Raw genomic sequence first — 70689 nt, forward strand, 5'->3', positions numbered from 1 at the left:
AGTATAGTTAGAGAACCAGAGGATATGGTAAGGGTGACAACTGATCATTTCCAAGGTTTATTTAAGGAAAGGGAAATAGATGTAGAGCAGGGAAATGTGTTTTTAGAACACTTGTCCAGGCGGTTGCCGGAGGACATTAGAGAAGTGATGGAGGCCCAGATTTCACTAGAAGAGGTTGAGAGCGCTCTTAGGAGGATGGGCAAAGGGAAGGTGCCTGGGATGGATGGGCTGCCGGCTGAGTTTTATCTCAAGTTTTGGGGTATACTTGGACCAGTGGTCCTCGAAGTCTTGAAGGCCATCCTTGAGACGGGGTCCCGGGGGATCAATGGCTGTTGGTGTGCTGTCACTTTTATATAAGAAGGGGGAAGTAACTGACCTTGGCAACTGGCGGCCGTTGACCATGCTGTGTGTAGATTACAAGCTACTTGCAAAGGTTTTAGCAGACCGGTTGCGCACAGCTCTTCCCTACGTCGTTCATGAGGATCAGACGTGCGGGGTAGAGGGCCGCTCTATTAGATGGAACTTACAGTTAATCAGGGACTCCATCGCTTGGGTTGAAGATAGAGGACTGCCTTTTATGGTAGCAGCGCTAGATCAGGCGAAAGCCTTTGATCGCGTGAATAGATCCTTTTTATTCAGAGTGTTAGGTCGATTAGGATTTGGGGAGAAGTTTATAGGATGGATTCGTACATTATATGTCGGAGCGGGGTGCCGAGTTAGTGTAAATAGTCACTTGGGTGACGTTTTTGACCTCTCGTCTGGGGTCAGGCAGGGGTGCCCACTCTCGGCTCTCCTCTTCGTTCTGTACATGGAGCCTCTGGGGGCTGCCATTAGGGCAGACACAGGGGTGGAAGGTCTGCTGATCCCTGGAAGTGGTGGACTGCGTGTTAAGATGACACAGTACGCCGACGACACTTCCTTGTTGTTGTGCAAGGACTCGTGCCTGACAAGGTCCCTTGCCATCTTTGGGGATTTCACTCGAGCGTCGGGAGCAGTTCTGAACCATGCAAAGTCTTCCGTCAAGTTTTTCGGAAGATGGCGCGGTAGAACGGATGTGCCTGGGGGTTATCTCTCTGTGAGGGGGCCCTGAGGATTCTCGGGGTCCATTTTGAGACCTCCGGCTCTGCGACGCTAAACTGGAACATGCGTATTGCAGTGGTACAGAGGAAGCTAGCAATGTGGAAAGCTAGGTATTTGTCTTTTATGGGCAAAGTCCTGGTCCTAAAGGTGGATGTGTTGCCGTCGCTTTTGTATTTGGCATACATCTACCCATTGCCGGCTTGTCTGAGAAGGCCTCTAGTGAAGCTTGTGTTTCATTTTATGTGGAGTGGCAGGTATGAGTGGGTCGCCAGGGCACGCATGATCTGTCCCATCGGGGAGGGAGGTAAGGGGGTACCACATTTCCCCCTCAAGCTGGACACAATTTTTGTTTCTTTCTTGTTAACGGAGCTTGCTCAGCCAGTCCGGTTAGCTCCTGCGGGTGTTTTTCTCGTATCAGGCGAGAAGCATAATGGTGTGGTCTAACACGGGTCCTCGGGCGGAACAGCTGCCGTGGCACTTTGGTCATGCGGCCAAGTGGCTGCGTGCGCACCCTGAGGTTGAAGTTGCCCGAGTAGGTTTAGATCATAGGCACCTGTACGAGGAGGTCAGAAAGGCAGAGTCGGGCGCCTGTAGTAGGCATCTCGGAAGCGGTCTGGGAGGGAGTGCAGGTGCGGGGTCTGGACAACAGGCTCAAGGACCTGAATTGGTTGAGCCTTCATAAGTGTTTGCCGGTACGTTCCATCTTGTACCGGTTTAGTTTAGTGCAATCCCCCACCTGTCCAAGATCCTCTTGTGGCAGGGAGGAGACTGTGCGTCATGTCTTTTGGGACTGTGCCTTTGCCGGAGTAGTATGGGCTAGGGCACGGGTGTTGTTAGGTTTGGTAAAGGGGGATATTGTATTGACGTGGGCCAGGTTAGAGAGGGGTGTAGGGAGAGTGAGAGGGACGGATAGGGACAGGTTTCTGCTCTGGCTTCTCATGAGTCTCTTTAAACGGGGGCTGTGGGAAGCAAGGCTGAACATGGAGAAGACAGGGAGAGATTGGGGGGTGGAAGGGATAGTGAGGAGAGTGGAAGGAGATTTGAGGGGGAGGATGAAGAGGGAGGAGAGGAAGTGGGGGCAGCATGCTGCTCGGGAGAGGTGGAAGGGGGGTTTAGGGCTGGGTGTCATTTAGATTTGTAAGAGGATAGATTAGGGACGGGGAGATAGGGAAAGGTGTTTTGTAGGGTGACGGGGAGGGAAGATGCTCCCCTGAGGTTTTGTTTGGGGTTTATGTCTAGTTTAATTTAATTAGTTTAATTTAAAATATCATTATTTGTGTATGTATGTAAATTATGATTTGTAAAGAATGAATGGTACTGAAGATAATAAATTATTTTTTATAAAAAAAGTCAGGCTGTAATAGTTTTCACGTTCCGTTTGTTGTTTTGTATCGTCGTTACAGAATCACCCACCACACTCGGACCGAGCAGCGTGTCAACAGGCAGGTGCAGCCCAAAGAGGAGCCGCGTATTAAGGATTTCTGGACATGGGAGGAAATCCTTGACGGAAGAGGACCCTGGGCTAAACCAGAGGAGTGTAGCCGCCCAAAGGTGCAGCAGGCGAAGAGGAAACAGGAGCTGGAAGGAAAAAGACCCCGGGCTCAGCCTGGTGAATATCGCCGCCCTAAGGAGGAATTAGAGGCGGCTGAAGCAGAGAGGCGCTGGTATGAGGAGGCAGCACGGCGACGTGGATGGAAACAGGAGCATCCCACAATGGAATACAGTATGGATATAACGACGTGGGAAGAAATAGACAGGTGGGCGGCCGACCCAGAGAGAGTGCCGGAGCCCGCCTGGGATTCGTTGGAGCAGTGCGAAGAGGGCTATAGAAGAATGGAGTCGAAAAGAAAGACACGGCGGCGAAGAGCGAAACCTGAAAAGCAGCCCCAAAAATTTATTGGGGGGGGGGCTATCAGGGGGAGTGGCTGAGTCAGGAGACAGACCTGAGCCAACTCTCCTCCCTGTTTATTGTGAAGAGCCAAGGAGGAGGCCAGAACCAGTGTTGGAGGTGAGCGAAGCAGAGACTGTGAAGGAGTTAATGGGGAAATTGGAGGAGAGTTTAATGAGGGAGTTGCTAGTTTGGTGCTTTAGGTACAATATTCGTCCGACGGAGCGTGTCGGGGATTTAATGGCACCTGGGTCAGCACTCCATACTAGTCCTGAGGTGCGTGTTAGTCGGCTGGTGAAAAGTGTGCCAGCCTCACGCACTAAGCCTCCTGTGTACCTACCTAGCCTTGCACGTCCTGTGCCAGTCCTGCACTCAGGCTCTCCAGTACACCTTCACGGTCCAGTCCATCCTGTGCCACCTTCACACACCAGTCCTCCGGTAGTAGCTCCCCGCACCAGGCTTCCTGTGCCTGTCCTTTATCCAGTACCACCTCCACACCCCAGCCCTCCAGTAGCAGCTCCCCGCACTAGGCTTCCTGTGCGTGTCCTCGGCCAAATACCACCAGTGCCAGCACCACGCATCAGGCCTTCAGTGCGCCTCGCCTGTTCAGCGCAGCCAGCACTTTCTCCCTCTCCTGCGCTGTCGGAGTCTCCCGCCTGTTCAGCAGTTCTAGAGCCTTCCTCCTCTACAGCGCTGCCGGAGCCTCCTGCCTGTATAGAGCAGCCTGAGCTGCCAGTCTACATGGAGCAGCCAGAGCTGTCAGTCTGCATAGAGCAGCCAGAGCTGCCAGTCTGCATGGAGCAGCTAGTCTGCATGGAGCAGCCAGAGCTGCCAGAGCTGCATGAAGCAGCCTGAGCTGCCAGTCTGCAAGGAGTTGCCAGTCTGCATGGAGTTGCCAGTCTGCAAGGAGTTGCCAGTCTGCATGGAGCTGCCAGTCTGCAAGGAGCTGCCAGTCTGTATAGAGCAGCCAGAGCTGTCAGTCTGCATGAAGCAGCCAGAGCTGCCAGTCTGCAAGGAGTTGCCAGTCTGCATGGAGTTGCCAGTCTGCATGGAGTTGCCAGTCTGCATGGAGTTGCCAGTCTGCAAGGAGCTGCCAGTCTGCAAGGAGCTGCCAGTCTGCAAGGAGCCGCCAGAGCTGTCAATCTGCATGGAGCAGCCAGAGCCGCCAGTCAGCATGGAGCAGCCAGAGCCGCCAGTCAGTATGGAGCAGCCAGAGCCGCCAGTCAGCCAGACTCTTCCAGATCTGCCAGTCAGCCAGACTCTTCCAGATCTGCCAGTCAGCCAGACTCTTCCAGATCTGCCAGTCAGCCAGACTCTTCCAGATCCGCCAGACAGCCAGACTCTTCCAGATCCGCCAGACAGCCAGACTCTTCCAGATCTGCCAGTCAGCCAGACTCTTCCAGATCTGCCAGTCAGTCAGACTCTTCCAGATCTGCCAGTCAACCAGACTCTTCCAGATCTGCCAGTCAGCCAGACTCTTCCAGATCTGCCAGTCAACCAGACTCTTCCAGATCTGCCAGTCAGCCAGTCTGCATGGAGTTGCCAGTCTGCAAGGAGTTGCCAGTCTGCATGGAGCTGCCAGTCTGCAAGGAGCTGCCAGTCTGTATAGAGCAGCCAGAGCTGTCAGTCTGCATGGAGTTGCCAGTCTGAAGCAGCCAGAGCTGCCAGTCTGCAGCCGCCAGAGTTGCCAGTCTGCATGGCCAGTTGCCAGTCTGACTCTTCCAGAAGGAGCTGCCAGTCAGATGCAAGGAGCTGCCAGTCTGCAAGAGCAGATCTGCCAGTCAGAGCTTTCAATCTTGGAGCAGCCAGATCTGCCAGTCCAGTGCCAGCATGGAGCAGCCAGATCTGCCAGTCAGCTGCCCAGACTCTTCCAGATCTGCCAGTCCAGCCAGACTCTTCCAGATCTGCCAGTCAGACTCTTCCAGATCCGCCAGACAGCCAGACTCTTCCAGATCCGCCAGACAGCCAGACTCTTCCAGAGCCATCAGCCAGACTCTTCCAGATCTGCCAGTCAGTCAGACTCTTCCAGATCTGCCAGTCAACCAGACTCTTCCAGATCTGCCAGTCAGCCAGACTCTTCCAGATCTGCCAGTCAACCAGACTCTTCCAGATCTGCCAGTCAGCCAGACTCTTCCAGATCTGCCAGTCAACCAGACTCTTCCAGATCCGCCAGTCGGCCAGGATCTGCCAGTCAGCCAAGATCCGCCAGTCAGCCAGGATCTGCCAGATCTGCTAGTCAGCCAGGATCCGCCAGTCGGCCAGGATCTGCCAGTCAGCCAGGATCCGCCAGTCAGCCAGGATCTGCCGGATTCAACTGCCTGGCTGGGCTTCATCTCAGTACTGGGCTTCTTCTCAGTACTGGGCTTCTTCTCAGTACTGGGCTTCTTCTCAGTCCCGAGCTGCCCCTCAGTCCCGAGCTGCCCCTCAGTCCCGAGCTGCCCCTCAGTCCCGAGTTGCCCCTCAGTCCCGAGCTGCCCCTCAGTCCCGAGCTGCCTCAGTCCCGAGCTGCCCCTCAGTCACGAGCTGCTCCTCTGTTATGTAGGGTTCTGGGTGAGGACTATTCGGCCATGGTCGGCGGTGAGGGTGGATTATCCCAGGACGCAAAGGGGAGGAATAATGACATTTATGAAGTGGGGTCCACGTCCGGAGCCGGAACCGCCACCATGGACAGACGCCCACCCGGACCCTCCCTATGGTTTTTGAGGTGCGTTCGGGAGTCCGCACCTTAGGGGGGGGTTCTGTCACGCCTTGGTATTTTGTGTTTTAGTTTATTAGTTAGTCAGACCAGGGTGTGACATGGGTTTATTATGTATTGTAGTTTCGTATTGGGGTTTGTAGTAGTTGGGATTGTAGCTGATTAGGGGTGTGTGTGTTTAATAGGTTTGGCTGCCTGAGGCGGTTCTCAATCAGAGTCAGGTGATTCTCGTTGTCTCTGATTGGGAACCGTATTTAGGTAGCCTGGGTTTCGCTTTACATTTCGTGGGTGATTGTTCCTGTCTCTGTGTTAGTTTCACCAGTCAGGCTGTAATAGTTTTCACGTTCCGTTTGTTGTTTTGTATTTATTTGTTATTCATGTATAGTTTGTTTTGTTTGTTTCACTATTAAACATGAGTAACTTACACGCTGCATTTCGGTCCGACTCTCTTTCGACAAAAGAAGAACGTCGTTACACTAGGTTTATTGTTTGTTGAAAAAGTAAGGGTCTTTGAACATAGATAGCCCTTGAAATGTGTGCTCTCCGTTTGACCAACTCTTCAAGGCTGAACCTGACTTCATAGCGTAATGTTTTAATTATTAGTGCAAACAAGGTTTTGGAGACAATGAGTCAAAGCCTCTTCAGACTGTTGGGAGTGACAGTGTTACAAAAGGGCTGTGGAAATACTTGGCATTCCTTTTTTATTGTTGTGAAAAGTCAAGCATATAGGCCTAGTTATAAATCCTTACCCTGACAGTAGGCCTAGTCTATGGGCCAGGAGAGATTGTAATCCATGGTTCAGGTCATGGGATTGAGATTGAGTCATTTTCATAGTATCACAAAAGGACAAATGTTCCTGTCATTTCTGTCAACTCAGCTGTTGCTAGTCAGCAGCAACCCTTATGAACTGTTGTTAGTCAGCAGCAACCCTTATGAACTGTTGTTAGTCAGCAGAAACCCTTATGAACTGTTGTTAGTCAGTAACAACCCTTATGAACTGTTGTTAGTCAGTAACAACCCTTATGAACTGTTGTTAGTCAGTAACAACCCTTATGAACTGTTGTTAGTCAGTAACAACCCTTATGAACTGTTGTTAGTCATCAGCAACCCATATGAACTGTTGTTAGTCAGTAACAACCCTTATGAACTGTTGTTTGTCAATAGCAACCCTTATGAACTGTTGTTTGTCAACAGCAACCCTCACTTATTCTAAGTTACCTTTGTTTTAGCAGAAGGCCAAACATAGCATTAAAACCCTGGTGACCTGTGTTTGTTAAAGTCATGACCGAGTCCATCATGTGACCAGCCACACAAAGTTATAAACAGAAGTGATACTGATACAGTAAATGGTTAACCATTACAAAACTCTTTCTGTTGAAGTTCTGAAGGGTGAGACAGCGTTTTTAGTCTGTACTTTTCCCCCTCCCCTCTATTCCTATTGCTCCCTCTCTCCCACTATTATTCCCAGGGGTGAAACTTTGGTTTTAGAAGTGGTGGAGACGTATACAGTTGAAGTCAGAAGTTTACATACACTTAGGTTGGAATCATTAAAACTTGTTTTTCAACCACCCCACAAATCTCTTGTTAACAAACTATAGTTTTGGCAAGTTGGTTAGGACATCTACTTTGGGCATGACACAAGTAATTTTTCCAACAATTGTTTACAGACAGATTTTTTTACTTAGAATTCACTGTATCACAATTCCAGTGGGTCAAAAGTTTACTGTGCCTTTAAACAGCTTGGAAAATTCCAGAAAATTATGTCATGGCTTTAGAAGCTTCTTGGTAGGCTAATTGACATTATTTGAGTCAATTGGAGGTGTACCTCTGGATGTATTTCAAGGCCTACCTTCAAACTTAGTGCCTCTTTGCTTGACATCATAGTATGCAAGTATAAGCACAATCTCTGTCTCCTAGAGATTGATGAACTTTGGTGCAAACAGTGCAAACCAATCCCAGAACAACAGCAAAGGACCATGTGAAGATGCTGGAGGAAACAGGTACAAAAGTATCGATATCCACAGTAAAACGAGTCCTATATTGACGTAACCCGAAAGGCCACTCAGCAAGGAATAAATCACTGCTCCAAAACCGCCATAAAAAAGCCAGACTACGGTTTGCAAGTGCACATTGGGACAAAGATCATAATTTTTGGAGAAATGTCCTCTGGTCTGATGAAACTGTTTGGCCATAATGACCATTGTTATGTTTGGAGGAATAGAGGGGAAGCTTGCAAGCTGAAGAACACCATCCCAACCATGAAGCACGGGGGTGGCAACATCATGTTGTGGGGGTGGCAACATCATGTTGTGGAGGTGCTTTGCTGCAGGACGGAATGGTGCACTTCACAAAATAGATGGCGTCATGAGGGAGGAAAATTATGTTGATATATTGAAGCAACATCTCAAGACATCAGTCAGCAAGTTAAAGCTTGGTCGCAAATGGTCTTCCAAATGGACAATGACCCCAAGCATACTTCCAAAGTTGAAAAAGCGTCTGCAAGCATGGAGGCCTACAAACCTGACTCAGTTACACCAGCTCTGTCAGGAGAAATGGGCCAAAATTCAACCAACTTATTGTGGGAAGCTTGTGGAAGGCTACCCAAAATGTTTGACCAAAGTTCAACAGTTTAAAGCCAATGCTACCAAATACTAATAGAGTGTATGTAAACTTCTGACCCACTGGGAATGTGATGAAAGAAATAAAAGCTGAAATAAATCATTCTCTCTATTAATATTCTGACATTTCCCATTCTTAAATAAAGTGGTGATCCTAACTGACCTAAAACAGGGAATTTTTTTCTAGGATTAAATGTCAGGTATTGTGAAAAACTGAGTTTAAATGTATTTGGCTAAGGTGTATGTAAACTTCCGACTTTAACTGTATCTCCCCGGCATATTACATCATTTATACAGCAGCATACAAGACATTTTTGGATTTGTTGTGCTCACTTGAACAGTAAGGTGGCGTAGCGATTTTTCATGGATGCCCCACCACCACAGAAAGCACTGAGCTAGGCTGAAACACCAAACATTTCTCCACCTTTCTGTCTCCCCCTCTCATTTATAACTTTCTATTTCAATAAAGAGAGAAAATACTAATAAATATATATTTTTAAAAACATTTCATTTCAAGACTATGTACTAGGTACATGTATATGTGGTGACGGGGACACAAATGGAATAATGGGTTTTTACATTTAAATGTTATATGAGAGGTTTGGTGGTGACTTTCGGAATTGTTGTAGTTCGACCAACAGTTTAATTAAAGTAATACAGAAAATATTGGTATTTGAGTTGTGATTGCAGTATATTGACCAAATTATCAGAAAAGTTATTGATGTATTTCCCCTCCAAAATTAAACAGAAACAATCATTTAAGAGCTATTAGTTTAAAAATGGCTTAGTAAGTGACATAGTATATGTAAGTTACATAGTACAGTATATGTTCCTGCTGTTCTCTCCTTCCCTTTTTCCTTTTCTTCAAATCTGGTCTCGGCCGGACTTCACCCTCACCACCGCCACAGTCACGAGACCCCGCCTCCTTCCACCATTATCACTATGATAACTGAATAGAATGACCTTGAGACCAAATAGGTTGGATTATGAAGGTAGTTCACTCAGGCCATTTTTTAAACGTTTTATTGAACCTTTAACTATGCAAGTCAGTTAAGAACAAATACTCATTTACAATGACTGCCAAACCCGGACGACACTGGGCGACGGCCTATGGGACTCCCAATCACGACCGGTTGTGATACAGCCTGTCCCATAGGTAATGCGTTGTTGACTTCCATTGAGACAGAAAACATTAGGGTGTGGGATGTTTCACTTCCTCTTCCGTCTCTGCTTGAGACTCCAGATTGCTGAGTCACAACGACAAGCCAGAAATACAGCCAGTGCATAGCCTGAGTCGGTCCACATAGAACAAACTTGAGGTTATGACAGGAATAAGAGTGGGAAGGAGGGAGAGAAATAGGAACATGTCCACCTACACATTGAAATTGCATTTTTGGCTGTTTAGACTTTATCCTACAAATACAGTTGAAGTACATTTTAGCTAAATACTTTGTTTCCCAATTCCTGATATTTAAAAATTGCCAGTCTTAGGTCACAGCTATTTTAATGTTAAATTTCAGAAATGTGATTTATTTCCGCTCATTCCGTTGGTCTTAAGTTTACACAAATAGTATTTTGTAGCAGTGCCTTTTGTTTAACTTGGGTGAATTTTAGATTAAGGGTGTCCAATTTGCCCAGGTATCCCGCCACAGTCCAAGTGCCTTGTAGGCTTATGGCTCAAAATATGGAAGTGAATTGAAGGCTACTCAAGTATTAATTTGAATGAGCAGTATGTGTCATGTAAATATACTGATAAAAAATATTGTCCTTCAACCATCAACCCTGGGATGACCTGTGGGTTATTACAGATTGCTAGTAGCTTTGCGCACAGGTTCGAATGACCTGACTTAACCTAAGCATTTTAAGGCGACGCCGATTGTAGTGAATTCAGTTACCCATGTCACAGTTAATGACCTAGCTGTTTTATGGAACCTGAATAGACATGGCACCATTACAAGTTATGTAATAGCCCTTATCAAGCTCACATCAACCTAATATGACCCTCAGTCACTGTAGTAAGACTACAATTGTAGGTATTTATCATCTCTATAAAAAAAATGAATGCCCAGATGGTAGACTGGGCTCATGGCAATCGGACAAAAATATATAAACACAACAAGTATTGTCAGTCCCATGTGACATTCATACACAGTAACAAACAGAATCCAGCTCAAACGGGTTTTATTTCTCAGCTTGAATATGAGAAGTCACACCTAGTGAAAAGATCCTTGCTTTTTAGGTATTGAAATGCTGGGTAAGACAGCACAACAGAATAGTACAAATTCAGCAACTAGATTTAACAATACACCTCACTTCAAATAACAAATTTCTCAACATTACAGCTGTTATGCTCTCCCCTCCTTATAAATGCAAAGCCAGCAGAATAGAGCAGGAAGACCAGGACTCCTGGTCTGAGGCTGGATGCCTGGGGATGGTTTAGCTCTGGCCTCCCAGGGTGTGCTTGTCAAACAGGTACTCTGCCATCTTGTTTTTGACAGCATCCATCTTGGTGAGGTTGGTGATGTGGTCACCCAGCTTCTTAATGGCCTCCACCTGCTCATTCAGGTAATGGGTCTCCAGGAAGTCACACAGCTAAAGAGGGAAAACAGGTCAGACAAGAGAATGTCTCCATACTACTGTAAATACAGTAACACAAGACCCTGGTGGTAATGGCGTAAGGGCAGACAGACAACTCAATGAGGTGTTCGCAGATGTCTAACTGCTGCATTGTGTGCGTGTGAAGTGGCAGGTCACAATCCTGTGTCATTCGTTTGCAGAGCTAAAACAACCTCATCTCCTGAGAAGGTACCTGTATTCTATGTAATGATATTACTTACATGGGGGTCAACCTTGTCAGAGGCAATCTTGTGCAGGTCCAGCAGGGCCTGGTTCACATTCTTCTCCAGCTGCAGAGCACACTGCATAGCCTCCAGCCCATTGCCCCACTCATCACGTTCTGGCTTCTACACAGGACAAGAGAACACAGGAGGGTTAGGGACTTCTAGCAGAGGTTTCAATGCATACCTACCAACAGTTAGCCAGTATATCTGGCACATAAAGATCAATGAACTGGAGACAAGTTAACAAAAAGATGGGGTCAATTTGTCACTACAAACAACCACATGCTTTAGTTTATGATGCACACCGGTTGTGTGGCTCAGTCGGTAGAGCATGACGTTTGCAACGCCAATGGTTCACTTCCTGCTGGGGACACCTATACATAAAATGTATGCACACATGGCCAAGTCAATTTTGCCATGCAGCACAGAGACAATGTAGTTTTAGTATAAACTAAGGGCTTTGCCATCCCAGAAACACATTTTAAAATAAAATAACTTCCCTAGTGTTTGGCCATCCTTTGAAAGGAAATGCTTAGGACACCATTCCAATGACGTCAAAACCCTGTACTCATAGGCCTACAGTAAGCAGCCAGGCCACATCTTTAGCCGCCTTGCTCTCATACCAGGGAAGTCAATTAAGGCAGGCCTCAATGAACTCACTCAGCATTAATGACTACTCATTCAAAATAACTCCTATACTTGAAGTAAGTCTTTTTATTTAAAAAAAATCCACCTAGAACCATAGCGTTCTTCATTTGTCCCTATAGATGAACCATCTGGGTCCATGAAGAACCTTTAACTGAGAACTCTGGTCTATGTCGACCTTTTTGCTTTCAGTCTACAATGTAAATGTATTTTCGACGCTCAGGGGCTCACCTTGATGTCCTGGAGTAAAATGCGACCACCTCTCTTGTTCTGGAAGGAGAGGAGCTTGTCGGCGTGCTCCCGCTCCTCGTCGCTGTTCTCCTTGAAGAAATGCGCGAAGCCAGACAGAGCCACATCGTCACGGGAGAAATAGAAAGCCTGGGTGGATAAACAAAACAGTGGTTAAAAGAAGAAAAAAAACATGCCAAACGTGACTGGGCATTATGTTCATGTTGTGGCAACTAAAAAGATGACAAAGGCATGAATCAGTCTAGTCCGTAATCTACTTGGTAACCTGACAATTAACCTGTCAAGGAGTTGTTACGCGCTGTGAAAAGTTCTGGTGAAAAAAAAGCCATTTAGGCCCAGGCATAATAATACACAGGTAAATCAACAAAACGGTCATCTTGGTAGACTCCTTACCATTGAAGTGTAGGTGTAGGAGGCAAACATCTCCAAGTTGATCATCCGGTTGATGGCAGCTTCGCAATCGTGGTGATAGTTCTGGCGGATCTGAGACTCCATTTTGGCAGATTCTTTTATATCAAAATGAACGGTACAAAAATAGAGTTTCTTCTACTAGTTTGCTATCACAGTTCAAGTAAGTGTTACGATATCTATCCGGAATATTCTATAATGCTGGACGAAGGCAGAGGAGTTCCGTTCAATCACTGTTGAAGCAAGAACTTCTTCATGCGTCTTCTCAGACTTGTGAAGTGGAAGGAGCCTTGTTCGCTCTATTTATTGTTCAAACGGAATGCGTCAGTGAAATCCACCCTCACAGAGCGTAGCCAATCACCTTTAGAATATCAACAGGAACTAGGCAGATCATTTGATGACGATCCCACTCAAACACATGACCTGAAGCAAAGAGAATTTATTATATTGACAAGAGAGCCGAGTGACCACTCCAATAATGGAAATACATGTGGCTCAACGATTGAAGACAGGCAAGATCAGGTGGGACCATTCTAGCCAATGAGAGTGCAGGTACGCGTGTGAACAACACACAAAACAAAACGTCGTTTTGCTCAAAGTTGCCGGAATGACACGTGCATCCACAAGTAATTTTGACACTCAAAAACGGGTTTATCTCTCGCGGACAGATTTTGACGGAGTAATTGCTTTCGCCCCGACCTCTTCATCTTAGTCTGTTTAAAAAATGTACTTTGTTCTATGACATGCTTGGCATTTCTTTTTGACTAAATGAAGTGTCATGCTTAAATGATACGTTTGGGTGAGCATGTAACTCGATCTTCTAGAGTTCCAAAGGTTGCTTGTTTGAAACTCGTCACAGACAACGTTTGCATTTTTGCTAATTTGCAACTTTGCATTTTTTTCAGTTACTTTGCCACTACTTAGCATGTTAGCTAAACCTTCCCCTAACCATAACCCTTTAACCTAACTCCTGACCTTAACCTTAGACCTAACCTTGACTCTTAGCCTAGCTAACTTTAGCCACCTAGCTAATCTATTTTAATTTTGAGATTCTTCAAATAACCACCCTTTGCCTTGATGACAGCTTTGCAAACGCTTGGCATTCTCTCAAACAGCATCACCTGGAATGCTTTTCCAACCATCTTGAAGGAGTTTTCACATATGCTGAGCACTTGTTGGCTGCTTTTCCTTCACTCTGCGGTCCGACTCATTCCAAACCATCTCAATTTTGTTGAGGTCGGGGGATTGTAGAAGCCAGGTCATCTGATGCAGCACTCCATCACTCCTTCTTGGTAAAATAGCCCTTACACAGCCTGGAGGTGTGTTGGGTAATTGTCCTTTTGAAAAACAAATGATCGTCCCACTAAGCCCAAACCAGATTGGATGGTGTATTGCTGCATAATGCTGTGGTAGCCATTCTGGTTAAGTGTCACCAGCAAAGCACCCCCACACCATAACACCTCTTCCTGCATGCTTTATGGTGGGAAATACACATGCACAGATCTGTTCACTCACAAAGATACAGCTGCTGGAACCAAACATTTTGACTCACCAGACCAAAGGACAAATTTCCACCGGTCCAATGTCCATGATTCTTGGCCCAAGCAAATCTCTTATTATTATTCTTGGTGTCTTTTAGTAGTGGTTTCTTTGCAACAATTCAACCATGAAGGCCTGATTCACACAGTATCCTCTGAACAGTTGATATTGAGATGTGTCTGGTACTTGGGCTGCAATTTTTGAGGCTGGTAACTAATGAACTCATCCTCTGCAGCAGAGGTAACTCTGGGTCTTCCATTCCTGTGGAGGTCCTCATGAGAGCCAGTTTCATCATATCGCATGATGTTTTCTGTGTCTGCACTTGAAGAAACTTTCAAAGTTCTTGAAATTTTCCGGATTGACTGACCTTCATGTCTTAAAGTAATGATGGACTGTCATTTCTCTTTACTTATATGAGCTGTTCTTACCATAATATAGTGTTTTACCAAATAATGCTACCTTCTGTATACCCCCCCTACCTTGTCACAACACAACTGATTGGCTCAAACGCATTAAGAAGGAAGGAAATTCCCCAAATTAACTTTTAATAAGAAGGCACACCTGTTAATTGAAATGCATTCCAGGTGACTACCTCATGAAGCTGGTTGAGAGAAAGCCTAGAGTGTGCAAAGCTGTCAAGACAAAGGTTATCTTTTGAAGAATCTCAAGTATAAAATATGCTTTTTTGGATACTACATGATTCCATATGTGTTATTTCATAGTTTTGATGTAGGAGTAGGTGTTCTTAAAGGTGTTCTTTTGACCGGTAGTGTATACATATTTTTTTGTCTAATAAACAGTCCAAACAGCCTACCCGACGGCTCAGAGGCATCTGCATGGTCCTAAAGCACACTTTTGCCTCGTTTTGTATCACATTCCAATCATAAAACTGTGGAGGGGACAAAAATGCATGTCCCCCCTGTCCCCAGTGAAATTTTCACCCCTGTTTATTCCTGTCATAACCTCCTGTTGGTTCTACTACAGTATGGAATGACTCAGGCTCTGCCCTGGCTGTATTTCTGCCTTGTCATTGTGACTCAGCATTCTGGAGTCTCAAGCAGAGATGGAAGAGGAAGCGAGACAGCCCACTCTTTAGTTTTCCCCCAATGGAAGTCAATTAACTAAGCAGACCACTATCACATTGTTGTCTGCTTAAGGAACCACCTCCTTAAGCAGACAGTGGTAAATGGCCTGAGTGAACTATCTTCATTTTTCCACCATTGTTTGTCTCGAGGTAGTTCTGTTCTGTTATCGGTGACAATGGTGGAAGGAGACAGAGTTTTGTGACCGCAGAAACAGACATGAGGGGTGATGAATGGGCGAAGACCGGCTGAGAGAACAGCAGGAACATATACTATATGTACTATATACTATATGCACCTTACATGTACTGTGTAACATACTAAGTCATTTTTAAACAAATAGCTGTTTCTGGTGAATTAAGGTAAAATACAACAACTTTCCTGAAAATGTTGTCAATGTCGTCAATCAGAACTCAAATGCAATATATTTCTGCATTTCTTTAAACTGCTTGTCTAACTATAACAGTTCAGAAAGTCACCACCAATGTCAAAACCCATTATTCTATATATGTTCCCTTCACCATGTTTGGGTCGTACATGGTCTGGAAATGACTAATTTCTTTATATATATTAGTATTTTCTCTCTCTTTATTGAGATAAGGATGAATACAGATCTGAAGGCATAGGCAGGGTTTGAATCCATGTGTGGTCCAGAGTCAGCAGCATTAGCACTAGACCAGAATATATCACAAAATTAATGTCTAATACTCAATTAACTTAATAGGAGTCGAGGCACTCAATGTCAAGAAGCTGCTGACTTGATTACACACTTTAATTGCAGTATGAATTCATTAAAAAGTATAAATACGTACATACATACATATTTGTAAAGGAAATCGTGTCCAGTCCTAATGAGCTGAAGATTCTATCATGAATAAAATTAAACAAGTATTGTGTTATTGGGACAATCAACTTTCTTCCACAAATTTTTTGTCTTAATTTTAACAAAATGTGAAGTTTCTATTTTGACAGAGCAAAGTATCCGCTATTAACACCATGTAAAGGAACAACCAATTTTTTCATTAAATGCAACTAAGTGGATTTATGTCAACTCTGTCAGACACCATAAAAGGCATTTCATTTTGCACCAGTGTTGTGAAACAAGTGTTTAAAGGCCTTGATTGTTTAATGCTAACATTTAGATTATTCATGAATGTGTAATACAAATCTCCAAACATCTTTGTTTGTTTTACAGCTATATTAAATGCTCCAGGGCTAATTTAGTTTGACATCTGGCATGGTTTTCTAGATTTTGAACATAAAATAATAATTATTAAGCTTACATTATCCCTTAGATCTAGCACAGCAAATACATTAATTGTTGAAGCATATGTTGCAGAACAGTGATTACAATATTTGTTCAGAATATTCACAACAAAATAAATACATCTTAAGGGTGTTAGTTCCTCTGTAGAGATTGGAGAACCTTCCAGAAGGACAACCATCTCTGCAGCACTCCACCAATCAGGCCTTTATGGTAGAGTGGCCAGACGGAAGCCACTTCTCAGTAAAAGGCACATGACAGCCCACTTGGCGTTTGCCAAAAGGCACCTAAAGGACTCTTAGACCATGAGAAGCAAGATCATCTGGTCTGATGAAACTAAGATTGAACTCTTTGGCCTGAATGCCAAGCTTCACATCTGGAGGAAACCTGGCATCATCCCTACAGTGAAGCATGGTGGTGGCAGCATCAGGCTGTGGGGATGTTTTTCAGAGGCAGGGATTGGGACACTAGTCAGGATCGAGGGAAAGCTGAACGGAGCAAAGTACAGAGAGATCCTTGATGAGAACCTGCTCCAGAGCGCTCAAAATCTCAGCCTGGGCGAAGGTTTGCCTTCCAACAAGACAATGACCCTAAGCATACATCCAAGACAATGCAAGAGTGGCTTCAGGACAAATATCTGAATGTCCTTGAGTGGCCCAGCCGAATCCGGGACCCAAACCTAATCGAACATCTCTGGAGAGACCTGAATATAGCTGTGCAGTGACATTCCCCATCCAACCTGACAGAGTTTGAGAGGATCTGCAGAGAAGAATGAGAGAAACTCCCTGAATAGAGGTGTGCCTAGCATGTAGCGTCACACTCAATAGCGTGTAGCGTCACACTCAAGAAGACTTGAGGCTGTAATCGCTGCCAAAGGTGCTTCAACAAAGTAAAGGCTTTGAATTCCAGTGGTTGAAAAAGTACCCAATTGTTATACTTCAGTAAAAGTAAAGATATCGTAATAGAAAATGACTCAAGTAAAAGTGAAACTCACCCAGTAAAATCCTACTTGAGTAAAAGTCTAAAATAATATTGTTTTAAATATACTTAACCCTAGTGTAGTCTTAACATTCTGTATACTCCCCTAGTCCTAAGGGTAAAAAATGCCCTGCCTTCCCCAAACCCCTAAAATAAAGCAGCTTAATTGAATTTTAAACCCAAAATATATTTTGCATGAAGAAACAACCTGTCCTGCATCACAAACTTTGTGAATATCTGGGTTTTCCCTCTTCACAATGCAGATACCAGCTCCGCTTATCGGCCGGGCTAGAGTGGACATCGAGCCAAATGTCATGAAGCCGGCTCTACGCATCGGGTCTCCAGTGCGTCTCCTTGGGCCGGCTTACATGGCACCAGCCTTGCGTATGTTGTCCCCGGTCCGCCTGTATAGCCCAGTGCGGGCTATTCCACCTCGCGGCACTGGCAGGGCGACCGGGAGCATTCAACCAGGTAAGGTAAACATCTGGGCAGGCTCGGTGCTCAAGAGCTCCAGTGCGCCTGCACGGTCCGGTCTATCCGGTACCACCTCCACACGACAGCCCTCCGGTGGCAGCCCCCCGCACCAGGCTGTATCTCCATCTCATCCCTACAGGTGCTCCCGCCTGTCCAGTGCTGCCAGAGCCTTCCTCCTCTCCTGCGCTGCTGGAGTCTCCAGTCTGCCCAGCGCCGCCTGCGCTACCCGTCTGCCCAGCGCCATCAAAGTCGCCAGTCTGCCCAGCGCCGCCTGAGCTACCCGTCTGCCCAGCACCTCCAGTGAGGCCAGTCTGCAAGGAGCCGCCAGTGCCGCCAGTCTGCAAGGAGCCGCCAGTACCGCCAGTCAGCCAGGAGCCGCCAGTGACGCCAGTCAGCCAGGAGCCGCCAGAGCCGCCAGTCAGCCACGATCTGCTTGATCCGCCAGTCAGCCAGGATCTGCCAGAGCTGCCAGTCAGCCAGGATCTGCCAGAGCCTCCTCCAGTCAGCCAGGATCTGCCAGAGCCGCCAGTCAGCCAGGATCTGCCAGAGCCGCCAGTCAGCCAGGATCTACCAGAGCCGCCAGTCAGCCAGGATCTGCCAGAACCGCCAGTCAGCCAGGATCACCTCTGTCCCAAGCTTCCCCTCTGTCCCGAGCTGCCCCTCTGTCCCGAGCTGCCCTTCTGTCCCGAGCTGCCCCTCAGTCCAGTGGGTTCATTTAGAAGGGTCGCCGTGGATAGGAGGCCACGGAAGCGGACAATGGGGCGGACTAAGACTATGGTGAAGTGGGGACCACATCCAGCACCAGAGCCGCCCCTGCGGACAGAGGGGGGGGGGGGTACTGTCACACCCTGACCATAGTTTGCTGTTTATGTTTCTATGTTTTGTTTGGTCAGGGTGTGATCTGAGTGGGCATTCTATGTTGGATGTCTTGTTTGTCTGTTTCTGTGTTTGGGCCTGATATGGTTCTCAATCAGAGGCAGGTGCTAGTCATTGTCTCTGATTGGGAACCATATTTTGGTAGCCTGTTTGGTGTTGGGTTTTGTGGGTGATTGTTCCTGTCTTTGTGTTTGTTACACCAGATAGGGCTGTTTCCGGTTTTTCACGTTTCTTGTTTTTGTATATTGTTCTATTTTCATCTTTATTAAAGATGTATCAAAATAACCATGCTGCATTTTGGTCCGCCTCTCCTTCGACAGAAGAATCCCGTGACATGTTAACACATTCTTTTGCAAGAAATAGCACTTGTATTGCCTACGAAAGTAGCAGAAATGTGCATAAAGTAGTTTTGAATGCATTTTATTGAAAGGAAAGAATAATAGTCTTGAACGTTTTTGGTAACATAGTGATAAATTCTTATATACTGGACAATGATGAATTCAACTACAAAATACTTGTCTTCTCCCATTTTTTTAACCTTTACCCCCACCCACAAGGTGTATAAACAACAACAATAAATACAAATAAAATAAGATAGTAGATACAAAAACATGAAGAACATAAATTAATCATCTCTAATTAGCACATGTAGGATAGTATGCATGTGTGTGTGCATGAACTTTGCAGATGTATTTCTCACATGTGCAGCACATAGTATTTGTTTTACAGTCCTTCTTTGGGGGGGCAGAATTGGCATCTCCTCTTGCCTGGCCCAGCTGCAGCGTCAGGTGGATCAGGACAAGAATCAGCCCCCTGAACAGCTTTCACAAGCGCTGCAGAGGCTGCTGTGCAGGGGAGCCACTCCCTTCTTTGAATGTGTGGGGTTACAAGTGCCTTTTCCAGCTGCTCCAGGAACACCCTCCTCTTGTTCTGCTTATCAAGCATCCAGGTAGGGTTGATCTTGTTCCATATTATGAAGGCATTGTATGAGGAGACATCAATGATGTTGTGTAAGATGACCAGGGACCAGCAGGCAGTCATCCTCCTGCAGCTGTAAGTTCCAATCACCTTGTCCAGGTTGTCAACACCTCCTTTCTTCTGGATGTAGTCCAGGATGATGGCTGGCTTCCTGTCCTCACGATCACTGATCTCAGCCGTTTTGTGCAGTGTGCTCAGGAGGACCACATTCTTAGAGTAGTGGTGGGGGTGAAGGCAACCTTTGATGAGAAGTTCTCTCTCCCCCTTATTGCAAGGATAGCAGGGTGGAGCTCAGGCTTGTTCTTTCTAATTGTGCCAACAATGGTGATCTTCCTCGTCAGGAGCTGCTGGCTGAGTTCATAAGAGGTGAAGAAATTGTCACACGTGACATTGTGCCCCCTCAGATCATCTGTCACATCAAGCACAACCCCCATCCACTGGTTCTTCTTTGGGCCCCCACCGGTCGGCTTCCCTGTGTAGAATTGCATCTTCCAAGCATAGCTAGATTGTGCGTCACAGGCCACCCATATTTTGATGCCACCCTGAAGATCACTGACTTCATGATTCAACCTTGTTTTTTTGGTAGATTTCTCAGTTGTCTTGAAAGCACCATAAATCCAGATAATGCCCGAATTTGATGACAAAGTTTGATGACAAAATATGCCCACGGAGGACCGCCGCGTCACCTTCCTGTTCATGTGAGCACTGCACAAACAGTTGAGTCCAGAAAGGCATAAATGATGTATGTAATATGTCTGTATTATGTAATATGTAATATGACAGGGAGATATGCCTACTGTAGCTAAGAAGTTAATACCAAGTGTATGTTGTGTCGTAAGCTGTTAGTAGGCCATGTCCCTTCGGCTAATAATTGGGTCCTTTTCCCCCTCATAACTTAGCCTACAGTTCTGGCTTGGTGGTGCACATGTAGCCTACAGCCTGTTTTTAGAGACATGTCATCATCAAATATTTTCAGAGCTTTCATTGTCTGCTTATATTCCCCCTTTATTTATCCTATGGTCCTGACTTGGTGCACAGGGAGAATACGGTAAGAACGGCCCATGTTCTGAATTATGTTGCTGTACATTTCAAAAGTGCTGAACAAATAGTTATATTTACTACGTCTGTCATACCTCGCACATTGATGTCTTTATCGAAATTACGGATTGCCTCTTTTTACGCTCATAGTCCCCTTATGCCATAATTTGTACTTCTCAATTGTCAGTAGAAACAACTGATATGACAAATCAGCCATATCAAATATGTGTTTTTTTAAAGGCAGCAATTGAGGCTGAATGAACTGTATTGCTGCCAGGTGTAGCAGTAGTAAGGCGTTGGGACTGCTGTTGGAACAGCTTTATGTAGGGCCTAACAGTTTGGGCACCGTTAAAGTGCAATAAATGTATTGTTTGGTGTTGTGTGGTGTGGTGTGGTTGCTTTGCTGGCATGCATATACATGTTTTTGCCCCACCAAGATTTACATGCTAAAATCGCCACTGATCGTATCATATTTCTCCAATGCCAAATCAGTGTGTCTTGTTTGCAACGAAACTGTCCCTGTTAGGAATCTGAGCATGGCACTTTAAAATGTTAGGCCTACCTTTCCACTCCAGACAGTAGGCCTACCGACGCAGAAAAAGGTAAGATTCAACAGATGGCTACTCTTCTTTAACAACAGAAGGTCACAAGGGTTTCCCTAAAAGCTGTCTGGGTTTAAACATATTTTGTACAGAAAGAAAATAGCTTAATCAATCTAAAGGTACAGAATTAGATTACTTCCCATGCAAATTACTTTTTTTGTAATAGAAGATTGTATTTCAGACTCTGAATGTCAAAGAAACCAAATCATGATATTCCCATATGCATCGAAGTCATGTCTTTCCAGTGTATTTTCAGCTTGTTTTAAGTATAATGCATAACGGACCAGAGTGCTGTTATAGATCACTGTATGTTGCAACTCCCCTCCAAGTCTCCGACCACTACCTTGTATCCTTTTCCCTCTCGCTCTCATCCAACACTTCCCACACTGCCCCTACTCGGATGGTATCGCGCCGTCCCAACCTTCGCTCTCTCTCCCCCGCTACTCTCTCCTCTTCCATCCTATCATCTCTTCCCTCTGCTCATACCTTCTCCAACCTTTCTCCTGATTCTGCCTCCTCAACCCTCCTCTCTTCCCTTTCTGCATCCTTTGACTCTCTATGTCCCCTATCCTCCAGGCCGGCTCGGTCCTCCCCTCCCGCTCCGTGGCTCGATGACTCATTGCGAGCTCACAGAACAGAGCTCCGGGCAGCCGAGCGGAAATGGAGGAAAACTCGCCTCCCTGCGGACCTGGCATCCTTTCACTCCCTCCTCTCTACATTTTCCTCCTCTGTCTCTGCTGCTAAAGCCACTTTCTACCACTCTAAATTCCAAGCATCTGCCTCCAACCCTAGGAAGCTCTTTGCCACCTTCTCCTCCCTCCTGAATCCTCCTCCCCCTCCCCCCTCCTCCCTCTCTGCAGATGACTTCGTCAACCATTTTGAAAAGAAGGTCGACGACATCCGATCCTCGTTTGCTAAGTCAAACGACACCGCTGGTTCTGCTCACACTGCCCTACCCTGTGCTCTGACCTCTTTCTCCCCTCTCTCTCCAGATGAAATCTCGCTTCTTGTGACGGCCGGCCGCCCAACAACCTGCCCGCTTGACCCTATCCCCTCCTCTCTTCTCCAGACCATTTCCGGGGACCTTCTCCCTTACCTCACCTCGCTCATCAACTCATCCCTGACCGCTGGCTACGTCCCTTCCGTCTTCAAGAGAGCGAGAGTTGCACCCCTTCTGAAAAAACCTACACTCGATCCCTCCGATGTCAACAACTACAGACCAGTATCCCTTCTTTCTTTTCTCTCCAAAACTCTTGAACGTGCCGTCCTTGGCCAGCTCTCCCGCTATCTCTCTCAGAATGACCTTCTTGATCCAAATCAGTCAGGTTTCAAGACTAGTCATTCAACTGAGACTGCTCTTCTCTGTATCACGGAGGCGCTCCGCACTGCTAAAGCTAACTCTCTCTCCTCTGCTCTCATCCTTCTAGACCTATCGGCTGCCTTCGATACTGTGAACCATCAGATCCTCCTCTCCACCCTCTCCGAGTTGGGCATCTCCGGCGCGGCCCACGCTTGGATTGCGTCCTACCTGACAGGTCGCTCCTACCAGGTGGCGTGGCGAGAATCTGTCTCCTCGCCACGCGCTCTCACCACTGGTGTCCCCCAGGGCTCTGTTCTAGGCCCTCTCCTATTCTCGCTATACACCAAGTCACTTGGCTCTGTCATAACCTCACATGGTCTCTCCTATCATTGCTATGCAGACGACACACAATTAATCTTCTCCTTTCCCCCTTCTGATGACCAGGTGACGAATCGCATCTCTGCATGTCTGGCAGACATATCAGTGTGGATGACGGATCACCACCTCAAGCTGAACCTCGGCAAGACGGAGCTGCTCTTCCTCCCGGGGAAGGACTGCCCGTTCCATGATCTCGCCATCACGGTTGACAACTCCATTGTGTCCTCCTCCCAGAGCGCTAAGAACCTTGGCGTGATCCTGGACAACACCCTGTCGTTCTCAACCAACATCATGGCGGTGGCCCGTTCCTGTAGGTTCATGCTCTACAACATCCGCAGAGTACGACCCTGCCTCACACAGGAAGCGGCGCAGGTCCTAATCCAGGCACTTGTCATCTCCCGTCTGGATTACTGCAACTCGCTGTTGGCTGGGCTCCCTGCCTGTGCCATTAAACCCCTACAACTCATCCAGAACGCCGCAGCCCGTCTGGTGTTCAACCTTCCCAAGTTCTCTCACGTCACCCCGCTCCTCCGCTCTCTCCACTGGCTTCCAGTTGAAGCTCGCATCCGCTACAAGACCATGGTGCTTGCCTACGGAGCTGTGAGGGGAACGGCACCGCAGTACCTCCAGGCTCTGATCAGGCCCTACACCCAAGCAAGGGCACTGCGTTCATCCACCTCTGGCCTGCTCGCCTCCCTACCATTGAGGAAGTACAGTTCCCGCTCAGCCCAGTCAAAACTGTTCGCTGCTCTGGCCCCCCAATGGTGGAACAAACTCCCTCACGACGCCAGGACAGCGGAGTCAATCACCACCTTCCGGAGACACCTGAAACCCCACCTCTTCAAGGAATACCTAGGATAGGATAAGTAATCCTTCTCTCCCCCCCTTAATGATTTAGATGCACTATTGTAAAGTGGCTGTTCCACTGGATGTCAGAAGGTGAATTCACCAATTTGTAAGTCGCTCTGGATAAGAGCGTCTGCTAAATGACTTAAATGTAATGTAAATGTATGTAATCGGATCTGTTTTATGGTAGCCAATTGCTTTTTTGACATTTTCTTCAATAAAAGGTAGGCCTATGTCATACCCCCTCAATTCCAGTACTGGTTTTAACTTAACAGTCCTTCACTGACAAGGAGGGAGACTATTTAAAGAGTGCATGGTGGGTGGAGGAATTGAATGACAACTCTATGGATATAACAGCCTATAGCCTAATTCTGTCTGTGAAACAGGAAGAGCTTGCTCTTGTTTCTTAAATATGAAGAAATAGGCTCCAACACAAAGCCCTCTTGTTGTTAGTAAAGTCTAATTAAATGAAGACGGTTTAAATGAATTATTCCTAATCTTATTTGCCTAATTTCTGCTGTCCATTTCCAATTGATTGTGCTGCAACTGCTGCTTCAAGTTTCAGCACCACAATGTAAGTAACTAAAATCTGACTTATTGTGATGTCAATAACTTGTATAAAGACATCATGGGAAAGAAGCATATTGTTTTTCTTCAAATCAATTATAGTAGTAGCAAGCTATCTTAGTTGACCTCCGGTCCTCAAATGCTCTCCTTCTCAAACTGAACAGAACATAGGCTGTAGGCTAGTCTACGCGCAAGATATTGCATTTTTTGTACAAGGCCTTATTCAAAAATTATTTTCTGAGGAATTCTTTGACTCTCCTCCTGAACTGCCACTGTAGGCCTACACAGCATAGCATTGGTTAGGCAGCAAAAAATAAGGTTTTGATCAGCAAGGGCAGAGCAGGCCTCAGGGTTGGAATATCCGTTGCAGTGTGTAATGCAGTCTAGTTGTATTTACGCTATCCCAGCAGCTATCTTAGAAATATAACTTTGCTCTGTGCTTCTCTGAGGATGCACTTCGTAGCCTGTAGCCTATAGGCTATGACTCATTTGATTGAGACCACGCTAAATAGCCTATAGGCACACTTCATATTCCACGCCCAGCAGAGAATCAGGTGGAATCGGGCATCGATATATAGCCTAATATGCAACTAATTCTAAAACAATGAGAAATATTGAAATTTCATCAATTACAAATTACATGATCCTCCCCAGGACTAGATTTAAAAAATAGTAAACCCTCCTCTTGACTGAAATTGAAAAAGCATGACCCTCCCCTAATTTCCTCGAGGTACCCACCCTGTACATTTTTATCCATCTCTTAGCAATTACAAATTAATCGTACTAACTAAGAATGTTCTTAAGTTAAAGTTATAAACAGAAGTGATAGTAATACTATAAATGACTAACCGTCACAGAACTCTTCTGAAGGGTGACACAGCGTTTTTAGTCTGTACTCTTTCCCCCTCCCCCTCTATTCCTATTTCTCTCCCTCCTTCCCACTCTTTCTCCTGTCATAACCTCCCATTGGTTCTACTACAGTATGGACTGACTCAGGCTCTGCCCTGGCTGTATTTCTGCATTGTCATTGTGACTCAGCATTCTGGAGACCCAAACAGAGACTGAAGAGGACGCAAGATGTTCACTCCCTCAATGGTTTTGTTTCAATGGATGTCAAGGACTATACAGAAAGCTATTGCATTGGTGCCTATGGAGTACCCCACTATCACCGTGACAATGGTGGAAGGAGACTAGGTCTCATGACTATTGAAACAGACTTGAGCAGTGATGAGGGCGAAAAAGTCCTGAGACTAGGAAAAAAAGGGAAGAAGTAGAGGACAGCAGTAACATAAACTATGTAACTTACTAAGGCATTTTAAACAAATAGCTGTAATATGGTTGTTTCTGATGAATGTTGGAGGGAAAATACACCAAACACTTTCCTGTTCATTTGGCCAATATACCCCAATCACAACTCAAGTACAAATATTTTTCAATATTACTTTAAACTGTAGGTCTTCCTAACAGTTTAGAAAATCACCACCAAACCCCTTGGTTTTTCACACTCAATAGTTTCCTGTGTGTATCAAGAATGACCCACCTCACATAGGGACATACAGCCAAATTACACAACTGTGGGAAGCATTGTAGTCAACATGAACCAGCATCCCTTGCAAATGCTTTCGACACCCTGTAGATCGAGTCCTTGCCCCCAACAAATTGAGGTTGTTCTGAGGGAAAAAGGGGAGTTTGCAACTCAATATTAGGAAGTTGTTCTTGATGTTTTATACACTCAGTGTATATATACAGTGCCGTACAAAAGTATTTCCCACTTTCTGATGTTCTCTGTTTTTGCATATTTGTGATACTGAATGTTATCAGATCTTCACCCAAAACCTAATATTAGATAAAGGGAACATGAGTTTACAAATAACAAAAAAAATTATACTTATTTTATTTATTTAATTAACCAAGTTACGCAACACCTAATTCCCCTGTGTAACAAAGTAATTTCCCCCTTACACTCAATAACTGGTATTGCCACCTTAAGCTGCAATTACTAAAAACAAATGCCAAATACCATATCGTTTCAAATTATCAGGTAGGTGTGTTATTTAGCAATAAGCATGACAACCTATATTATGGGGTTGCATTGGGGTTGCCCATCTACATTTACCCCTGTGTGCTAATCATTCGCTAGATCAGTGGTTCTCAATCCTGGTCCTGGGGACCCAAAGGGGTACACATTTTAGTTTTTTTCCCAAGCACTACACAGCTGATTCAAATCATCAAAGCCTTTTGATGAGTTGATCATTTGAATAAGCTGTGTAGTGCTACGGCAAAAACAAAAATGTGCACTTGTTTGGATCCCCAGGACTAGGTTTGAGAACCAGTGAGCAAGATCATAAACTCAAAACATTATCTTGTTGCTTGCAACATAGACTATTGCTGACTTGACTGTCCCAAACTTTCCACTGGTACTCAACCAAGGATGTATATACACTGAATAATGTAGGCCTATCTGTTACAACGGACTCCTGTTACTGCTTACCATGCTATGTTGTTGTCTTTGGTCTCTTTTTATGTAGTGTTGTCTCTCTTGTCGTGAAAGGCCTTTTGCCTTTTGTTATGCCGTCATTGTAAATAAGAATTTGTTCTTAACCGACTTAGTTAGCCTAGTTAAATAAATAAAGATTAAAAATAAATAAAGCACTTCTCTGCAGCTTTTGACATTATTGATTATAATCTGCTGCTGGAAAAAGCATAAGTGTAATGGCTTTACATCCCCTGCTATATTGTGGACCTAGAGCTACCTGTCTAACAGAACACAGAGGGTGTTCTTTAATGGAATCCTCTCCAACATAATCTAGGAAGAGTCAGGCATTCCCCAGAGCAGCTGTCTAGGCCCCTTACTTTTTCAATCTTTACTCATGACTTGCACTGGTGCTGAGTGAAGCCTGTGTGTCTGTGACTCAACGCTACACACATCAGCTACCAGAGCAGGTGAAATCACTGCAACACTTAAGAGCTGCAGTCATTTTCAGAATGGGTGGCAAGAAATAAGTTACATGAATTTCAAAAACTGAAGGCATTGTATTTGGGACATAAAATAAAAACACTAAACCCTGAACCTAAACTAAATCTTGTAATGGATCATGTGGAAATGTAACAAGTTGACAACAAACTTCTGAAATGGTAAAAACATATTGATACAACACTAGCTAAGATGGGGATAGATCTGTCTATAATAAAGCACTGCTCTGCCTTCTTAACGCTATCAACAAGGTAGGTTCAACAGGCCCTTGTTTTGTCTCACCTGGACTACTGTCCATCATGTGGTCAGGCGCCACAAAAAAGGACTTAGGAAAATTACAATTGGCCCAGAACTGGCCTGCACGGCTCACCCTTAAATGTACACAGAGAGCTACAAGACATACCACCAGGTCTCTTCACAGTTCCCAAGTCCAGGACATACTATGGGAGGTGCACAGTACGACAGAGAGCCATGACATGGCTGCTATTCCACATCAAGTAACTCACGCAAGCAGTAAAGTCACATTTAAAAACATTAAAACACAATTACATATTCACTATAGATACACACACATGGATTTTGTGTAGTAGATGTGGTAGAGTAGTGGCCTGAGTGGGAACCCTTAATGTTTTGTGAAACCTGTTTAATGTAAGGTTAGTTTTAATGTATAGAACTGGCTTTTTTTGACAGACCCCATGAAGAGTGACTGCTGCCTTGACAGCAGGAAATAGGGATCCATAAAAACAGATTTTGGAAAATTAAGGAATATGCAATTTAATCAGATGCCATCTAGTGGCCTTTTTGGGTACATCAGATTACAAATCTCTGGCCCTCTGTGGCTTTGTGTAAAATATGTTTTCAAATAGAATGACAAAGCTGAAAAACATTGCCCTAAATATAAACCAAGATATTCAATACCATACAAATGTACTCAATTTTACCATGTCAATAATTGGTTGTAGAAAGTATCAAGTTGAAGCGTAATTGAAAACTCCATTGCTGATTAGACCATCCTCCCCTTTAACCAAGTGGTCGAGCCACCAGAAACTCCTTTACTATCTTAAACAATATTTCTCAGTTCAAGTATTAAAGTTTGCCTTGCCTGTTAATTACCAAAATGACAGCGTTCAGTAACTTATGTAAAGTAACAGTAGCGTTGCAACCATATGACAGCTCCAATAAGTCACTTAAGAACGAGAGGCTTGTAGAATCAATCTTTTGAGAATTCGTTCATAATTTGCTGTAGGGGAACTACTGGGCATTACCAACTGAAATAAACACAATGAGTGACAATTTCAGTCAGAGCCAAACTTCATCACTAGAGAAATGTGCCATAACAGCTGGCTAACGGTTTTGATTGACCTCTCGGCTGTCTAATAAACTTGTGATGCAGATTAAAGGTCGACATCCATTTCACTCCTACGGCGCTAGAGTTGACAGCTGGGTCCTTAATTGACATGGCATTATAAGATACAGTAACGGACACCCTCTGTGGTCAGAGGTAACATCCTTTATAAAACCTCATGTTAAACTTCTATTGTTATGACCCTCAGCCACTAGTAGGTCAACAATTGTCAGTATTTATCACTGGTATGAAGATGCTCAGTAAAAGAGCAAAGATCAATAGACTGATACAACATCCATTACACCAGGTCAACACTTAGAAAACAGCAACAAACTTCAGTGATATTTTTTAATTGTTTTATAAGAAGCCTTGCCTCCAAAATACAGTAGTGTTGTCAGAAACATCAATGTCACAGCAGTGTTGCAATTCACCAGTTTAACACTCCCATCCTATGAAAGCAAAGCCAGGAGTCCTGGTCTGAGGCTGGAGACAGTAGCCTGGAGATGGAAGTGGTTTAGCTCTGGCCTCCCAGGGTGTGCTTGTCAAACAGGTACTCTGCCATCTTGTTTTTGACAGCATCCATCTTGGTGAGGTTGGTGATGTGGTCTCCCAGCTTCTTAATGGCCTCCACCTGCTCATTCAGGTAATGGGTCTCCAGGAAGTCACACAGCTAAAGAGGGAAAACACAGGTCAGACAAGAAAATGAATACAGACTATTGTAACCAACTACAGTAACACACAAGAGCCTGGTGGTAATGGCACAAGTGTAGATAATGAGGTCTATTTTTTTAACTAGACAAGTCCGTTAACACTTACTTACAATGGCATTCTAGTGTGGAACAATAGGTTAACTGCCTTGTTCAGGGGCAGAACACATTTACCTTGTCAGCTTTGGGATTCAACCCAGCAACCTTTGTTACTGGCCCAAAGCGCTAACCACAAGACAACCTGCCGCCCCTTATGCATGAGCTGCATTGTGTGCATCTGTGGACTATTGTGTGCGTGTGAAGTAGCAGGTCACACAATCCTGTCATTAGTTATCAGAGCTACAACAACCTGATCATCTCCTGGGACAGTACCTGTATTCTATGTGATACATACATGTGGTTTCACCATAACTTACATGGGGGTCAACCTTGTCAGAGGCAATCTTGTGCAGGTCCAGCAGGGCCTGGTTCACATTCTTCTCCAGCTGCAGAGCACACTGCATGGCCTCCAGCCCATTGCCCCACTCATCACGTTCTGGCTTCTACACAGGCCAGAGTGAACACAGGAGGGTTAGGGACTACTAGCAGATGTTAAGGTCAGGATAAAGTGAACAGAGTTACACCCCTCACAGTTTCAGTTCAGTGGTTAGAGGCAGTATGTTTAGGACTACTCCAGGTTCTCTGTATCAACGTAACGCTGGACACTCCATGGAGTAAAGACATTCTCTATCAGTCTACAATCTAAATGTGTTCGAGGCTCAGGCGCTCACCTTGAGATCCTGGAGTAAAATGCGTCCACTTCTATTGTTCTGGAAGGAGAGTAGCTTTTCTGCGTGCTCCCGCTCCTCGTCGCTGTTCTCCTTGAAGAAATGCGCGAAGCCAGAGAGAGCCACATCGTCACGGGAGAAATAGAAAGCCTGGGTGGATAAACAAAACATTGTAGTTAGAAAAAAACAGCATTCTTTTCTTGTTGTGGCAACTAAGCTTGATGATATAGGGATGAATCAGTCTGGTCTGTTGTCTACTTGGTAACCTGACATTTAACCTGCCAATTAGTTGTTACGCGCTCTGACAGAGGTAGGACAGATTCCCAACTTCATTTGAATGCTATCTAACTGGAGGAGGGTCTTAATAGCCTTGCCAAGGAAAACTCAAATGTACTTCACGGAGTTGAGATTCTTGGCTATTAATTGTCTAGACCTACAGAAAAATCAAGTGGAAAAAGCCATTTAGGACCAGGCATAATAACAGGTAGCTCAACAAAACGGTCCTCTTGGTAGACTCCTTACCATTGAAGTGTAGGTGTAGGAGGCAAACATCTCCAAGTTGATCATCCGGTTGATGGCAGCTTCGCAATCGTGGTGATAGTTCTGGCGGATCTGAGACTCCATTTTGGCAGATTTTCTTTAATATCTAAAGTAACGGTATAAAAATAGGATTTATTCGACTTTTGCTATTATATTTCTGGTAAGTGTTATGTTATCAATCCTAAATGTTCTATAATGCGGGACGAAGGCAGAGGAGTTCCGTTCAATCACTGTTGAAGCAAGAACTTCTTCATGCGTCTTCTCAGACTTGTGAACTGGAAGGAGCCTTGTTCGCTCTATTTATTGTTCCAAACGGAATGCGTCAGTGACATCCACCCTCACAGAGCGGAGCCAATCACCTTCAGAAATTCAACAGGAACTTGGCGGATCATTTGACGACGATCCCACTCCTCAGGAGTGAATGTAACATTGTGTGTTCTCATGAATTCTTGATAATCGTATAGTTGGCCATCATTGTTCAATAATGTTTAATCCAAATAATGTTGTTGTCAAATCAGTCTTGGAAAAATAAATACTTGTTTTTGTGGTTTAAGTCATTCTTATTCCATATTGTATTCTTATGTTCTTTTGTCAGAAGATTTTGGAGTGAGTTAGAAGATTTTATCTTAAAGAGAAGACTACTAATGTTAATCTGAGAGACTATGATATTATGTTTTTTGATATGGACCCTGATTTAACTTTCATTGTTCATTTGTTTATCTTTAATGGAAGATTCTTTATCCATGAAATGAAGTGAGCAGAGAACAAACCCCTCTTCACATTATTTAAGATAGAATTTAAATATTATTTTGAAATGATCAGTAAATGTAAAAACAAAAAAGCAATATTCACCATAAAGAGACTCATATCTCCCTCACTAAATTTAAACATCAGCTGTCAGAGCAGGTCACATATCATTGCACCTGTACATAGCCAAATCATAATCAAAATCAAATCAAATCAAAGCCCATCTGTAAGAGGCCCATCCAACTACCTCATCCCCATATTGTTACTTCTTTTTCTGCTCCTTTGCACCCCAGTATCTCTACTTGCACATTCATCTTCTGCACATCTATCACTCCAGTGTGTTATTGCTAAATTGTAATCACTTCGCCACTACGGCCAATTTATTGCCCTACCTCCCAATCTTACCTCATTTGCACACAATGTATATAGATTTTTTGTTATTGTGTTATTGACTGTACGTTTGTTTATTCCATGTGTAACTCTGTGTTATTGTTTGTGTCGCACTGCTTTGCTTTATCTTGGCCAGGTCGCAGTTGTAAATGAGAACATGTTCTCAACTGGCCTACCTGGTTAAATAAAGGTGAAGTAAAAATTGTTTTTTTTAAATGTTTAACAAATTGAAAAGGAATCTTGATATGTAATACCCCTGTCTGTTAGGTTTATGTACTCTTCTTTGTATATATTTTGTATTGTTGTGTTCATAATCATAAATAAATAAAAATATATAAAAAATATAAATAAATGATGATACCACTCATTCACATCACCTAAAGCAAAGATATGTATTATATTGACAAGAGAGTCGAGTGACCCATCTAACAATGGAAATACATGTGCTCAACGATTGGAGACAGGCAAGATCAGGTGGAACCATTCTAGCCAATGAGAGGGAAGGCACGGGTGTGAACAACACGCAGAACTAGACGTAATTTTTCTCAAAGTTGCCGGAATGCCACGTGCATCCGCATATATTAGTACATTTGTTAAAGCTTAAACATTACGAAAATTCTATATGATCAAAAACGGTTTTATCTCACGTGGACAGATTGTAGGTGGAGTAAATGCTCTTGCCTCGACCTCATCTTAATCTGTTTAAAAATTGTTACTTTGTTTATTACGAGAGTGGATAAATTTACTTGTTTTGACTAATTATGACAATAGTTAAGAAAATGTTTTAGCTAAGCTATCCTTACAAACTGCATAGTGTTATATAAATAATCTAATATAAAGCGTTACTAGCAGACCAAAGCTCTGGTTAAACCGGATGCCCTCAGATGGGCCCAGTGTCTTCAGCCAAGTCTAGAGCATGTGTGCAATAACATGATTATCTGAAGGACACACAGCTGCCATCACGCAAATATTACTCCCCTGTAAAACTCACTGTACACACACACTCTACCCCCCTACTGGTCGGGTGCCAAGAGCAAAGGACTTTGCTGTGCACCAATGGGGCCCGCTCTGGCGAAAGCAAGGCCCGCCTCCAACTCTTCAGGACCTGTTAGAAGACCAACACGACAAGACTCCACCTACATATTCCATGTATAAAATCTGCTGTGACCAATATCTAGGCCTCTTTTTCACCTGACTCCTTACCGGGTTATATGAACTAGATCCGTGCACGTTAAACTGCGGGACAATATATCTTTGACCAATAAACAGCCTTTTTGATATACCTGATTCCACTCTGTCCAGCGTCGTTGATTTGTATTCCCTCTCCAGTATGAAACACTAACAATAGCATATCATTACAGCAGTATGTACCAGTATGTTAGCGAGCTACCTAACGTAAAGTTAGTTGGCTATAAATACATCAGGATTAGTTAAGTGGTATAGTCATTGTGCGTTCTCAATGGACACTGGAAGTAGCTAGGAAGCTAGCCAAAGTTAGCCAGTTAGCTTGGGTGCTTGACTGCCATTGTGAGGTCAAAATGCTCGGATCAACCCTACTCCTCGGCCAGAGCGGCCAGTGTGGGCTCTGAACGCTCTGAGGGCGAAACACTTTAAATTTACGAATGGACAATCTGACAACGCTCTGAATTTATGAACTCAGAGAGCGTACTCTGGCACTCCAGATTTAATTTACAATCACACCCGAAATTGTATAGCAACACCATCAGCTTCCGGTAGACAGGCGAAGTGCTAGTAAGCTCATCTAGATGTTTTACCGTTCTTTTACAGTATACTCAAATGTAACCTTTTATTTAACTAGGCAAGTCAGTTAAGAACAAATTCGGTCTACTCCAGCCAAACCCGGACGAAACTGGGCCAATCACAGCCAGATGTGATACAGCCTGGATTCAAACCAGGTACTAAAGTGATGCCGCTTGCACTGGGATGCGGTGCCTTAGACTGCTGCGCCACTCGGGAGCCCTAGACCACTGCGCCACTCGGGAGCCCTCAGCCTTGTCTCAGGATGGTAAGTTGGTGGTTGAAGATATCCCTCTAGTGGTGTGGGGGCTGTGCTTTGGTAAAGTGGGTGGGGTTATATCCTTCCTGTTTTGCCCTGTCTGGGGGTGTCCTCGGATGGGGCCACAGTGTCTCCTGACCCCTCCTGTCTCAGCCTCCAGTATTTATGCTGCAGTAGTTTATGTGTCGGGGGGCTAGGGTCAGTTTGTACTTCTCCTGTCCTATTCGGAGTCCTGTGTGAATCTAAGTGTGCGTTCTCTAATTCTCTCCTTCTCTCTTTCTTTCTCTCTCTCGGAGGACCTGAGCCCTAGGACCATGCCCCAGGACTACCTGACATGATGACTCCTTGCTGTCCCCAGTCCACCTGGCCGTGCTGCTGCTCCAGTTTCAACTGTTCTGCCTTATTATTATTCGACCATGCTGGTCATTTATGAACATTTGAACATTTTGGCCATGTTCTGTTATAATCTCCACCCGGCACAGCCAGAAGAGGACTGGCCACCCCACATAGCCTGGTTCCTCTCTCGGTTTCTTCCTAGGTTTTGGTCTTTCTAGGGAGTTTTTCCTAGCCCCCGTGCTTCTACACCTGCATTGCTTGCTGTTTGGAGTTTTAGGCTGGGTTTCTGTACAGCACTTTGAGATATCAGCTGATGTACAAAGGGCTATATAAATACATTTGATTTGATTTATGAACTAATAGTATATAGTATGCAGTATGTATGTAGTATACAGTATGTTAGAATGGGTAATCGGACACTTCTTAGGTCTTCTTGGGCAGTGTGCATCAAGCCTCTCAAAGTAAGAGTGCCGATTTAGGATCAGTTTAGCCTTTTTGATCACATTGAATAACACTACATTGATGGGGAAGCTCCTCCCCCCAGCCTCCACTGATTTTACAGGCCCTGATCTTTCCTGGCTTAGTATGTTGGGTAGTGCCTCTACTCCAATTGTTTAAGAACAGGACCCCCTTTCTCCTAAAATGTAAGCCAAAACAGGCTCTATCAGTTTGTCATAGCTACTATCTAGGTTCAGTGTTTGATGAAAAATGATGAAGCTGCTTCAAATGTGGGTAAGGGTCTTCCACATAGATAATCCGTGAAGTATGTGACCTGCTTTCTGTTACTTTGATCAACTGTTTTAGACTGAACCTCAGTTTATAGTGTAAGTTTATCATTAGCGCAAACAAAGTTTGAGGCCATTTTCCCCCTTTAACGAAATGGTCGACCCGCTGGAAACTCATTTACTATATGGACACCTTAAAATTGTCCAGCAAGATTTTCAGTTGCAAGCAACTTTAATACTTTCCTGTCAATTACCAAAATGACTTCAGTAAATTACCAGTAGCTTTGCCACCATATGACAGCTCCAATAAGCCCCTTATGGCGAACAAGAGGCTTGTAGATTTACTATTTTGAGTATTCAGTTCAGTTTGCTGTAGGGGAACAATTGGGTATTACCTGAATTAAACAGAACGGGTAAAGATGTATTGTGTGTCAGTAAGAGACGAACTTCGTCACTAGAGAAATGCACCATAACTTGCGTCCTGCTCGGTAAATCAGTTAGCAAGGGTTTGATTGACCTCTAGGCTGTATAATAACACTTGTGATGCTCAGATTAAAGGTCTACATCAACTAGTTACCCATTTCACTCCTATGGACCTAGAGTTGACAGCTGGGTCCTTAATTGACATCGCACTATTACAAGATACGGTAAAGGACACCCTCTGGTGAGAGGTAACATCCTTTATAAAACCTCATGTTAAACTTCTATTGTTATGACCCTCAGTCAGTAGGTCTACAATTGTCAGTATTCATCACTGGTATGAAGATGCTCAGTAAAAGAGCAAAGAACCTCAATAGACTGATACAACATCCATTACTCCAGGTCAACACTTAGAAAACAGCAACAAACTTCAGTGATATTTTTTTAATTGTTTTACAAGAAGCCTTGCCGCAAAAATACAGTAGTGTTGTCAACAGAAACACCAATGTTACAGCTGTTGCACTGCACCAGTTTAACACTCCCCTCCCTATAAATGCAAAGCCAGGAGGATCTATCAGAGAAGTCAGGAGTCCTGGTCTGAGGCTGGAGGCCGTAGCCTGGGGATGGAAGTGGTTTAGCTCTGGCCTCCCAGGGTGTGCTTGTCAAACAGGTACTCTGCCATCTTGTTTTTGACAGCATCCATCTTGGTGAGGTTGGTGATGTGGTCTCCCAGCTTCTTAATGGCCTCCACCTGCTCATTCAGGTAATGGGTCTCCAGGAAGTCACACAGCTAAAGAGGGAAAACACAGGTCAGACAAGAGAATGAATACAGACTATTGTAACTAACTACAGTAACACACAAGAGCCTGGTGGTAATGGCATAAGTGTAGATAATGAGGTGTCTATTTTTTTAACTAGACAAGTCCGTTAACAAACACTTATTTACAATGGCATCCTAGTGTGGAATAATAGGTTAACTGCCTTGTTCAGGGGCAGAACACATTTTTACCTTGTCAGCTCTGGGATTCAACCCAGCAACCTTTGTTACTGGCCCAAAACTCTAACCACTAGACAACCTGTCGCCCCTTATGCATTAGCTGCATTGTATGCATCTGTGGACTATTGTGCGCGTGTGAAGAAGCAGGTCAAACAATCCTGTGTCATTAGTTATCAGAGCTACAACAACCTGATCATCTCCTGGGACAGTACCTGTATTCTATGTGATACATACATGTGATGTGTGGGTTCACCATAACTTACATGGGGGTCAACCTTGTCAGAGGCAATCTTGTGCAGGTCCAGCAGGGCCTGGTTCACATTCTTCTCCAGCTGCAGAGCACACTGCATGGCCTCCAGCCCATTGCCCCACTCATCACGTTCTGGCTTCTACACAGGCCAGAGTGAACACAGGAGGGTTAGGGACTACTAGCAAACGTTAAGGTTTGGATAAAGTGAACAGAGTTACATCCCTCACACTGTTTCAGTTCAGTGGTTAGAGGCAGTATGTTTAAGACTACTCCAGGTTCTCTATATCAACGTAACGCTGGACACTCCATGGAGTAAAGACATTTATCAGTCTACAATCTAAATGTGTTCCTCGATGCTCAGGCGCTCACCTTTATGTCCTGGAGTAAAATGCGTCCACCTCGCTTGTTCTGGAAGGAGAGTAGCTTCTCGGCGTGCTCTCGCTCCTCGTTGCTGTTCTCCTTGAAGAAACGCGCGAAGCCAGACAGAGCCACATCGTCACGGGAGAAATAGAAAGCCTGGGTGGACAAACAAAACAGTGTGGTTAAAAGAAAACAAAAGAGTGCCGAACGTGACTGTTCTTGTTGTGGCAACAAACCTTGATGATATAGGCATGAATCAGTCTAGTCTGTAGTCTACTTGGTAACCTGACAATTAACCTGTCAAGGAGTTGTTACGCGCTCTGACCAAGGTAGGATAGATTCCCGGCTTCACTTGAATACTATACCAACCTGGAGGGTCATAATAGCCTTGCCAAGTGAAACTCAAATATGTACTTAACGGAGTTGAGGTTATTGGCTACAGAAAAGTCAGGTGAAAAGTGGAATTTAGGCCCAGGCATAATAACAGGTAGCTCAACAAAACGGTCATCTTGGTAGACTCCTTACCATTGAAGTGTAGGTGTAGGAGGCAAACATCTCCAAGTTGATCATCCGGTTGATGGCAGCTTCGCAATCGTGGTGATAGTTCTGGCGGATCTGAGACTCCATTTTGGCAGATTTTCTTTAATATCTAAAGTAACGGTACAAAAATAGGATTTATTCGACTATTTTATTATTATAGTTCGGGTAAGTGTTATGTTATCAATCCAAAATGTTCTATAATGCGGGACGAAGGCAGAGGAGTTCCGTTCAATCACTGTTGAAGCAAGATCTTCTTCATGCGTCTTCTCAGACTTGTGAAGTGGAAGGAGCCTTGTTCGCCCTATTTATTGTTCAAACGGAATGCGTCAGTGACATCCACCCTCACAGAGCGTAGCCAATCACCTTTAGAATTTCAACAGGAACTAGGCGGGTCATTTAAAGACGAGTCCACTCTTACACATCACCACGCACAAATATATTTCATTTTTCTCAAAGTTTCCTGAAAACCACATGCATCCACATATATCAGGACATTTGTAAAAGCTTAAACATTACGAAACTTCTATTCGATCATAATGCTCAAGTAATTTGAAAGTAAACGGGCTTATCTCACGCGGAAAGATCATGGGCAGAGTAAATGCTCTCGGATCAACCCTACTCCCTGGCCAGAGCGGCCAGTGTGGGCTCTGAACGCTCCGAGGGCGAAACACTTTAAATTTACGAACGGACAATCTGACAATGCTATGAATTTACGAACGCCGAGAGTGTGCTCTGGCACTCCAAATTTAATTTACAAACACACCCGAAATCGTACGATGTCTAGCTAGTAATTTGTTATGCTAACAAGCTAGCAAGACGTTGCATAGCAACACCATCAGCTTCCGGTATACAGGCGAAGCACTAGTAAGCTCATCTAGAAGTTTACAGTTCTTTTACAGTATACTCAAATGTAACTTTATTTAACTAGGCAAGTCAGTTAAGAACAAATTCGGCCTACTCCAGCCAAACCCGGATGACGCTGGGCCAATCACAGCCAGATGTGATACAGCCTGGATTCAAACCAGGTATTAAAGTGATGCCGCTTGCAATGGGATGCGGTGCCTTAGACTGCTTGCACCACTCGGGAGCCCTAGACCATTGCGCCACTCGGGAGACCTATGAACTAATAATATATAGTATGCAGTATGTATGTCGTATACAGTATGTTAGAATGGGTAATCGGACACTACTTAGGTCTTCTGGGGCAGTATGCATCAAGCCTCTCAGAGTAAGAGTGCCGATATAGGATCAGTTTAGCCTTTTAGATCACATTGAATAACATGTCAATGATGGGGAAGCTCCTCCCCCAGCAGCCACCCAGCCCCTGATCTTTCCTGGCCTAGTATGTAAGGTAGTGCCTCTACTCCAATTGTTTGAGGACAGGACCCCCTTTCTCCTAAAATGTAAGCCAAAACAGGCTCTATCTATCAGTTTGTCATAGCTACTATCTAGGTTCATTGTTTGTTGAAAAATTATGAAGCTGCTTCAAATGTGGGTAAGGGTCTTCAACATAGATAATCCTTGAAGTATGTGCCCTGCTTTCTGTTACTTTGATCAACTGTTTTAGACTGAACCTCAGTTTATAGTGTAATGTTTTCATTATGAGCGCAAACAAAGTTTTGGAGACAATGAGACAAAGCTTCTTCAGACTGTTGGTAGTGACAGTAGACTTATGCTTAAACCAGTGTTACAAAAAGGGCTGTGACATACTTGGCATTCCTTCTTTTTTTTTGCGGAAAGGGACATCACCTCCTGACTAAATGATGTGTCATGCTTAAAGGATAATTTAGGGTGAGCATATAACGCGAATGTCTAGCATCACAAAGGTTGCCCTTTAACCTAACTCCTAACCTTAACCTTAGACCTAACCTTAACCCTTAACCCCTAGCCTAGCTAATTTCAGCCACATAGCTAACGCTAGCACCTAGCCACCGAGCTAACGTTAGCCACAACAAATTGGAATTCGTAAGATATCATATGTTTAGCAAATCATAACATAGTGTAAAAATTGCAATTAGTAAAATATAATACGAAATGGATGATGGACATCCACAAATTAATACATACCATACATATCATACCATATCATTTACTTTAACTATGTTACGTCTACCTCTGAGTCCAGATTGTTCTTAGTGACCATATTTTAGCAGAAGGGCAAACATAGCATTAAAAATGAAAATGACATAGAATTATCTTCATTTTTTAATGCAATTATTTTCTGTAATGTTCAAAACCGAGAACCTGTGTTAAGTTGTTAAAGCCATCATGTGACCAGCTGCACAAAGTTATAAACAGTAAGTAATACTGTAAATGATTAACCATTACATAACTCTTTTTATTTAAGTTCTGAAGGGTGACACAGTGTTTTTAGTCTGTACTCTTTCCCCCTTCCCCTCTCTCCCAATTGCTCCCTCTCACTATTTTTTACCAGGGGCGCAACATTGGTTTTAGATGTGGAGGAGACATATATATGTATATATTTTTTGGGTCGAATAAACACAGCAAACAGCCTACCCGACTACTCGGAGGCAAAATACAACAAATTTCCAGAAAATGTTGTCAATTTAGTCAATCAGAACTCAAATAGCAATATTTTTCTGTATTACTTTAAACTGTTGGTCTAACTATAACAGTTCAGAAAGTCACCACCAATGTCAAAACCCATTATTCTATATACTCTGCTCAAAAAAATAAAGGGAACACTTAAACAACACAGTGTAACTCCAAGTCAATCACACTTCTGTGAAATCAAACTGTCCAATTAGGAAGCACCACTGATTGACAAATTTCACATGCTGTTGTGCAAATTGAATAGGCAACAGGTGGAAATTATCGGCAATTAGCAAGACACCCCCAATAAAGGAGTGGTTCTGCAGGTGGTGACCACAGACTTCTCAGTTCCTATGCTTCCTGGCTGATGTTTTGGTCACTTTTGAATGCTGGCGGTGCTTTCACTCTAGTGGTAGCATGAGACAGAGTCTACAACCCACACAAGTGGCTCAGGAAGTGCAGCTCATCCAGGATGGCACATCAATGCGAGCTGTGGCAAGAAGGTTTGCTGTGTCTGTCAGCGTAGTGTCCAGAGCATGGAGGCACTACCAGGAGACAGGCCAGTATATCAGGAGACGTGGAGGAGGCCGTAGGAGGGCAACAACCCAGCAGCAGGACCGCAACCTCCGCCTCTGTGCAAGGAGGAGCAGGAGGAGCACTGCCAGAGCCCTGCAAAATGACCTCCAACAGGCCACAAATGTGCGTGTGTCTGCTCAAACGGTCAGAAACAGACTCCATGAGGGTGGTATGAGGGCCCGACGTCCACAGGTGGGTGTTGTGCTTACACCGTGCAGGACGTTTGGCATTTGCCAGAGAACACCAAGATTGGCAAATTCGCCACTGGCTCCCTGTGCTCTTCACAGATGAAAGCAGGTTCACACTGAGCACATGTGACAGACGTGACAGTCTGGAGACGCCGTGGAGAACGTTCTGCTGCCTGCAACATCCTCCAGCATGACCGGCTTGGCGGTGGGTCAGTCATGGTGTGGGGTGGCATTTCTTTGGGGGGCCGCACAGCCCTCCGTGTGCTCGACAGAGGTAGCCTGACTGCCATTAGGTACCGAGATGAGATCCTCAGACCCCTTGTTAGACCACCAGTCCAGGTCTGGGAGGAGATCCCTCAGGAGACCATCCGCCACCTCATCAGGAGCATGCACAGGCGTTGTTGGGAGGTCATACAGGCACGTGGAGGCCACACACACTACTGAGCCTCATTTTGACTCGAGGACATTTAAGTTGGATCAGCCTGTAGTTTGGTTTTCCACTTTAATTCTGTGTGTGACTCCAAATCCAGACCATGGGTTGATCAATTTTATTTCCATTGATCATGTGTGATTTGTCAGCACATTCAACTATAAAGATTTAATTAAAATATTTTCAGATCTAGGATATGTTATTTTAGTGTTCCCTTTATTTTAAGCAGTGTATATACACAGATATTCCATACAAATGAACTCAATTTTACCATGGCAATACTTCGTTGAATAATCAAAGTTGAAGAGTAATTGAAAATGCCATTGCTGATAAGACAGTTCTCATTAGGCTATTTTCCCCTTTAACCAAGTGGTCTAGCCACCAGAAACTCCTTTGTCTTTAAAACCATTCAGTTCAAGTATTCAAGTTTGGCTTGCCTGTTAATTACCAAAATGACAGCTTTCAGTAACTTGTAAAGTTACAGTAGCGTTGCAACCATATGACAGCACAAATAAGTCCCTTAAGAACGAGAGGCTTGTAGAATCATTCCTTTTAAGTATTCAGTTCATAATTTGCTGTAGGGGAACTATTGGGCATTACCAACTGAAATAAATCATGTGTTAAGATTTGCCAGTCAGAGACGAACTTCCCATCAGAGAAATGTGCCATAACAGCTGGGTAACGGTTTTGATTGACCTCTAGGCTGTATAATAAACATGTGATGCACAGCGTAAAGGTCTACATCAATTGTAGGTAACAATTTCACTCCTACGGCGCTAGAGTTGACAGCTGGGTCCTTAATTGACATGGCACTATTACAAGATACAGTAAAGGACACCCTTTGGTAAAAGGTAACATCCTTTATAAAACTCATGTTAAACTTCTATTGTTATGACCCTCAGCCACTAGTAGGTCTACAATTGTCAGTATTTATCACTGGTATGAAGACGCTCAGTGAAAGAGCAAAGCACCTCAATAGACTGATACAACATCCATTACTACCAGGTCAACACTTAAACAGCAACAAACTTCAGTGATATTTTTTAATTGTTTTACAAGAAGCCTTGCCTCCAATACAGTAGTGCTGTGAACAGAAACAGCATTGTCACAGCAGTGTTGCAATTCACCAGTTTAACACTCTCCCATCCCTATAAAAGCAAAGCCAGGAGGATCTATCAGAGAACCAAGGAGTCCTGGTCTGAGGCTGGAGGCCATAGCCTGGGGATTGAAGTGGTTTAGCTCTGGCCTCCCAGGGTGTGCTTGTCAAACAGGTACTCTGCCATCTTGTTTTTGACAGCATCCATCTTGGTGAGGTTGGTGATGTGGTCACCCAGCTTCTTAATGGCCTCCACCTGCTCATTCAGGTAATGGGTCTCCAGGAAGTCACACAGCTAAAGAGTGAAAACACAGGTCAGACAAGAGAATGAATACAGACTATTGTAAGTAACTACAGTAACACACAAGAGCCTGGTGGTAATGGCATAAGAGTAGATAATGAGGTGTCTATTTTTTAACTAGACAAGTCCATTAACACTTATTTACAATGGCATCATAGTGTGAACAATAGGTTAACTGCCTTGTTCAGGGGCAGAACACATTTTTACCTTGCCAGCTCTGGGATTCAACCCAGCAACCTTTGTTACTGGCCCAAAGCTCTAACCACTAGACAATCTGCCGCCCCTTATGCATTAGCTGCATTGTGCGCATCTGTGGACTATTGTGCGCGTGTGAAGAAGCAGGTCAAACAATCCTGTGTCATTAGTTATCAGAGCTACAACAACCTGATCATCTCCTGGGACAGTACCTGTATTCTATGTGATACATACATGTGATGTGTGGGTTCACCATAACTTACATGGGGGTCAACCTTGTCAGAGGCAATCTTGTGCAGGTCCAGCAGGGCCTGGTTCACATTCTTCTCCAGCTGCAGAGCACACTGCATGGCCTCCAGCCCATTGCCCCACTCATCACGTTCTGGCTTCTACACAGGACAAGAACACAGGAGGATTAGGGACTACTAGCAGACGTTAAGGTCAGGATAAAGTGAACAGAGTTACACCCCTCACAGTTTCAGTTCAGTGGTTAGAGGCCATATGTTTAGGACTACTCCAGGTTCTCTCGATCAATATAACTCTGTAGACATTTTCCTCCATGGAGGAAAGACATTCTCTATCAGTCTACAATCTAAATGTGTTTGATGCGCAGGCGCTCACCTTGATGTCCTGGAGTAAAATGCGTCCACCCCTCTTGTTCTGGAAGGAGAGAAGCTTGTCGGCGTGCTCCCGCTCCTCGTCGCTGTTCTCCTTGAAGAAATGCGCGAAACCACGCAGAGCTACATCGTCACGGGAGAAATAGAAAGCCTGGGTGGATAAACAAAACATTGTGGTTAGAAAAAGAAAAACATGACAGCATTCTATTCTTGTTGTGGCAACTAAGCTTGAGGATATAGCGATGAATCAGTCTAGTCCGTTGTCTACTTGGTAACGTGACATTTAACCTGTCAATAAGTTGTTACGCGCTCTGACAGAGGTAGGATAGATTCCCAACTTCATTTGAATGCTATATCTAACCGGAGGGTCTTAATAGCCTTGCCAAGTAAAACTCAAATTTACTTCACGGAGTTGAGATTCTTGGCTATTAATTGTCTAGACCTACAGAAAAATCAAGTGGAAAAAGCCATTTAGGACCAGGCATAAAAATAATACACAGGTCGATCAACAACAGTCATCTTGGTAGACTCCTTACCATTGAGGTGTAGGTGTAGGAGGCAAACATCTCCAAGTTGATCATCCGGTTGATGGCAGCTTCGCAATCGTGGTGATAGTTCTGGCGGATCTGAGACTCCATCTTGGCAGATTTTTATTTTATATCAAAATGAAAAGTACAAAAACAAAGTTTCTTAAAATATATTGCTATTATAGTTCAAGTAAGTGCTATGTCATCAATCCGTAATGTTCTATAATGCAGGACGAAGGCAGAGGAGTTCCGTTCAATCACTGTTGAAGCAAGAACTTCTTCATGCGTCTTCTCAGACTTGAGAAGGAGCCTTGTTCGCTCTATTTATTGTTCCAAACGGAATACGTCAGTGACATCCACCCTCACAGAGCGGAGCCAATCACCTTTAGAAATTCAACAGGAACGATGCGGATCATTTGACGACGACACCATTCCTCAGGAGTGAATGTAATATTGTGTGTTCTCATGAATTCTTGATAATCGTATAGTTGGCCATCATTGTTCAATAATTGTTTAATCCAAATACTGGGTCATTTAAAGACGAACCCACTCATACACATGACCTACAGCAAAGATTATTTATTATATTGACAAGAGAGCCGAGTGACCACTCTACCAATGGAAATACATGTGCTCAACGAATGAAGACAGGCAAGATCAGGTGGGACCATTCCAGCCAATGAGAGGGCAGGGACGTGTGTGAACACCACGCACAAATATACTTCATTTTTCTCAAAGTTTCCGGAATACCAAATGCATCCACATATATCAGTACATTTGTAAAAGCTTAAACATTACGAAACTTCTATTCGATCATAATCCTCAAGTAATTTGAAAGAAAGATCATGGGCAGAGTAAATGCTCTCGCCTTGACCCTTCATCTCGGACTGTTATTTTATTTTTTTACTTTGTTTATTACAAAGTAACATTCTATTGGAAACAACTAAAGCAGTAGTATCAGCCACAAGCAATGCCACAGTGCAGGTCTAACTACAGAAGTTATTGTTGAAAAATGTGTGTGTGTTGTATCCTTAGAAGAAAATAGAAAGAATTCTAATATTAGGCTAATTTAGAAATAGTCTACGTCTACGTTTGATTTAGGATATAAAAGGAATTGAACTTTGAGACGCATTTCTGTAAACTTCTGTTTCATTCTCTAAGAGCACATGTTTCAAAAGCATACCTGGCTTAATTGTTTACCTTTTCCAGAATAGAGCCAAAAGAAAAACTGTATGGTTTATCACACTTTTTTTTATATCAGCTCAATTTTCAATATGAGGTATGGCAATACAGTAGTGGACAGAGAAAGAAAGGCTGGCTTTTGTAGAAATGGTATTTGAAGATACACCTTTCGGTTTCAAATTACATATTGAGGTTGACAAATGGTATGTCAGTTGATTACATTAGGCTAGAAATAACTACACAAAATCAGTAGCTACATACATCTGACCATACATAGGTTATTAAGCTAAATCTGTGAAGTGGAAAACTTTTTACAGCTAATGAAAATCAAAGACGACAGTAATAAAGTAACCTTCCGAACAACTTCAGTTCACATGACCTGATCTTCCACAACTGTTGACAGGGTGCTTGTTTAACAGTATAACTTTAGACCGCCCATACCCGGGCGCGAACCAGGGAACCCCTGCACACATTAACAACAGCCACCCACGAAGCATCGTCACACATTAATGTCTTTATCGAAATTACGCATTGCTTCTAAACCGCTCGTCGTCCCCTTATGCCATCATTTGTGATTCTCAATTGTCAGTAGAAACATCTGATTTGGCAAGTCAGCCATACCAGCTATCCGTTTTTTATAAAGGCAATAATTTAGGCTGAATGAACTGTATTGCTGCCAGGTGTAGCAGGAGTAAGGTGTTGAGCCTGCTGTTGGAACAGCTTTATGTCAGCCCTAACATTTTGGGCACCGTTATAGTGCAATTAATGTATTGTTTAGTGCTCTGCTGGCATGCAGCTACATTTAGGGGGGGGGGGGGGGTTACCCCACAAGTGATCTTATCATATTTCTCCAATGCCAAATCAGTGTGTCTTGTTTCCAACGAAACGGTCCCTGTTAGGAATCTGACTATGGTACTTTCTTTCAAAAGTTAGGCCTACCTTTCCACCCCAGACAGTAGGTCTACCGACGCAGACAAAATGTCAGATTTAACAGACTTCTACTCTTCTTTAACAACAGAAGGTCACAAGGGTTTCCCTAAAAGCTGCCTGGGTTTAAACATATTTTGTACAGAAAGTAAATAGCTTAATCAATCTAAAGGTACAGAATTAAATTACTTCAAAAGCAAATTACATTGTTTGCCTCCTCCACTACAGGAGATTGTAGCTCAGACTCTGAATGTCAAAGAAACTAAACAATTACATTCCCATATGCATCAAAGTCATGTCTTTCCAGGGTATTTTCAAGTTGTTTTTTTGCATAAAGCATAACGGACCAAAGTGCTGTTATAGATCACTGTATGTAATCGGATCTGTTTTATGGTAGCCATTTTCTTTTTGACATTTTCTTCAATAAAAGGTAGGCCTATGTCATACCCCCTGAATTCCTGTACTGGTTTTAACTTAACAGTCCTTCACTGACTTGGAGGGAGGCTATTTAAAGAGTGCATGGTGGGTGGGGGAATTGAACGACAAATCTATGGATATAGCAGCCTATAGCCTAATTCTGTCTGTGAAACAGGTAGAGCTTGCTCTTGTTTCTTAAATATGAAGAAATAGGCTCCAACACAAAGCCCTCTTGTTGTTAGTAAAGTCTAATTAAATGAAGACGGTTTAAATGAATTATTCCTTCTCCAATTTGCCTATTTTCAGCACCATCAGCTGTCCATTTCCAATTGATTGTGCTGCGACTGCTGCTTCAAGTTTCAGCACCACAATGTAAGTAACTCAAATCTGGCTTATTGTGATGTCAATAACTTGGATAAATACATCATGGGCAAGAAACATATTGTTTTTCTTCAAATCAATTATAGTAGTAGCAAGCTATCATAGTTGACCTCCGGTCCTCAAATGCTCTCCTTCTCAAACTGAACAGAACATAGGCTATAGGCTAGTCTACGTGCAAGAAATTGCATTTTTTGGATGAGGCCTAATTAAAAATACTTTTCTGAGGAATTCCTTGACTCTCCTCCTGAACTGCCACTGTAGGCCTACACAGCACAGCATTGGTTAGGCAGCCAAAAAGAAGGTTTTGATCAGCAAGGGCAGAGCAGGCCTCAGGGTTGGAATATCCGTTGCAGTGTGTAATGCAGTCTAGTTTTATTTACGCTATCCCAGCAGCTATCTTAGAAATATAACCTTGCTCTGTGCTTCTGTGCTAAATAACCTATAGGCACACTTCATATTTCACGCCCAACAGAGCATTTCAAATGACATGACCCTCCCCTGCACTCGATTTAAAAAATAGTAAACCCTCCTCTTGACTGAAATTGAAAAAGCATGACCCTCCCCTTTTTTCCTCCAGGTACCCACCCTGTACATTTTTATCCATCTCTTAGCATTACAAATTAATCGTACTAACTAAGAATGTTCTTAAGTTAAAGATATAAACAGAAGTGATAGTAATACTACAAATGATTAACCGTTACAGAACTCTCTTGAAGGGTGACACAGCGTTTTTAGTCTGTACTCTTTCCCCTCCCCCTCTATTCCTATTTTTCTCCCTCCTTCCCACTATTTCTCCTGTCATAACCTCATGTTGGTTGTACTATAGTATGGAATGACTCCCTCAATGGTTCTGTTTCAATGGATGTCAAGGACTATGCAGACCGCTATCGCATTGGTGTCTATGGAGTACCCCACTATCACCGTGACAATGGTGGAAGGAGACTAGGTCTCATGACTATTGAAACAGACTTGAGCAGTGATGAGGGCGAAAATGTCCTGAGACTAGGAAAAAAAGGGAAGAAGTAGAGAACAGCAGTAACATAAATTATGTAACTTACTAAGGCATTTTAAACAAATAGCTGTAATATGGTTGTTTCTGATGAATGTTGGAGGGAAAATGCACCAAAAACTTTCCTGATCATTTGGCCAATACACCCCAATCACAACTCAAGTACAAATATTTTTCAATATTACTTTAAACTGTAGGTCTAACTAACAGTTTAGAAAATCACCACCAAACCCCTTGGTTTTACACACTCAATAGTTTCCTGTGTGTATAAAGAATGATCCACCTCAGATAGGGACAGACAGCCAATTTAACACAACTGTGGGAAGCATTGTAGTCAACATGAACCAGCATCCCTGTAGAACTCTGTCGACACCCTGTAGATCCAGTCCTTGCTCCAACAAATTGAGGCTGTTCTGAGGGAAAAAGGGGAGTTTGCAACTCAATATTAGGAAGTTGTTCTTGATGTTTTATACACTCAGTGTATATATACAGTGCTGTACAAAAGTATTTCCCCCTTTTTGATGTTCTCTATTTTTGCATATTTTTGATACTGAATGTTATCAGATCTTCACCCAAAACCTAATATAAGAAAAAGGGAACATGAGTTTACAAATAACAAAAAAAATGATACTTATTTTATTTATTTAATTAACCAAGTTACGCAACACCTAATTCCCCTGTGTAACAAAGTAATTTCCCCCTTACACTGCAATTACTAAAAACAAATGCCAAATACCATATCGGTCCAAATTATCAGGCAGGTGTGTTATTTAGCAATAAGCATGACAACCTATATTATGGGATTGCATGGGGTTGCCCGTCTACATTTACCCCAGTGTGGTAATCATTAGTTAGATCAGTGGTTCTCAATCCTGGTCCTGGGGACCCAAAGGGGTGCACATTTGAGTTTTTTTCCCAAGCACTACACAGCTGATTCAAATCATCAAAGCCTTTTGATGAGTTGATAATTTGAATCAGCTGTGTAGTGCGAGGTCAAAAACAAAAATGTGCACCCGTTTGGGTCCCCAGGACTTGGTTTGAGAACCAGTGAGCAAGATCACAAACTCAAAACATTATCTTGTTGCTTGCAACATAGACTATTGCTGACTTGACTGTCCCAAACTTTCCACTGGTATTCAGCCAAGGATGTATGTACACTGAATAATGTAGGCCTATCTGTTACAACGGACTCCTGTTACTGCTTACCATGCTATGTTGTTGTCTTTGGTCTCTTTTTATGTAGTGTTGTCTCTCTTGTCGTGAAAGGCCTTTTGCCTTTTGTTAGGCCATCATTAAATTAAGAATTTGTTCTTAACCGACTTAGTTAGCCTAGTTAAATAAATAAAGATTAAAAATAAATAAAGCACTTCTCTGCAGCTTTTCACATTATTGATCCTAATCTGCTGCTGGAAAAAGCGTATGTGTTATTGCTTTACATCCCCTGCTATATTGTGGATCTGGAGTTACTTGTCTAACAGATCACAGAGGGTGTTCTTTAATGGAATCCTCTCCAACATAATCGAGGAAGAGTCAGGCATTCCCCAGAGCAGCTGTCTAGGCCCCTTACTTTTTCAATCTTTACTCATGACTTGCACTGGTGCTGAGTGAAGCCTGTGTGTCTGTGACTCAACACCACACACATCAGCTACCAGAGCAGGTGAAATCACTGCAACACTTAGGAGCTGCAGTCATTTTCAGACTGGGTGGCAAGAAATAAGTTTGTCTTAAATACATGAATTTCAAAAACTAAAGGCATTGTATTTGGGAAATAATATAAAAACACTAAACCCTGAACCTCAACTAAATCTTGTAATGGATCATGTGGAAATGTAACAAGTTGAGAATAAACTTCTGAAATGGTAAAAGCACATGGATACAACACTAGCTAAGATGGGGATAGATCTGTCCATAATAAAGCACTGCTCTGCCTTCTTATCAACGCTATCAACAAGGTAGGTTCTACAGGCCCTTGTTTTGTCGCACCTGGACTACTGTCCAGTCATGTGGTCAGGTGCCACAAAAAATGACTTAGGAAAATTACGATTGGACCAAAACTAGCCTGCACGGCTCACCCTTAAATGTACACAGAGAGCTACAAGACATACTACCAGGTCTCTTCACAATTCCCAAGTCCAGGACAGACTATGGGAGGTGCACAGTACTACAGAGAGCCATGACATGGCTGCTATTCCACATCAAGTCACTCATGCAAGCAGTAAAGATTTAAAACCATAAAAACACAATTACATATTCACGATAGATACACACACATTGATTTTGTGTTGTAGATATGGTGGTAGAGTAGTGGCCTGAGTGGGAACCCTTAATGTTTCGTGAAATCTGTTTAAGGTTAGTTTTAATGTATAGAACTGCATTTATTTTGCCGGACCCCATGAGTAACTAGGGATCCATAAATACAAATATTGGGAAATTAAGGAATATAAAATTTAATCAGATTTCATTGAGTGGCCTTTTGGGGTACATCAGATTACAAATCTCTGGCCCTCTGTGTGGCTTTCTGTAAAATATTTTTTCAAATAGAATGACAAAACTGCGAAACTTTACCCTAAATATAAACCAAGATGTTCAATACCATACAAATGTACTCAATTTTACCATGTCAATAATTGGTTGTAAAAAGAATAAAGTTAGAGCAATTGAAAATTCCATTGCTGATTAGGCCATCTTCCCCTTTAACCAAGTGGTCTTGCCACCAGAAACTCCTTCACCATCTTGAAAACAATATTTTTCAGTTCAAGTATTCAAGTTTGGCTTGCCTGTTAATTACCAAAATGACAGCGTTCAGAAACTCATGTAAAGTAACAGCGTTGCAACCATATGACAGCTCCATTAAGCCCCTTAAGAATGAGAGGCTTGTAGAATCATTCCTTTTGAGTATTCAGTTCATAATTTGCGGTAGGGGAACTATTGGGCATTACCAACTGAAATAAATAATGAGTTAAGATTTGCCAGTCAGAGCCGAACTTCCCATCACTAGAGAAATGTGCCATAACAGCTGGCTAACGGTTTTGATTGACCTCTAGGCTATATGAACTTGTGATGCACAGCGTAAAGGTCTACATCAATTGAAGGTAACAATTTCACTCCTATGGAGCACGAGTAGACAGCTGGGTCCTTAATTGACATGGCACTATTACAAGATACAGTAAAGGACACCCTTTGGTAAAAGGTAACATCCTTTATAAAACTCATGTTAAACTTCTATTGTTATGACCCTCAGCCACTAGTAGGTTTACAATTGTCAATATTTATCACTGGTATGAAGACACTCAGTGAAAGAGCAAAGCACCTCAATAGACTGATACAAAATCCATTACTACAGGTCAACACTTAGAAAACAGCAACAAACTTCAGTGATATTTTTTAATTGTTTTACAAGAAGCCTTGCCTCCAATACAGTAGTGTTGTGAACAGAAACAGCATTGTCACAGCAGTGTTGCAATTCACCAGTTTAACACTCTACCATCCCTATAAAAGCAAAGCCAGGAGGATCTATCAGAGAACCAAGGAGTCCTGGTCTGAGGCTGGAGGCCATAGCCTGGGGATGGAAGTGGTTTAGCTCTGGCCTCCCAGGGTGTGCTTGTCAAACAAGTACTCTGCCATCTTGTTTTTGGCAGCATCCATCTTGGTGAGGTTGGTGATGTAGTCTCCCAGCTTCTTAATGGCCTCCACCTGCTCATTCAGGTAATGGGTCTCCAGGAAGTCACACAGCTAAAGAAGGAAAACACAGGTCAGACAAGAGAATGAACACAGACTATTGTAACTAACTACAGTAACACAAAAGAGCCTGGTGGTAATGGCATAAGTGTAGATAACGAGGTCTATTTTTTTTAACGAGACAAGTCCGTTAAACACTTGCTTACAATGGCATCCTAATGTGGAACAAAAGGTTAACTGCCTTGTTCAGGGGCAGAACACATTTTTACCTTGTCAGCTCTGGGATTCAACCCAGCAACCTGTGTTACTGGCCCAAAGCTCTAACCACTCGACAACCTGTCGCCCCTTATGCATTAGCTGCATTGTGTGCATCTGGACTATTGTGAGCGTGTGAAGAAGCAGGTCAAAATATCCTGTGTCATCAGTTATCAGAGCTACAACAACCTGATCATCTCCTGGGACAGTACCTGTATTCTATGTGATACATGTGATGTGTGGGTTCACCATAACTTACATGGGGGTCAACCTTGTCAGAGGCAATCTTGTGCAGGTCCAGCAGGGCCTGGTTCACATTCTTCTCCAGCTGCAGAGCACACTGCATGGCCTCTAGCCCATTGCCCCACTCATCACGTTCTGGCTTCTACACAGGACAAGAGAACACAGGAGGGTTAGGGACTACTAGCAAACGTTAAGGTTTGGATAAAGTGAACAGAGTTACATCCCTCAAACGGTTTCAGTTAAGTGGTTAGAGGCAGTATGTTTAGGACTACTCCAGGTTCTCTATATCAACTAAAGCTGGACACTCCATGGAGTAAAGACATTTTCTATCAGTCTACAATCTAAATGTGTTCCTCGATGCTCAGGCGCTCACCTTTATGTCCTGGAGTAAAATGCGTCCACCTCGCTTGTTCTGGAAGGAGAGTAGCTTCTCGGCGTGCTCTCGCTCCTCGTCGCTGTTCTCCTTGAAGAAACGCGCGAAGCCAGACAGAGCCACATAGTCACGGGAGAAATAGAAAGCCTGGGTGGACAAACAAAACAGTGTGGTTAAAAGAAAAATAAAGTGCCGAAAGTGACTGTTCTTGTTGTGGCAACTAAACTTGATGATACAGGCATGAATCAGTCAAGTCTGTAGTCTACTTGATAACCTGACAATTAACCTGTCAATGAGTTGTTACGCGCTCTGACCAAGGTAGGATAGATTCCCGGCTTCACTTGAATACTATACCAACCTGGGGGGTCTTAATAGCCTTGCCAAGTAAAACTCAAATATGTACTTAACGGAGTTGAGGTTATTGGCTACAGAAAAGTCAGGTGAAAAGTGGAATTTCGGCCCAGGCATAATAACAGGTAGCTCAACAAAACGGTCATCTTGGTAGACTCCTTACCATTGAAGTGTAGGTGTAGGAGGCTAACATCTCCAAGTTGATCATGCGGTTGATGGCAGCTTCGCAATCGTGGTGATAGTTCTGGCGGATCTGAGACTCCATTATAGCAGATTTTCTTTAATATCTAAAGTAAAGGTACAAAAATAGGGTTTATTGGACTATTTTGCTATTATAGTTCGGGTAAGTGTTATGTTATCAATCCAAAATGTTCTATAATGCGGGACGAAGGCAGAGGAGTTCCGTTCAATCACTGTTGAAGCAAGAACTTCTTCATGCGTCTTCTCAGACTTGTGAACTGGAAGGAGCCTTGTTCGCTCTATTTATTGTTCCAAACGGAATGCGTCAGTGAAATCCACCCTCACAGAGCGTAGCCAATCACCTTTAGAATTTCAACAGGAACGAGGCGGGTCATTTAAAGACGAGCCCACTCATACACATGACCAGAGCAATGATTATTTATTTTATTGACAAGAGAGCCGAGTGACCACTCTATCAATGGAAATACATGTGTTCAACGAATGAAGACAGGCAAGATCAGGTGGGACCATTCCAGCCAATGAGAGGGCAGGTACGTGCGTGAACACCACGCACAAATATATTTCATTTTTCTCAAAGTTTCCGGAATACCACATGCATCCACATATATCAGTACATTTGTAAAAGCTTAAACATTACGAAACTTCTATTCGATCATAATGCTGAAGTAATTTGAAAGAAAACGGGCTTATCTCACGCGGAAAGATCATGGGCAGAGTAAATGCTATCGCCTTGACCCCTTCATCTCGGACTGTTATTTTTTTTTTTTTACTTTGTTTATTACAAAGTAACATTCTATTGGAAACAACTAAAGCAGTAGTATCAGCCAAAAGCAATGCCACAGTGCAAGTCTAACTACAGAAGTTATTGTTGAAAAATGTGTGTGTTATATCCTTAGAAGAAAATGGAAAGAATTCTAATATTTGGCTAATTTAGAAATAGTCTACGTCTACGTTTGATTTAGGATATAAAAATAATTGAACTTTGAGACGCAGTTCTGTAAACTTCTGTTTCATTCTCTAAGAGCACATGTTTTAAAAGCATATCTAGCTTAATTATTTACCTTTTCCAGAATAGAGCCAAAAGAAAAACTGTATGGTTTATCACACTTTTTAATATCAGCTCAATTTTCAGTATGAGTTATGGGAATATAGTAGTGGACAGGGAAAGAAAGGCTGTCTTTTGTAGAAATGATATTTGACGGTACACCTTTCGGTTTCAAATTACATAATGAGGTTGACAAATGGTATGTCAGTTGATTACATTAGCCTAGAAATAACTACACAAAATCAGTAGCTACATACATCTAACCATGCATAGGTTATTAAGCTAAAACTGTGAAGTGGAAAACTTTTTACAGCTAATGAAAATCAAAGACTACAGTAATAAAGTAACCTTCCTAACAACTTCAGTTCACATGACCTGATCTTCCACAACTGTTGACAGGGTGCTTTCAGGGTGCTGGGTTATTGCTCAATACAGCCATGTAGTTGAAACGTCATTGGTATTCATAAGAACGAGAGCTGTGTTTCGAATACTCATACTAACCGCACTAACCATACTATTTGTGATGGAAGTGGAGTATGTAGTATGGTTATTGGTCATAGAATGGATATAATTAGTATGCCAAAAGTTCCCGGATGTCATACTAAATTAGCCAAAATACAAAGTATATAAGCAGTGGACATTATTTCTGTGCTTTCTGTGCATTCAGGGCCCATAATGCAATTCTTCAGAAAACGGGCATGGCCACACAACGTTTTCAGATTTTAAGAAAATGGCGGAAAATATGCAGCCGAAGTCAGACGAGAGCGGATACAATTTCATTGCTTTAACTAATTATGACAAATGTTAAGAAATGTTCAGCGATGTAATGAATTTTCTAATAAGTTACGTTACAATTCTTTAGCTACTCTATCCTTACAAACCGCATAGCGTATCATTGCAGTAGTATGTACCGTTATGTTAGCAAGCTACCTAACATACATTTAGTTGGCTATTAAGACATGTTTTTTTTAACCTTTATTTTACTAGGCAAGTCAGTTAAGAACAAATTCTTATTTTCAATGACGGCCTAGGAACAGTGGGTTAACTGCCTGTTCAGGGGCAGAGAATGACAGATTTGTACCTTGTCAGCTCGGGGATTCGAACTTGCAACCTTTCGGTTACTGGTCCAACGCTCGAACCGCCAGGCTTAGCTAAGTGGTATAGTCATTGTGAGTTCTCAATGGACATTGTTTATTCACTCTGGCTATCTACTTCGATTGCAGAGCACTCTCATCTGAGAGTAATTCAATTAAAAGAGTAATTAAATTGTTGCCAGTACCACAGTTACAGTCACCAATGCTCTGGATAACATGAAAACAGCCTAACCAGCTCTGCTAGGGCGAGTAAAATGGTCAGAGTGAGGTGTTCTCTCATTTGTGTCTGGAAGTAGCAAGCAAGCTCGCCAAAGTTAACCAGTTAGCTTGGGTGCTTGGCTGCCGTCGTGAGGTCAGAATGCTCGAGTCAACCCAACTCCTCGGCCAGAGAGCAAAACGCTTTGAATTTACGAACGGACAATCTGACAACGCTCTGAATTTAAGAAGGCCCAGAGCGTACTCTGGCACTCCAGATTAAATTTACAGACACATCCGAAATCGTATGATGTCTAGCGAGTAATTAGTTATGCTAACAAGCTAATCAGAGGTTGCATAGCAACAGCATCAGCTTCCGGTAGACAGTCGAAGCGCTAGTACGCTCAACTAAAAGTTTACAGTTCTTTTACAGTATATTAAAATGTAACCTTTATTTAACTAGGCAAGTCATTTAAGAACAAATTCTTGTTTGCAATGACGGCCTACTCCAGCCAAACCCGGACGACACTGGGCCCAATAATACCTCAATTACAGCAGTACTATAGTGACGCCGCATGCACTGAGATGCAGTGCCTTAGTCCGCTGAGCCTTTCGGGAGCCCTGTGAACTAATTGTATATAGTATGCAGTATGTACTCATTAAGTATGTAGTATACAGCATGTTCGTATGAGTATTCGAACACAGCTGAGGTCTTCTGGGGCAGTTTGCATCAAGCCTCTCAGAGCAAGAGTGCCGGGTTAGGATCAGTTTTGCCTTTTAGATCACATTGAATAACATTACATGGATGGGGAAGCTCCTCCCCCCAGCTTCCACTGATTTATACAGCCCCTGGTCTTTCCTGGCCTAGTATGTAAGGTATTGCCTCTACTCCAATTGTTTTAGAACAGGGCCCCCTTTTTCCTCAAATGTAAGCCAAAACAGGCTCTATCTATCAGTTTGTCATAGCTACTATCTAGGTTCATTGTTTGTTGAAAAAATATGAAGCTGCTTCAAATGTGGGTAAGGGTCTTCAACATAGATAATCCTTGAAGTATGTGCCCTGCTTTCTGTTACTTTGATCAACTGTTCTAGGCTGAACCTCACTTTATAGCGTAATGTTTTCATTATGAGTGGAAACAAAGTTTTGGAGACAATGAGACGAAGCCTCTTCAGACTGTTGGAAGTGACAGTAGACTCATGCTTAAACCGGTGTTACAACAAGGGCTGTGACATACTTGGCATTCCTTCTTTTTTTTGTGAAAAGGGACATCAGTTTTTGACTAAATGATGTGTCATGCCTAAAGTATAAGTTTGGGTGAGCATATAACGTGAACGTCTAGCATCCCAAAAGTTGCTTGTAAACTCATCACGGACAATTTCAGCTTTTTTGCTAATTAGCAACTTTGCAACTATTTACTACTTTTTAGCTACTTTGCAACTACTTAGCATGTTAGCTAACCCTTCCCCTAACCCTAACCGTAACCCTTTAACCTAACTCCTAACCTTATCTTAACCCTAAAGTAACCTTAACCCTTAAACCCAAGCCTAACTAACTTTAGCCACCTAGCTAACGTTAGCACCTAGCCACCGAGCTAAAGTTAGCCCCAACAAATTGGAATTTGTAACGTATCATATGTTTAGCAAATCGTAACATATTATAAAAATTGCAATTCGTAACATATTGTACGAATTACCATTAATTTATTATAATACCAATTTGATGATGGACATCCACAAATTAATACATACCATACAAAACATATCATACTAATTGGAGTATTCCCGAATATACTTTTACTATGTTACGTCTACTCTTCCAGGTTGTTCTAAGTGACCATATTTTAGCAGAAGACCAAACAGGATTAAAATTGAAATAGTCAAATAATTGTCTTAATTTCTCCATGCAAATCTCTTCTGTAATGTTCAACCCCGAGAACCTATGTTAAGTTGTTAAAGTCATGACCGGGTCCATCATGTGACCAGCCGCACAAAGTTATAAACAGTAACTAATACTGTCAATGGTTAACCATTACATAACTGTCTATTGAAGTTCTGAAGGGTGACACAGTGTTTTTAGTCTGTAATCTTTCCCCCTTCCCCTCTCTCCCGATTGCTCCCTCCCACTATTTTTACCAGGGGCGCAACATTGGTTTTAGTTGTGGGGGGGATATAAATATATATATTTTTTATATTTTTTCGATGGGTTGAATAAACACTACAAACAGCCTTCCCGACTGCTCGGAGAGATCCGCATGGTCCAAAAGCACACCGTTGCCTCGTTTTGTATCACATTCCAATGATAAAACTGGGGAGGGGACAAAAATGCATGTCCCCTTTGTCCCCAGTGAAATTTGCGCCACTTCTTATTCCTGTCATAACCTCCTGTTGGTTCTACTACAGTATGGACTGACTCAGGCTCTGCCCTGGCTGTATTTCTGCCTTGTCATTGTGACTCAGCATTCTGGAGTCTCAAGCAGAGATGGAAGAGGAAGCAAGACAGCCCACTCCTTCTTTTCCCCCAATGGAAGTCAATTAACTACGCAGACCACTATCGCATTGTTGTCTGCTTAAGGAGCCACCTCCTTAAGCAGACAGTGGTAAACGGCCTGTGTGAACTTTCTTCATTTCTCCACCATCGTTGGTCTTTAGGGAGTTCTGTTCTGTTATCACAGCGACAATGGTGGACGGAGGCGCCGCTTTGTGACTGCAGAAACAGACATGAGGGGTGATGAATGGGTGAAGACCGGCTGATACCAGATTTGAAGAAAAGAAAAAAGGGAAGAAGGAGAGAACAGCATGAACATATACTATATGTACTATATACTATATGCACCTTACATGTACTGTGTAACTTACTAATGCATTTTTAAACAAATAACTGTGAATGGTTGTTTCTGGTGAATTGAAGGGAAAATACAACCACTTTCCTGAAAATGTTGTCAATTTAGTCAATCTGAACTCAAATACCAATATTTTTCTGTATTACTTTAAACTGTTTGTCTAACTATAACAGTTCAGAAAGTCACCACCAATGTCAAAACCCATTATTCTATTTATGTTCCCATCACCATGTTTGCGTAGTACATGGTCTCAAAATGATATTAGTATTTTCTCTTTCATTATTGAGATATCAAGTTATGAATGAGAGGGGTGTGACAGAAAGGTAGAGCAATACAGATAGGAAGCGTAGACTGGGTTTGAATCCATGCTGGAAAGGGACATGTGTGGTCCAGAGTCAGCAGCATTACCACTAGACCAGAATATGGCACAAAATTAGTCATGTCTAATACTCTATTAACTGCTGACTTGATAACACAATTTAATTGCAGTATCAATTCATTAAAAAGTATACATACATACACACACACACACACACACACACACACACACACACACACACACACACACACACACACACACACACACACACACACACACACACACACACACACACACACACACACACACACACACACATACATGGTTGTAAAGGAAATCATGTCCAGTCCTAATAAGCTGAAGATTCTATAATGAATCAAATTGAACAAGTATTGTGTTAGTCCAGCTGAAAACAGAGAGGCTGATTACTTTGTTGTAGTGAAAGTGAACTGGGATAGAAATACATTATCAATCCAATTCAAGTGAGTGTCGCGATGCCAACTTTGGACCAACTACATTAAGTGTAAAGGCTTGGATAGGCCTATGGCTCAGAATATGGAATATAATGTGAATGGGGGGCTACTCTCTCAAGTATTAATTCAAATATGCAAATATGCAACTATAGGTTGTGGGTGGAAGCTGAAAAAATGATTGAGGGAAGAGCAGATTTTTTGAATATGACAGTCAAACATTCTTATAATAACTATAACATTTGTTGGCACCTTCAATTCTTGCACATTTTCTCATAAAAGTATAGTTTAACACTGCTTCTATCTAGGATGTAAACACAGCCTCAAGTGAGGTCTGAAAACTCAAACTGTTTGCTGTATGTGTTTGATGAACCCCCAAAGACTGAAATAAGATACACATCTGTTTTTGAGTGCACTTGAAAAATGCAGCATGCAATACAAATTGTCCCATGAAGAGGTAACACCGTTCAACATTTAGCCATTTCTGTTTTAAGCTAGCTAATGTTAGTTTGACTAGCTTAGCCTGCTACTGTAACTGTCAATTTGCCTGCTCATGAGGCTAGTGTTTCATTAGCTATCTGTCAGTGACATTTATTTTTATCATGTTTTGGTCTGATTACATGTCTCTTTTCAAGTAAGAAGCTGCAGGCTTAAAGAAACATTCAATCATATACTTTGATTAGAAAGCCAAATAAAAGTGTCTAGAAAGACGTGTGTGTCATGTATGCTAGAATGGAGGTTTAAAAACTAGGCTGCATATGCAAATTAGCCAAGACAGTATATCCTACACATATACCCATATGTAAAAGTAGTGGCCCCAGCCGACTTGTCAGTCGCTTTGGACAAAAGCGTCTGCTAAATGGGATATATTATATTATTTTTACTGTAGCATACCTTGCATTACAATGTCCTCTATAAAACAACTGGGGAAAATGTATACAATTTGGTCTGCAATAAGAGAACCAGAGTTAGATTTCTAAACCAGAGAACAACAGAATTCTATTCACTGCATGTTACAATAGTAAAACAATCTCTTTGTCACCTCGTCACACTGATTCTATATTGAATTTAGTCTTCGAGATGGTTGAGCGAGCATGTGTATCTGTGGTTGGTGCTCTTCAACTTTAAAATGCACTATACCCCTCAAACTCAACTCTGGACCGAGAAGCCAGTTCCACTGCTTTTTAAAAATTGTTCCCATCTAATCAGGGACTGATTTAGACCTGGGACACCAGGTGTATGCAATTAATTATCAGGTAGTACAGAAAACCAGCAGACTCCGGACCTCTTAGGGTAAGAGTTGAATTCTCCTGCACTAGAGTGTGTAAGGCAAAACCTGAAAAGAAAAGGCAACAGGAAAATAACAAACACTGGAGAAAACCTCAAAAATAAATTTGTATTTATTATCTATTTGTGTTTTCTGTGATTTCAAATGGACACGGACATGTATAAGATAACTGGTTTCCAGAATTGGGAACGAAGAGAGTACAGCCAATATCAGGTTAGTTGTAGAATGTATTGCAGTGTTTTGATTAGGCAAAGCCTGTAATATCCAGAAATGCTGGATAACAACAATCTTTGGTTATATCATATCTAGTGTAGCTAAAATCTATGGATTTTTTTGCCATGGGGCAGATAGAAAAATGTTGCTGTTTTAGAGCTCAGTGATTCTTAAAAGATGGGACAATCTACCTTTTTTCTACAAATATTTGTCTTAATATTAACAAAATGTGAAGTTTATATTTTGACAGACGAAGGTGTCAGATGTTAACACCATGTAAAGGAACAACCTCCTATTTTATAATTAAATGCAACTAAGTGGATTTATGTCAACTCCGTCAGACACCATAAAAGGCATTTCAGTTGTACAATTATTGTCAAACAAGTGTTTAAAGTGTCACGATGTACCAAGGTGGGTGGAATCAGGCGCAGAGAGCAGGTTTCAGTGATTTGACAGTTTATTCTCCGATGCACAAAAGACGATGGTCAACCCAACACACAGGGTGAATAATCCAACACAGGATCATAATAGACCGGAGAATAAAAACACAAGTACTCCACCAAATGACATAAAGACAAAAACAATCCCTCACAAAACAAGGGCGGGACAACCTACTACATATAAGGACACTAATTAACTAAAATACACACAGGTGAAACCAATCAGACAAAACCAACAGACAAACGAAAAAGGGATCGGTAGTGGCTAGTAGGACGGTGACGACGACCGCCGAGCACCGCCCGAACAGGCAGGAGAACCAAACTCGGCACGCAGCGCGCTGCCACCGTCCTCGAGGACGACCCGGAGGACGAGGTGCTGGGTGATCCTGGTGGAGGCGGTGGAAATCTATCAGGAGAGAAGGGTCCAAAATGTCCCCCACCGGAACCCAGCATCTCTCCTCCGGACCATACCCCTCCCAGTCCACGAGGTACTGTAGGCCCCCCACCCGGCGTCTCGAATCCAGAATGCCCCGAACTGTGTGCGCCGGGGACCCCTCGATGTCCAGAGGGGGCGGAGGGACCTCAGGCACCTCACCTTCTTGCAGGGGACCAGCCACCACCGGCCTGAGGAGAGACACGTGAAACGAGGGGTTAATACGGTAATACCTAGGAAGTTGTAATCTGTAACACACCTCGTTTATTCTCCTCAGGACTTTGAACGGCCCCACACACTGCGGCCCCAGCTTCCGACAGGGCAGGCGGAGGGGCAGGTTTTGGGTCGAGAGCCAGAACCTGTCCCCCGGTGCAAACACGGGGGCCTCACTGCGGTGCTGGTCAGCGCTCCTCTTCTGCCGTTCTCCCGCTAACTGGAGTGAGTCCTGAACGGCTTTCCAGGTGTCCTTGGAGCGCTGTACCCTTTCCTGCCTGGCCGGTATGAGAGGGTAAACCGGAACCTGGTAAAAAACATGGCCCATCTCGCCTGACGTGGATTTAGTCTCCTAGCTGCCCGGATATACTCAAGATTACGATGGTCAATCCAGATGAGAGAAGGGTGTTTAGCCTCCTCAAGCCAATGTCTCCACACCTTCAGAGCCTTTGTTACAGCTAACATCTCCCGGTCCCCCACATCATAGTTTTGCTCCGCTGGGCTGAGCTTGCTCGAAAAGAAGGCACACGGACGGAGCTTGGGTGGCACGCCCGAGCGCTGGGGCAGCACGGCTCCAACCCCAGTCTCGGACGCATCCACCTCCACTATGAACGCTAAAGAGGGGTCCGGATGCGCCAACACGGCGCATTGGTGAACAGCTCCTTCAAACGACTGAAAGCTCTGCCCGCCTCTGCTGACCAACGCAAGTGCACCGGTCCTCCCTTCAGCAGTGAGGTGATGGGAGCAGCCACCTGACCAAAACCCTGGATAAACCTCCTGTAGTAATTGGCAAACCCTAAACACCGCTGCACTTCTTTCACCGTGGTCGGAGTCGGCCAATTACGCACGGCTGTAACGCGGTCATCCTCCATCACCACCCCGGAGGTGGAAATACGATACCCCAGGAAGGAAACGGACTGTTTGAAAAACTCACATTTCTCCGCCTTGCAATACAGGTCATGCTCCAGCAGTCGCCCAAGTACCTTACGCACCAGAGACACATGCGCCGCGCGTGTGGCAGAATAGATCAAGATGTCATCGATATACACTACCACTCCCTGCCCGAGCAGGTCTCTGAGAATCTCATCTACGAAGGATTGGAAGACGGCTGGAGCATTCTTCAACCCGTATGGCATGACGCGGTACTCATAATGACCAGATGTAGTACTAAATGCGGTTTTCCACTCATCTTCTCTCTGGATACGCACCAGATTAATAGCGCTCCTCAGGTCCAGTTTTGTGAAGAAGCGCGCCCCGTGAAATGATTCCATCGCCGTAGTGATGAGAGGTAGTGGGTAACTAAACCCCACTGTGATGGAATTTAGACCTCTATAATCAACACACGGACGCAGACCTCCATCCTTCTTCTTCACAAAAAAGAAGCTCAAGGAGACGGGTGATGCGGAGGGCCGAATGTACCCCTGTCCCAGCAATTCGGCAACATATATTTTTTTTAATCAAAATATATTTATTACATTCAAAAACCAAACAATAATCTTCCAAAATTCAGTCAACTTACATATACAATTCCAAACAAACTACAAATAATCATTCCAAAACTAATAGACTATAACCAAATCCAAAAAACCAATAACCAACAACCTTCAAACTACCAATATACACCACCTCTATTACAGAAAAATCTCACCCAGTGCTCCCCTTCTCTGTCCCGGCTGCCTGTGCTTACCGTGGGGCAAGAGTGACCGGGTAGGCACCGTGTTATGCTGTGAAGCGCACGGTGTCCCCAGTGCGGGTGCATAGCCCGGTGTGGTACATACCAGCTCCGCTTATTGGCCGGGCTAGAGTGGGCATCGAGCCAAGTGCCATGACGCCGGCTCTACGCATCTGGTCTCCAGTGCGTCTCCTTGGGCCGGCTTACATGGCACCAGCCTTGCGCATGGTGTCCCCGGTTTGCCTGCATAGCCCAGTGCGGGCTATTCCACCTTGCGGCACTGGCAGGGTGACCGGGAGCATTCAACCAGGTAAGGTAAACATCTGGGCGGGCTCGGTGCTCAAGAGCTCCTGTGCACCTGCACGGTCCGTTCTATCCGCTACCACCTCCACGCACCAGCCCTCCGGTGGCAGCCACCTGCACCAGGCTGTCTCTCCGTCTCATCCCTACAGGTGCTCCCGCCTGTCGAGTGCTGCCAGAGCCTTCCTCCTCTCCAGCGCTGCTGGAGTCGTCAGTCTGCCCAGCACCGCCTGAGCTACCCGTCTGCCCAGCGCCGCCAGTGCCGCCAGTCTGCAAGGAGCCGCCAGTGCCGCCAGTCTGCAAGGAGCCGCCAGTGCCGCCAGTCAGCCAGGAGCCGCCAGTGCCGCCAGTCAGCCAGGAGCCGCCAGAGCCGCCAGTCAGCCAGGATCTGCCAGAGCTGCCAGTCAGCCAGGATCTGCCAGAGCCTCCAGTCAGCCAGGATCTGCCAGAGCCGTCAGTCAGCTAGGATCTGCCAGAGCCGCCAGTCAGCCAGGATCTACCAGAGCCACCAGTCAGCCAGGATCTGCCAGAGCCGTCAGTCAGCTAGGATCTGCCAGAGCCGCCAGTCAGCCAGGATCTACCAGAGCCGTCAGTCAGCTAGGATCTGCCAGAGCCGCCAGTCAGCCAGGATCTACCAGAGCCACCAGTCAGCCAGGATCTGCCAGAACCGCCAGTCAGCCAGGATCTTCCAGAGTCGTCAGCCAGTACGGAGCTGCCCCTCTGTCCCGAGCTGCCCCTCTGTCCCGAGCTGCCCCTCTCTCCCGAGCTGCACCTCTGTCCCGAGCTGCCCCTCTGTCCCGAGCTGCCCCTCTGTCCTGAGCTGCCCTTCTGTCCCGAGCTGCCCCTCAGTCCAGTGGGTTCATTTAGAAGGGTCGCCGTGGATAGGAGGCCATGGAAGCGGACAATGGGGCGGACTAAGCCTATGGTGAAGTGGGGACCACATCCAGCACCAGAGCCGACCCTGCGGACAGGGGGGGGTACTGTCACACCCTGACCATAGTTTGCTGTGTATGTTTCTATGTTTTGTTTGGTCAGGGTGTGATCTGAGTGGGCATTCTATGTTGGATGTCTTGTTTGTCTGTTTCTGTGTTTGGGCCTGATATGGTTCTCAATCAGAGGCAGGTGCTAGTCATTGTCTCTGATTGGGAACCATATTTTGGTAGCCTGTTTGGTGTTGGGTTTTGTGGGTGATTGTTCCTGTCTTTGTGCTTGTTACACCAGATAGGGCTGTTTCCGGTCTTTCACGTTTCTTGTTTTTGTATATTGTTCTATTTTCATCTTTATTAAAGATGTATCAAAATAACCACGCTGCGTTTTGGTCCGCCTCTCCTTCAACGGAAGAATCCCGTGACATGTTAACACATTTTTTTTGCAAGAGATAGCACTTGTATTGCCTAAGAAAGTGGCAGAAATGTGCATAAAGTAGTTTTGAATGCATTTTATTGAAGGGAAAGAATAATAGTCTTGAACGTTTTTGGTAACATAGTGATAAATTCTTATATACTGGACAATGATGAATTCAACTACAAAATACTTGTCTTCTCCCATTTTTTTAACCTTTGCCCCCACCCACAAGGTGTATAAACAACAACAATAAATACAAATAAAATAAGATAGTAGATACAAAAACATGAAGAACATAAATTAATCATCTCTAATTAGCACATGTAGGATAGTGTATATAAGATCAGCGTCAACTCACCATCAGTACGACCAAGAATATGTTTTTCGCGACACGGATCCTATGTTCTGCCTTACAAACAGGACAACGGAATGGATCGCATGCAGCGACCCAAAAAAACGACTCCGAAAAAGAGGGAAACGAGGCGGTCTTCTGGTCAGACTACGGAGACGGGCACATCGTGCCCCACTTCCTAGCATTCTTCTTGCCAATGTCCAGTCTCTTGACAACAAGGTTGATGAAATCCGAGCAAGGGTAGCATTCCAGAGGGACATCAGAGACTGTAACGTTCTGTGCTTCATGGAAACATGGCTCACTGGAGAGACGCTATCCGAAGCGGTGCAGCCAACGGGTTTCTCCACGCATCGCGCCGACAGAAACAAACACCTTTCTGGTAAGAAGAGGGGTGGGGGTGTATACCTTATGGCTAGCGAGGCATGGTGCGATGAAAGAAACATACAGGAACTCAAATCCTTCTGTTCACCTGATTTAGAATTCCTCACAATCAAATGTAGACCGCATTATCTACCAAGAGAATTCTCTTCGATTATAATCACAGCCGTATATATCCTACCCCCCCCCCCCCCAAGCAGACACATCGATGGCTCTGAACGAACTTTATTTAACTCTTTGCAAACTGGAAACCATTTATCCGGAGGCTGCATTCATTGTTGCTGGGGATTTTAACAAGGCTAATCTGAAAACAAGACTCCCTAAATTTTATCAGCATATCGATTGCGCAACCAAGGGTGGAAAAACCTTGGATCACTGTTACTCTAACTTCCACGACGCATATAAGGCCCTGCCCCGCCCCCGTTTCGGAAAAGCTGACCACGACTCCATTTTGCTGATACCTGCCTACAGACAAAAACTTAAAAAAGAAGCTCCCACGCTGAGGTCTGTCCAACGCTGGTCCGACCAAGCTGACTCCACACAAGACTGCTTCCATCACGTGGACTGGGACATGTTTCGTATTGCGTCAGATAACAACATTGACGAATACGCTGATTCGGTGTGCGAGTTCATTAGAACGTGCGTTGAAGATGTCGTTCCCATAGCAACGATTAAAACATTCCCTAACCAGAAACCGTGGATTGATGGCAGCATTCGCGTGAAACTGAAAGCGCAAACCACTGCTTTCAATCAGGTCAAGGTGTCTGGTAACATGACTGAATACAAACAGTGCAGCTATTCCCTCCGTAAGGCTATCAAACAAGCTAAGCGTCAGTACAGAGACAAAGTAGAATCTCAATTCAACGGCTCAGACACAAGAGGCATGTGGCAGGGTCTACAGTCAATCACGGACTACAGGAAGAAATCCAGCCCAGTCACGGACCAGGATGTCTTGCTCCCAGGCAGACTAAACAACTTTTTTGCCCGCTTTGAGGACAATACAGTGCCACTGACACGGCCTGCAATGGAAACATGCGGTCTCTCCTTCACTGCAGCCGAGGTGAGTAAAACATTTAAACGTGTTAACCCTCGCAAGGCTGCAGGCCCAGACGGCATCCCCAGCCGCGCCCTCAGAGCATGCACAGACCAGCTGGCTGGTGTGTTTACGGACATATTCAATCAATCCCTATACCAGTCTGGTGTTCCAACATGCTTCAAGAGGGCCACCATTGTTCCTGTTCCCAAGAAAGCTAAGGTAACTGAGCAAAACGACTACCGCCCTGTAGCACTCACTTCCGTCATCATGAAGTGCTTTGAGAGACTAGTCAAGGACCATATCACCTCCACCCTACCTGACACCCTAGACCCACTCCAATTTGCTTACCGCCCAAATAGGTCCACAGACGATGCAATCTCAACCACACTGCACACTGCCCTAACCCATCTGGACAAGAGGAATACCTATGTGAGAATGCTGTTCATCGACTACAGCTCGGCATTCAACACCATAGTACCCTCCAAGCTCGTCATCAAGCTCGAGACCCTGGGTCTCGACTCCGCCCTGTGCAACTGGGTACTGGACTTACTGACGGGCCGCCCCCAGGTGGTGAGGGTAGGTAACAACATCTCCTCCCCGCTGATCCTCAACACTGGGGCCCCACAAGGGTGCGTTCTGAGCCCTCTCCTGTACTCCCTGTTCACCCACGACTGCGTGGCCACGCACGCCTCCAACTCAATCATCAAGTTTGCGGACGACACAACAGTGGTAGGCTTGATTACCAACAACGACGAGACGGCCTACAGGGAGGATGTGAGGGTCCTCGGAGTGTGGTGTCAGGAAAATAACCTCACACTCAACGTCAACAAAACTAAGGAGATGATTGTGGACTTCAGGAAACAGCAGAAGGAACACCCCCCTATCCACATCGATGGAACAGTAGTGGAGAGAGTAGCAAGTTTTAAGTTCCTCGGGATACACATCACAGACAAACTGAATTGGTCCACTCACACAGACAGCATCGTGAAGAAGGCGTAGCAGCGCCTCTTCAACCTCAGGAGGCTGAAGAAATTCGGCTTGTCACCAAAAGCACTCACAAACTTCTACAGATGCACAATCGAGAGCATCCTGGCGGGCTGTATCACCGCCTGGTACGGCAACTGCTCCGCCCTCAACCGTAAGGCTCTCCAGAGTGTAGTGAGGTCTGCACAACGCATCACCGGGAGCAAACTACCTGCCCTCCAGGACACCTACACCACCCGATGTTACAGGAAGGCCATAAAGATCATCAAGGACATCAACCACCCGAGCCACTGCCTGTTCACCCCACTATCATCCAGAAGGCGAGGTCAGTACAGGTGCATCAAAGCTGGGACCGAGAGACTGAAAAACAGCTTCTATCTCAAGGCTATCAGACTGTTAAACAGCCACCACTAACATTGAGTGGCTGCTGCCAACACACTGACACTGACTCAACTCCAGCCACTTTAATAATGGGAATTGATGGGAAATGATGTAAATATATCACTAGCCACTTTAAACAATGCTACCTTATATAATGTTACTTACTCTACATTATTCATCTCATATGCATACGTATATACTGTACTCTATATCATTGACTGCATCCTTATGTAATACATGTATCACTAGCCACTTTAACTATGCCACTTTGTTTACATACTCATCTCATATGTATATACTGTACTCGATACCATCTACTGTATCTTGCCTATGCTGCTCTGTACCATCACTCATTCATATATCCTTATGTACATATTCTTTATCCCCTTACACTGTGTATAAGACAGTAGTTTAGGAATTGTTAGTTAGATTACTTGTTGGTTATTACTGCATTGTCGGAACTAGAAGCACAAGCATTTCGCTACACTCGCATTAACATCTGCTAACCATGTGTATGTGACAAATAAAATTTGATTTGATTTGATTTGAGTATGCATGTGTGTGCATGAACTTTGCAGATGTATTTCTCACATGTGCAGCACATAGTATTTGTTTTACAGTCCTTCTTTGGGGGGCAGAATTGGCATCTCCTCCTCTTGCCTGGCCCAGCTGCAGCGTCAGGTGGATCAGGACAAGAATCAGCCCCCTGAACAGCTTTCACAAGCACTGCAGAGGCTGCTGTGCAGGGGAGCCACTCCCTTCTATGAATGTGTGGGGTTACATGTGCCTTTTCCAGCTGCTCCAGGAACACCCTCCTCTTGTTCTGCTTATCAAGCATCCAGGTAGGGTTGATCTTGTTCCATATTACGAAGGCATTGTATGAGGAGACATCAATGATGTTGTGTAAGATGACCAGAGACCAGCAGGCAGTCATCCCCCTGCAGCTGTAAGTTCCAATCACCTTGTCCAGGTTGTCAACGCCTCCTTTCTTCTGGTTGTAGTCCAGGATGATGGCTGGCTTCCTGTCCTCACGATCACTGATCTCAGCCATTTTGTGCAGTGTGCTCAGGAGGACCACATTCTTAGAGTAGTGGTGGGGGTGAAGGCAACCTTTGATGAGAAGTTCTCTCTCCCCCTTATTGCAAGGATAGCAGGGTGGAGCTCAGGCTTGTTCTTTCTAATTGTGCCAACAATGGTGATCTTCCTCGTCAGGAGCTGCTGGCTGAGTTCATAAGAGGTGAAGAAATTGTCACACGTGACATTGTGCCCCCTCAGATCATCTGTCACATCAAGCACAACCCCCATCCCCTGGTTCTTCTCTGGGCCCCCATCGGTCGGCTTCCCTGTGTAGAATTGCATCTTCCAAGCATAGCTAGATTGTGCGTCACAGGCCACCCATATTTTGATGCCACCCTGAAGATCACTGACTTCATGATTCAACCTTGTTTTTTTGGTAGATTTCTCAGTTGTCTTGAAAGCACCATAAATCCAGATAATGCCCGAATTTGATGACAAAGTTTGATGACAAAATATGCCCACGGAGGACCGCCACGTCACCTTCCTGTTCATGTGAGCACAGCACAAACAGCTGAGTCCAGAAAGGCATAAATGATGTATGTAATATGTCTGTATTATGTAATATGTAATATGACAGGGGGATATGCCTACTGTAGCTAAGACGTTAATACCAAGTGTATGTTGTGTCGTAAGCTGTTAGTAGGCCATGTCCCTTCTGCTAATAATTGGGTCCTTTTCCCCCTCATAACTTAGCCTACAGTTCTGGCTTGGTGGTGCACATGTAGCCTACAGCCTGTTTTTAGAGACATGTCATCATCAAATATTTTCAGAGCTTTCATTGTCTGCTTATATGCCCCCTTTATTTATCCTATGGTCCTGACTTGGTGCACAGGGAGAATACGGTAAGAACGGCCCATGTTCTGAATTATGTTGCTGTACATTTCAAAAGTGCTGAACAAATAGTTATATTGACTACGTCCGTCATACCTCGCACATTGATGTCTTTATCGAAATTACGGATTGCCACTTTTTACGCTCATAGTCCCTTTACGCCATAATTGTACTTCTCAATTGTCAGTAGAAATGACTGATATGACAAATCAGCCATATCAAATATGTGTTTTTTTAAAGGCAGCAATTGAGGCTGAATGAACTGTATTGCTGCCAGGTGTAGCAGTAGTAAGGCGTTGGGACTGCTGTTGGAACAGCTTTATGTAGGGCCTAACAGTTTGGGCACCGTTAAAGTGCAATAAATGTATTGTTTAGTGTTGTTTGGTGTGGTGTGGTTGCTTTGCTGGCATGCATATACATTTTTTGCCCCACCAAGATTTACATGCTAAAATCGCCACTGATCGTATCATATTTCTCCAATGCCAAATCAGTGTGTCTTGTTTGCAACGAAACTGTCCCTGTTAGGAATCTGAGCATGGCACTTTAAAATGTTAGGTCTACCTTTCCACTCCAGACAGTAGGCCTACCGACGCAGAAAAATGTAAGATTCAACAGATGGCTACTCTTCTTTAACAACAGAAGGTCACAAGGGTTTCCCTAAAAGCTGTCTGGGTATTTTGTACAGAACGAAAATAACTTAATCAATCTAAAGGTACAGAATTAGATTACTTCCCATGCAAATTACTTTTTTGTAATAGAAGATTGTATTTCAGACTCTGAATGTCAAAGAAACTAAATCATGATATTCCCATATGCATCGAAGT

General features: G+C 43.9%; 5 protein-coding genes across 5 annotated transcripts; all 5 read right to left on the reverse strand.

The window, feature by feature from the left end:
* Positions 1 to 10445: 10445 nt before the first annotated feature.
* Positions 10446 to 12752, reverse strand: LOC135555922 (ferritin, middle subunit). Its single transcript, XM_064988739.1, has 4 exons — positions 12409 to 12752; positions 11998 to 12144; positions 11119 to 11244; positions 10446 to 10873 (listed from the first exon to the last, which is right to left on the reverse strand). The coding sequence occupies exons 1-4, from the start codon at positions 12508 to 12510 to the stop codon at positions 10718 to 10720; spliced, it is 531 nt and encodes a 176-aa protein (XP_064844811.1). The 5' UTR covers positions 12511 to 12752; the 3' UTR covers positions 10446 to 10717.
* A 16246-nt stretch (positions 12753 to 28998) lies between these two features.
* Positions 28999 to 30984, reverse strand: LOC135555923 (ferritin, middle subunit-like). The gene is made up of 4 exons (XM_064988740.1): positions 30661 to 30984; positions 30142 to 30288; positions 29788 to 29913; positions 28999 to 29334 (listed from the first exon to the last, which is right to left on the reverse strand). The coding sequence occupies exons 1-4, from the start codon at positions 30760 to 30762 to the stop codon at positions 29179 to 29181; spliced, it is 531 nt and encodes a 176-aa protein (XP_064844812.1). The 5' UTR covers positions 30763 to 30984; the 3' UTR covers positions 28999 to 29178.
* A 4758-nt stretch (positions 30985 to 35742) lies between these two features.
* Positions 35743 to 37758, reverse strand: LOC135555924 (ferritin, middle subunit-like). Its single transcript, XM_064988742.1, has 4 exons — positions 37446 to 37758; positions 36930 to 37076; positions 36574 to 36699; positions 35743 to 36103 (listed from the first exon to the last, which is right to left on the reverse strand). Exons 1-4 carry the CDS (start codon positions 37545 to 37547, stop codon positions 35948 to 35950), a joined length of 531 nt encoding a protein of 176 aa, XP_064844814.1. The 5' UTR covers positions 37548 to 37758; the 3' UTR covers positions 35743 to 35947.
* Positions 37759 to 42236: 4478 nt separating this feature from the next.
* On the reverse strand, positions 42237 to 44271 carry LOC135555926 (ferritin, middle subunit-like). Its single transcript, XM_064988744.1, has 4 exons — positions 43953 to 44271; positions 43421 to 43567; positions 43063 to 43188; positions 42237 to 42598 (listed from the first exon to the last, which is right to left on the reverse strand). Exons 1-4 carry the CDS (start codon positions 44052 to 44054, stop codon positions 42443 to 42445), a joined length of 531 nt encoding a protein of 176 aa, XP_064844816.1. The 5' UTR covers positions 44055 to 44271; the 3' UTR covers positions 42237 to 42442.
* A 6958-nt stretch (positions 44272 to 51229) lies between these two features.
* Positions 51230 to 53248, reverse strand: LOC135555928 (ferritin, middle subunit-like). The gene is made up of 4 exons (XM_064988745.1): positions 52923 to 53248; positions 52409 to 52555; positions 52052 to 52177; positions 51230 to 51591 (listed from the first exon to the last, which is right to left on the reverse strand). Exons 1-4 carry the CDS (start codon positions 53022 to 53024, stop codon positions 51436 to 51438), a joined length of 531 nt encoding a protein of 176 aa, XP_064844817.1. The 5' UTR covers positions 53025 to 53248; the 3' UTR covers positions 51230 to 51435.
* Positions 53249 to 70689: the final 17441 nt, after the last annotated feature.

The sequence above is a fragment of the Oncorhynchus masou genome, chromosome 15 (assembly GCF_036934945.1).
Source record: "Oncorhynchus masou masou isolate Uvic2021 chromosome 15, UVic_Omas_1.1, whole genome shotgun sequence".
Lineage (NCBI taxonomy): Eukaryota > Metazoa > Chordata > Actinopteri > Salmoniformes > Salmonidae > Oncorhynchus > Oncorhynchus masou.

Bases quoted from the DNA above. Each gene is read 5' to 3' on its own strand.
- LOC135555922 (XM_064988739.1), bottom strand. From the start codon at position 12,510: ATGGAGTCTCAGATCCGCCAGAACTATCACCACGATTGCGAAGCTGCC. The intron at 12,145-12,408 runs GTAAGGAGTCTA...TTATCCACCCAG, and splicing joins CCTACACCTACACTTCAATG to GCTTTCTATTTCTCCCGTGA. The intron at 11,245-11,997 runs GTGAGCCCCTGA...TGTCCTGTGTAG, and splicing joins TTTTACTCCAGGACATCAAG to AAGCCAGAACGTGATGAGTG.
- LOC135555923 (XM_064988740.1), bottom strand. From the start codon at position 30,762: ATGGAGTCTCAGATCCGCCAGAACTATCACCACGATTGCGAAGCTGCC. The intron at 29,914-30,141 runs GTGAGCGCCTGA...TGGCCTGTGTAG, and splicing joins TTTTACTCCAGGATCTCAAG to AAGCCAGAACGTGATGAGTG. The intron at 29,335-29,787 runs GTAAGTTATGGT...TTCCCTCTTTAG, and splicing joins CTGACAAGGTTGACCCCCAT to CTGTGTGACTTCCTGGAGAC.
- LOC135555924 (XM_064988742.1), bottom strand. From the start codon at position 37,547: ATGGAGTCTCAGATCCGCCAGAACTATCACCACGATTGCGAAGCTGCC. The intron at 37,077-37,445 runs GTAAGGAGTCTA...TTGTCCACCCAG, and splicing joins CCTACACCTACACTTCAATG to GCTTTCTATTTCTCCCGTGA. The intron at 36,104-36,573 runs GTAAGTTATGGT...TTCCCTCTTTAG, and splicing joins CTGACAAGGTTGACCCCCAT to CTGTGTGACTTCCTGGAGAC.
- LOC135555926 (XM_064988744.1), bottom strand. From the start codon at position 44,054: ATGGAGTCTCAGATCCGCCAGAACTATCACCACGATTGCGAAGCTGCC. The intron at 43,189-43,420 runs GTGAGCGCCTGC...TGTCCTGTGTAG, and splicing joins TTTTACTCCAGGACATCAAG to AAGCCAGAACGTGATGAGTG. The intron at 42,599-43,062 runs GTAAGTTATGGT...TTCACTCTTTAG, and splicing joins CTGACAAGGTTGACCCCCAT to CTGTGTGACTTCCTGGAGAC.
- LOC135555928 (XM_064988745.1), bottom strand. From the start codon at position 53,024: ATGGAGTCTCAGATCCGCCAGAACTATCACCACGATTGCGAAGCTGCC. The intron at 52,556-52,922 runs GTAAGGAGTCTA...TTGTCCACCCAG, and splicing joins CCTACACCTACACTTCAATG to GCTTTCTATTTCTCCCGTGA. The intron at 52,178-52,408 runs GTGAGCGCCTGA...TGTCCTGTGTAG, and splicing joins TTTTACTCCAGGACATAAAG to AAGCCAGAACGTGATGAGTG.